A 69,382-nucleotide genomic window follows, 5' to 3' on the forward strand; every position below is an offset into this window, starting at 1 on the left:
ATGTATGGTGAGAGTGCACCCACTTGATAACTGATCACTGGTGTCACTTCCACCTCCCTCCCTCCATGAGCGCAAACCTCCAGTTAACACAGTTGGGTCAGCCCAGGGTCCTCGGTGTCCCCAGAGTCTGCCATGCCTGGTGCTGGGCAGGTACTCAATAAACCAGATACCCGAAAGCAGGCCGGGCTCAGTGGCTCACACCTGTGACGTCAGCACTTTGGGAAGCTGAGGCAGGGAGGATGGCTTGAGCCTAGAAGTTCAAGACCAGCCTGGGCAACATAGCAAGACCCCTGTCTCTACTTTTTTTTTTTTTTTTTTTTTTGAGACGGAGTGTCACTCTGTCGCCCAGGCTGGAGTGCAATGGCACAATCTCGGCTCACTGCAGGCTCCGCCTCCGGGTTCACGTCATTCTCCTGCCTCAGCCTCTTGAGTAGCTGGGACTACAGGTGCCCGCCATCACGCCCAGCTAATTTTTTGTATTTTTAGTAGAGACGGGGTTTCACCGTGTTAGCCAGGATGGTCTCGATCTACTAATCTCGTGATCTGCCCACCTCGGCCTCCTAAAGTGCTGGGATTACAGGCGTGAGCCACCGCACCCGGCCTGTCTCTACTTTTAAAAAATTAAATTAAATTAAATTAATATCAATGAGTGAATAAATGAAGAAACAAACTTTGGGCAAGCCACTGCCCCTCTCTGGGTGACTTTTTTTTTCAGTTTTGTCAAAAAGTGACAGTGTTAAAAATTAGACATGGAGGCCAGGCATGGTGGCTCATACCTGTAATCCCAGCACTTTGGGAGGCTGAGCCGCGAAGATCACTTGAGGTCAGGGGTTTGAGACCAGCCTGGCCAACATGGTGAAACCCCATCTCTACTAAAAATACAAAAATCAGCCAGGTGTGGTGGTGCATGTTTGTAGTCCTAGCTACTCGGGAGGCTGAGGTGGGAGAATCGCCCGAACCTGGGAGGTGAAGGTTGCAGTGAGCTGAGATGGTGCCACTGCACTCCAGTCTAGGCAACAGAGACTCTATCTCAGAAAAGAAAAAAAAAAAAAAAAAAGAATTGGAAATGGGGTTGCTGAGGACATGTGCCCCTGCTGAGCTCCCAGTGTGCCCCTCCCCTCCTGAATTGGTAGGAGATTCTGCTCTCACCTCTGCAGGCGACCACTGCTCACTGCAATTCAGTCACGAGTGCCTGCACCTGACCCCATTTTTGTTTACCACTTCCCAGCCAGCCCGTATTTGTGATCAGCGTCCTGTGATCAGAGTCTCAGGAAACACTTGTGCATGGGGCAGAGCAATCCTTGCTACCTGCAAGGAAACCAGACAAGGCTGTGCTGATGGAAAATTGGCTGTAGGTAGTTACATGGGCAAGAATCAGAGTTTAAGTCTAGGAACCCCTGGTTTTTAGGCAGAGGATGTCAAAGCTGAAGTGAGGCATTACAATCCCCCATCATGACAACTGGTGGGCCTTGTGAAATTTAGCACAGGGTCCTCCCAGCTCCAGTTGGCCACAGCCTGCCATGGAAGCCCAAGTGCCTCTGGGCACTCCAAATATCACTGCATCTGGGGAAGCAGCAGACATCGTGGCCACGCAGTGCAACAGCATAGTGGGGATGCCTGTCACATCTCCGATGCAGAGGCAGCCCCTGGACATGGGGATGTCCTGTGACTCTTGCCCAACAGCCCAGGCCATCTCCTTGGAGCCAGCACAGCCATTTTTTTTTTTTTTTTTTTTTTTTTTTTGCCAATCTGCTCAAACACCCAGTTGGAACAGGAATGCCTCGTGGCACTAGCCTTAGGAGTTTAATTTAGATGGTTTGCTGTTTCTAGCGGCAGAGCACCTGTTCAGACTCTACATATATGCACCCATGAATGGTGCAGCTGCCAAGAGAACCAAAGCTAAATGTTGGCAGGATCATAGCAGGCGTGGAGGGGAGGTCACTGGGAATTCCCTGGAGACTCAGTCATTACCCACTCAACTGGAAGGCTGAGCATGGTTTTTTCCTCTGATGGTTACCCATGCCAGGCGCCACCTCTCCATTTCCAATGTTCTTTTATTTATTTGTTTGTTTGTTTGTTTAGAGACGGAGTCTGGCTCTGTTGCCCAGGCTGGAGTGCAGTGGCACGATCTCAGCTCACTACAACCTCCGCCTCCTGGGTACAAGCGATTCTCCTGCCTCAGCCTCCTGAGTAGCTGGGATTACAGACGCACGCCACCATGCCCGGCTAATTTTTGTATTTTTAGTAGAGACAGGGTTTCACCATGTTGCCCAGGCTGGTCCTGAACTCCTGACCTCAGGTGATCTGCCCACCTCAGCCTCCCAAACTGCTGGGATTATAGGCGTGAGCCACCACGCCCAGTCCATTTCCAATTTTCCATCCAGTGTTGGCAGAACAAACTTGGATGGGCCCCAGTGCTCTGCTGGAACCAGGACCCTCACCCAGCTGCCTCCAGCTGGGCCTGCCCACCCCTGCTGACCTCCTACATGCAGAGAACGGGGCTTCTCTGCTCTTCAGGCCTGAAGCTGTGATGTCCACAGGGCCTGGGAGCCACGCACACCCCCTGAAGTTGGAACACCAGGCATGGGCGAGTCCTGGGTGGCTGGATCTTGTCGAGATGGGTGAAAGGGCAGCTTCTGCAGGCAGGACCCATCCTCAGTGGACTGGATCGTCTTCAGCGTTCTCATTCTCAGCCCCATTCTCTGGGAACAGGGAAAGAGGCTCCTGTCTGAATCTTCAGCATGGCCTATGCACTGGTGGTCCCTTCCTGCTTGGCCACTGTGCCAGGTGAGCCCACAATGAGCTGAGATGGTAACGTGGGACAAGTGGCTGTCTGCAGCCACCTTCAGCACCACCCTGCCTGGGAGGGCAGGGGTCGGGGGGTGGGTGTGAAGGGGTTGGAGCGCACCGGCAGAGGTGGCTGGGGTCTTCACTGTGTTGGGGAGGGTCTCGTCACCTTGAGACTCTGCAGCGTCTCCTCGGAGGCCTTGTCAGGAAGCAGCACCTCCACAGTGTAGCTGAGCTTCTTGGCATGCATCCGGCTGTAGGTGTTGTCAAAGCGCAGGACATCTGCAGTGATGGAGAGGTGATCAGGGAGCACGAACCCCGCACATCTGCAGGAAGAGCCAGCCCTGCATGAGTGCATCCCTGGAACCCTTGGGAATGAGCTGCATCCCTGCAATGTCCTGCATCCCTGGAACCCTCGGGAATGAGCTGTCCAGGATGGTGGGTGGGGCCTGAGGGCCAGCCTGTGCCCAGCCCTAAGCCCATTGCTCACTGCCATCTCCATGGTGGCTTGCACTACATAAAGGAATCATGATGGTCACCAGCACACAGAACAGCACACAGCCAGGGAGCAGGCAGCCTGGGAACAGGATCTTGAGCTCCACCGGCAGGGAGGAGCTGTGGCCCACGGACACAATATGCTCGTACTGCGTCCTCGCCTGGTTGCGGTTGCACAGGTAGCTCTTGGGTCTCTCCATGCACCATGCATTCCATCACACATTATAGCCCCTGAATCCTCAAAGCAGCCCCATGCGGAAGGCAATGTCATCCTCATTTTACGGATGAGAAAAGTGAGGCTTAGAGAGGTGATATGATCTTTCAGCGGTCACAGAGCAAGGGAGGGGAGGTACTGGGATTCCTTTATCCAGATGTCCCAACCCAGGGAGGAGCCCTGCTACCCCAGGAGGAATGAGCTGGGCTACATAAGCCGCTTTTCCGTCTCGCAGAAGGCATCTCCTTCAATGCCAAGGTCCAACATGAACTCGGTGTGATGAGTCGTGCAGACTTCTCTGTCTCTACTCTCCTAATGCTCCCTTTCCACAAAATGAAACAAGGTAATGTGTCGACTTAAGCATAAGCCACACCTTTCTCCCCCATAGGAAATCAACCTTGGGTTCCCCTTCTCCTAGCTCTGTTCCCAATAGACATGGAAGGGCAGTGGTGTCCCTGAGCAATGCTGCTTCTGGTAAAGCTGACTGAGCTGCATCTGGCCTGGAAGGCCTGGGGGTGAATGAAAAACACCTGGAGGAAGTCACCTGTTTGGGACTCCTGGAGTAGGGTGGTTCATGCAACTGGGTGGTCCCCTTGCCAAGACCCCTGACTCTAAGTCCATGGCCTCTTACTTACCTGTCTCTTAGTCCAGTGACCCCGGTATAGGGGCTTCTTAGGAGCTGAGCCCGAGGCCCTAGGTTCTGAACACCAGCTCTTCCCCCACAATGAGTCTCTGCCCTCATACCCACAGGTAGGGGCCACTCATCCGATCCATGGCCCCAAAGCCAGCTCCCTGGAGCTTAGAGAGATCCCCCCACCCTCCTGAGAGCTGGAAAGAGAGGGCAAGCAGAGGGTAGACTGGCAGGGAAAACAATTCCAGTTAACCCTGCAGCTCTTACAGACGCCAGCCTGGAGGCAGGTGAGGCTCCCATCCTCAGGCACCATGTGGGCGTTGTAGCGCTGGCTGGGCAGCACCTCCGTCATCTCCCTAGCACTCTGCCACTCCCCCATCTTGGTCTTCAGGAAGACCCCAAAGCCGATGTCCCCGCCATCCGATGCAAACTGCCACCTGCAGTGGATAGAGCCCCACTGGCGGCCCCCTGCCTGGGCTCCAGGCCCCTCCCAGATGTGCCCAGGTGTAGAGTGGCTGCCATCCCTACCTGAGCACACAGCCTGGGAACAGGATCTCGTTCTCCACCTGCAGGGAGGAGCCGCGGCCCACGGATCCTGTGTGCTCATCCTGCAGCCTCACCTGCTTGCACAGGTAGTAGCTCTTGGGCACCTCACCCCCGTAGTTGATCTGTGGGTGAAGGGGGTGCGTGGGCACTAGATCACAGCTTCTCCCCTCCTTCCCCATCCTCTGGGCACCCTGTACCTTGGTCAGGCACTTGGGGTTGCCATCGGGGTCAGTCATGGTCCCCCCAAACTCCATGGGCAGCTGGTCAGGGCTGATGAATTTTGTCAGCTCCTGCTTCTAGTTGTCTGCGTGGGAGCAAGAGGGGGACTCCAAGGGGACTCAGGAGACTCAACAGAGGGTAGAGGGGGCTGAGCCTGGTGAGGGGACCCGATATGTCCTGGGCATGCTCCCTTGGGCGCCTACTCCTAAGAGTACCCAAGACCTTTATGTGGCTCCCAGCCCATGGTCTAGGACCCAAGGCATTGCTCGTGTGTGTGGAGGCTCACCAGGGTCAGGCCAGGGGCAGTGCCCGAGTAGAGGACAAGCCAGGGAGAAGCAGGGTCTTTAGCGTCGACCTCTGCTTCCCAGGCAGATGGACACAACCAGGGGGCCACGTCACTCACCTCCCAGAATCACAATCTTCCTGTGTGTCTCCTCACTCATGAATGACTTGACCAAGTTGAAGGCCATGGGGAACAGTTTTGGGGCTGAAACATATGTAAATCTCTTGAGGAGCTGGACCAGAAAGGACGTGGGGATACAGAGCCACAGCCAAGAGCAGGTGCTGGACAGGAGGTGGACAGATATGGATTCTGCCATTCTCTGCTGTGTGACCTTCAGCAAGTTACCCACCCTCTCTAAGTCTTAGTGCAGTTAACTGGAAAATGAAGGTGAAATAATGTATGTATAACACCTGGCACAGTTCCTGGCTTTCAATAAATGGCTGTCTCAGGCCAGGCACAGTGGCTCATGCCTGAAATCCCAGCACTTTGGGAGGCTGAGGCAGGCAGATCACTTGAAGCCAGGAGTTCAAGACCAGCCTGGCCAACATGGTGAAACCCTGTCTCTACTAAAAATACAAAAATTAGCTGGGCGTAGTGGTGCATGCTTGTAATTCCAGCTACTCAGGTGGCAGTGGCACAAGAATTGCTTGAACCTGGGAGGCAGAGGTTGCAGTGAGCCAAGATCATGCCACTGCACTCCAGCCTGGGTGACAGAGTGATACTCCATCTCAAAAAAAAAAAAAAAAAAAAAAGAAAAAAAAAAAGAAAAGAAAAGAAAAAGAAAAAAACAAATTAAAAAAATAAAAAACAAATGGCTGTCTCCCCAACCCAGTTGTAAGGGGTTGAGCACAAGCTGGCTCTAGGGTCAGCAATATTGATTCCCCAACAGTATCTCTTCTTTTCCACACTCCAGGTTGTCTGGAATCTTCTTGGGTGTGACATTTACATGAGACCTCCTGTCCTGCCCTGAATTGCTCATACTCAACTGAGCACTGTCTGTGGGCCAAGCTCTGCGCTCCATCTTCTCCACACAGTTTAATTTAACCTCATAGTTATCTTTAGGGAGGGGGCTATTGTATCCTCATCTTACAGAATGGGAAAACTGAGGCTCAGTGAGGTTAAGTAGACTTGGATAAAATCGTAGAGCTAGTTAGATTTGAACCAGATCCTCTGACTCTGGAACACATGACATCACCAGGGCAGCCAGGGACCATTCCCGTTCAAAGCATGTCCATCCACTAGTGTGGTCCATGGACTATCTGTTCCCAGCCCACACTGACATAAGTAAGTAACAGCAAACATTTAGAAACTTATAACTTGACATTGGTGCAACATACCAGTGCACGATTTTGTATATTACAAAAATATCAGTCTGTGAAGGACTGAAGCTAAAAAATAAAGCCAGAGGCCAGGTGCGGTGGCTCATGCCTGTAATCCCAGCACTTTGGGAGGCCGAGGTGGCTCGATGACTTGAGATCAGGAGTTTGAAAGCAGTCTGGCCAACATGGGGAAACCCCATCTCTACTAAAAATACAAAAATTAGCCAGGCATGGTGGCATGCACCTGTAATCCCAGCTACTAGGGAGGCTGAGGCAGGAGAATCGTTTGAACCCAGGAGGCAGAGGTTGCAGTGAACCGAGATTGTGCCACTGCACTCCAGCCTGGGTGACAGAGCGAGACTCCATCTCAATAAATAAATAACCAGAAACCAGCCACACAAAACCTGGTTCTTCACAAAGGATGGCTGAAGAAGCCTTTAACTCCACGACTTACCTACTATACCCCCCATTCCTGCTTCTCCCTCCCCAGGAGGTCTTCCCAGTCATGGGCTTACTTCGAATAACAATTAAATTCTTCAAAGTCTCAGGATAATTTGCTTCCAAGATGCTAAAAAACTGTGGAGTCAATATGAGTCTGGTTGGGGCTTCTGTTCCATCACCTCCTGCCCATGGGTTTCTGTGGCCTCTGATGCTGCTGAGACAAGAGGCCCATCCCTGGCCCATTCTACCTTCCCCACAAGCATGTGCCTCCTCCTCTCTGTTATTCTTTTTTTGTTTGTTGATTTGTTCTCGAGACAGGATCTCACTCTGTCTCTCAAGGTGGAGTATAGTGGCACAATCACAGGTCACTGCGACCTTGAATTCCTGGGTTCAGGAAATCCTCCCGCCTCAGCCACCCTAGTACAGGCACTACAGGCCTAGTACCTAGACTACAGGCACGTGCCACTGCACTAGGCTAATGTAAAAATTATTATTATTATTATTATTGGTAGAGATGACATCTCACTGTGTTGCTCAGGTTAATATTGAACTCCTGGGCTCAAGTGATCCTCCCACCTTGGCTTCCCAAAGTGCTGGGACGACAGGCGTGAGCCACCATGCCTGGCCTCTTTGTGTTAATCTTGCTCCCCTTTCTCCGTGGAGGGTGGACTCTAGGCCAGCATCATTGGCTGGTCTGTGGAGCCCCTGCAGGGCATCCCCACCCCTCTATCTCACTGGATTCTCACAGCAATTCACAGCTAGGGCTCACAGCTGGGAGCCACTGCCCACACCAGCCCCAAGCCAGCCGCCCGTCTTACCTGCTGGTAGACCTCCACAGCTGGCTTCCATAGGTGTTTCAGGCTCAGCCCCTCCATGTCAAACACCATCAGCGCCATCTCGATCTTCCTGCCCAGCTGCTTGGGACAGAGTCATATAGGTCAGACAACAGCTCCAGCCAGGAGATCCTGGTCAGAGAGACTTGGGCACCTCTCCCCACCTTCCTGCCATCCCACCCTCTGGCAGCCCACAGTGTTTTCCAGGCAGATGGACAACACCTCACCTCTACAGGTGGGTAAGCGTGGGAGAAGCCCACATTCCACCAGAGCCCTGGGTGCTGAGGGCTGGGGAGGGGGCAGGGTGCCACACTTCTCTGGTCCTGGTGCCACCCTGTAGACAGATGAGGCCCAGCTCCACCCCAGCTGCTCACTTTCTGAGTCTGCAGCTCACACTCACGCAAAAGCAGCTCGCAGACCTTGATGCGCTTCCGGATCATATCCTGCTTGGAGGCCGACAGCAGGAGACCCTTGGGGTCGAGGGACCCAATGATGTTGAAGTACACAGGGCAGCCTTCGTAGTCATAGCCACAAAGACCACCCGAGTCGTACAGCTGGATGACCTGGAGGTGTGGGTAAGGTCCTGACTCAATCCAGCTCACCAGGCTGGGTCCCTACTCCATCAGGTGGCTGGGTGTGGTGGGTGGGAGATGAGGTCGGGGATTGGGGGCCTCAGATGGCCTGGGGGGTGCTGCTCGAGGCTCACCTCAGGGGGCTGCCACGTGACAATGTTGTCCAGGTCTTGTTGCTTCCGGAACTCCATGTGCTGCAGGGACACAGCAGGAGCTATCGGGTTTTGCAGGAACCTGGGGACACCAGGCTAGGTCCCTCTGCCCACAGCCACCAAGATCCCACCAGAGCATACCCAGGCTTTGGGTATGGGGACAGGAGGTGGGCTGGGGGGACTTGGGTCTGATGCAGAAAGAGATCAGGGGAGGAAGAAAGAAGGAACAGGAGAATGGGACAGGGCCAGAGTCTCTACCCTTTTGCCGCGAATCCCTGGGTCACGGTGCATGGAAGGCAGGGCAGTGGGGATTACAGATCCTCACCCTCCGGAGCATGTCCTCGGATTTCTGCAGGTCAAAGTTTCGAGCTGCAAGAAGAAGAGGAGGTGAGTAGAAGCTCAAGGCTAGATCTAGAAAGGGCCGTTCCCTAAAAACTCACGAGGAAATAGCTAAGATGTCCCCAGCCTTTTCCTGACATCCCAATAATACATTTAACATCTAGAAATGGTTGTTTGTTTATTTGTTTGTTTATTTTTTGAGACAGGGTCTTGGTTCTGTTGCCCAGGCCAGAGTGCAGTGATGTGATCATGGCTTACTGTGGCCTCTGGCCCAGGTGATCCTCCTACCCCAGCCTCCTGAGTAGCTGAGACTACAGGGCCACACCCCCATGCCTGGCTAATTTTTTTTTAGATTTTTTTTTTTTTTGGTAGAGATAGGGATCTTGCTATGTTACCCAGGCTGGTCTTGAACTCCTGGCCTCGAGCAGTCGTCCCACCTCAGCTTCCCAAAGTGTGGGAATTACAGGCGCGAGCCTCTGTGCCTGACCTAGAAATGTTTTTTAACAAGTTAAGGATCTTTAATCCTCTAGAAGACTGGAGAGCCCTTGATTTCAGTTTCCAGTCTTCCTACAACCTTCTGGAGGCCAGTCTAGCCTGTATTTGATGTCCCTCAGGAAGCAGAGACACCCCCACCCACCACCTGCACAGTGTTAGGGGTGGCGGGGAGCATGGGGTTTGGATTCACACAGACTGGGGCTTAAAGTCTAGTGTTGCCCTTTTATTTCCTGTGCAACCTTGAGCAAGTCACTTACCTTCTCTGAGCCGTAGTTTTTTAAATCAGTTAAATGAGAACACTATCTGTTTCAGTTATTCAAAGGACATGAGATAATGTATAGAAAGTGCTTGGCTCAATACCTGGCTCACAGTAGGTTCTCAATAAACAGTAGCTATCGTAATTACCTATTTTGAAGAAATAGACACACTTTTTTTTTTTTTTTTTTTTTTTTTTTGTGACGGAGTCTTGCTCTGTCGCCCAGGCTGGAGTGCAGTGGCGCAATCTCGGCTCACTGCCAGCTCCGCCTCCCGGGTTCACGCCATTCTCCTGCCTCAGCCTCCCGAGTAGCTGGGATTACAAGCGTGAGCCACCGCGCCCGGCCGACACACTTTAACTGAAAACATGATGCTCTGTTTTAGAAATGCTTTGACTGTTGCTGTCTGAGACCCCTGGCTCACTGAGGAATTTGTCCACTCGCAGAGCTGAAACAATATGCGGGGTCAGAGATTTTCAAATGGAAGGGATCTCAGATGCTATCCAGGCCTCTTCTGCTCTGATCATGAACCAGTTCCAGAAATCACTCCCGGCCAGGCATGGTGGCTCATGCCTGTAATCCCAGCACTTTGGGAGGCTGAGGTGGGTGGATAACCTGAGGTCAGGAATTCCAGACCAGCCTGACCAACGTGCTAAAACCCCATCTCTATTAATACACAAAAATTAGCCAGGTGTGGTAGCAGGCACCTGTAATCCCAGCTACTTGGGAGGCTAAGGCAGGAGAATTGCTTGAACCCAGAAGGCAGAAGTTGCAGTGAGCCAAGATTGTGCCATTGCACTCCAACCTGGGCAACAAGAGCGAAACTCCGTCTCAAAAAAAAAAAAAAAGGAAGAAGGAAGAAAGAAAATTTCGAATGACCTACGTGGCTTGTGTTTGTGGTGGCGTGGTATTTCTATTGGTTAGTGCTGGTGTAGCCTCTGGCTACCAAGCCCCTCAGGGTTGGGAAGAGACCCAGAGCTGGAGAGCTCAGAAGAACCTCAGGGACCTTGAGTCCTGCCCCTCCCCGTGGCAGAAGGAGAAACTGAGGCTGGTGTAGGAGTCTCTCCCTTCACTCACCTGGGCCAGCAACTTCTCCTGCGATGGGCTCAGGTCACCCACTTGTCCACTCATGCTGCCCATGAGTGGATCCAGGCTCTGCTCTGTGGCTCCCTCCAGGTGGTTTGCCTTTTGCCCAGCTGGTAGCCGGGCCCACATTTATCACTGCCCAGAAATCCCACTCCTTCCTGTCAGCCTCAGGGCAATAGGTGGAGCTCTTTCCTTACTAGGTGCCTCAGGCATGGGGCCCTGGACTCAGCCTGCCCTGGGTTTACATCCTCACTTGCAAAATCAGGACAGCGATGTTTCCTCGGAGCATTGATGACATGTTGAAATTGACACCACCTGATTTCACACACATGGAGGCGGCTGTTCACCCTGCCTCTCAGTCCCCTACCCTCTACTCCTGTGATCCCAACGGATGCCTCCTTGAGCCAGGACAAGCCATCTCTCACCCCCAACAGAGACCCGGAAGTCACTGTCATCATGCCTTCACTCTCATCCCAGGCTTCGTCTACCACCTGACATGTCCAGAGCAACCACCTATGATTCATCCCAGCTGTTAAGGCACATGGCTTCAGGGTTGAGGATGAGACTTCCCAGGCCCAGACCCAAACAGGTGGATGTGCAATCCTGAGCTGGGCCACACCTGGCCTGGGAGCCAGGGTGAGAGGTGAGGAGGGACTCCTGGCTACATCTGCCCCCACCACCCACTGGACAAGCAGAAAGCCAGAGCCCAAGGTGAGGACACATGAGATCACCTGGTGTGCACGGGGCCTGGAACACAGTAGGTATTTGTAGTAGTCTGGGTTGCCCTGAGACAAGCAGTTCAGGGCAAGTTTATTAGGGAGGTGTCCTGAGAAACAGAAGTAGGTAAGTGTGGAAATGAGACAGAGAACGGAAGGCAGCTGTATAGGGCTGGTTATCAAGGAAATACAGAAGAGCTCAATCCCAGTGGGGACTTCCGGGAGAGAGCAGAGAACCTGCCCATCAGCGTTTCCTTGCCTGAGTGGGGAGGGAGCTGGGGTATTTAAAAGCAACTTGAGACAGTCTTCAGTTGAGGGCTGCTCCAAGGGCTGTCAATTCTGCTGGCACTTCTGGCCTGCTGTAACACAATTCAGAAGGCTGGAGAGCGTCCTTAGGCAGAGAAACACAGGTGCTGCTGCTGGGGAGTAGTGAGGCTGAAGTGACACAGGCAGGGCATCGCCAGCTTCAGCTCTAATCAGAGACCATTTGCTGGGCTCCATGTCAAGTTCTAGTCCAAAGGCTTCATGTGCTCCTTGAGCCCCAGACTGTTCCTCCCTACCTGACAGAGCCTGGAAGAGGGAAGTGGCATGCCTCGGGCCATGCAGCCATGGAGTAAGTGACAATCAGGACTATCTGTACCTGGTGCTTACTCAGGACATTGTATCCCACATGCCTGGCTCCTGGCAGAAGCATGCACATAGGTGGCCTTACTAAGTCTCAGGAGAGTCCCCCTTAGCCCTGGAAGAGGGTAATGAGCAGATCTGCCTCTTCTGCAGGGTAGGGCCTCCCCAGTACCCCACACACTGCAGGCTGGAGCTTCAGCCATAAGGGGTAAAGTCAGAAACTCCCCCCTACTCTCGTCTCCTCCCCCTGGGTCCCTGCTTCCAGCATCTCTGGCCCATCTTCTTCTTCTTCTTCTTTATTTTTATTTATTTATTTTTTTAGACAGAGTCTTCTTGCTCTGTGGCCCAGGCTGGAGGGCAGTGGCTCACTGCAACCTCCTCCTCCCAGGTTCAAGCAATTCTCCTGTCTCAGCCTGCCAAGTAACTGGGATTACAGGCGCATGCCACCACACATGGCTAATTTTTGTATTTTTAGTAGAGACAGGGTTTCGCCTTGTTGGCCAGGCTGGTCTTGAACTCCCGACCTCAAGAGATCTGCCCACCTCAGCCTTCCAAAGTGCTGGGATTACAGGAGTGAGCCATCACACCCAGCCTTGGCCCATCTTCTTCAAGGTGGCTTCTGAGTAAGTCCCTTCTCTGCTCCAAAGCCTCCCTGGGCTCCTTGTTACCCTCAGTAAAAACTGTAGATGCCTTCGCCTAGACTCAAGGCGCTTTTGGGTCCCTCCTGAGTTAATTTCCCTTTCCTTTCTCCCTTATCCCGGGTCCCTTGCCTCCTCTCCATTCTCTTTCCAGCTTTTTCTTCTGCTGTTCCCTCTCCCTGGAATGCCTTTCTTGCAACACTCTGTATTCAGCCTCTGCCTCCCACAAGGCCTACTTCAAATGCCTTCTCTTTGGCAATGTCCTTTCTGATGTGTGTGTTTTTTTTTTTTTGCTGGGAAGCAAATCCCCAGCCCCCTAAAATCCCACACCTCACTGTCATCTTCCATCCTTCCAGCAATTGTGATATGTCACAGGTCTCCCTCTTGGGCTCCTTGAGGGTCTGGTTCATCATGGTACACTCCCACTCCAGCATCCACTGTGGTGCATTGTACACAGTAGGTGCTCAATAAAAGCTCACCATGCCCGTAATCCCAGCACTTTGGGAGGTCAAGGTGGGCGGATCACCTGAGGTCAGGAGTTCCAGACCAGCCTGGCCAAACGGTGAAACCCCGTCTCCACCAAAAATACAAAAATTAGCCAGGCGTGGTGGTGCACACTTGTAATCTAAGCTACCAGGAGGCTGAAGGAGAAGCGCTTTAACTCAAGAGGCAGAGGTTACAGTGAGCTGAGGTCGCACCATTGCACTCCAGCCAGAGCGACAGAGCAAGACTCTGTCTCAAAAAAAAAAAAAAAAAAATTCACCAAAGATAGGCTGGCAATAGAAGCTGAGGTGCCCCAGAGCAAGCATCACCCAGATCCCTGACTCTACCTGTCACTGTCAAAACTACCTGGTCTGTGCCCCATTCCAGTGTCACACAGGTTTTCACCCAGTGAACTCATTCCAGCGCACCTCTGCATTGGGTAATGTGCTGTCCTTGCCAGGGAAATGGGGCCCCTGTCAGTTACAAATAGGCTCTGGAAGGCCCTCTGCCCTCCCTTCCTTTTCCCTTCCCCCCTTCACCTCTCCCCTCCTTCTTGTCTTCCTTCCTTTCTATTTTTAATCTTGTGTTCCTCTGTCTTTCAACATTTATTAAAAGCCTACTGTGTCCCAGGCACTGGCCTAGCCCTGGAGGCCAATTGTGCCAATGTGTCCTGGTCCCTGTCCCAGAGGAGCCCACTCCAGGGAGCTCCTCAAATCAACAGTTGCATCCTGAGTAGGCAGAGCCCAGATGAGGAATAACAGGAGGCTGTGGGAGCCCCAGGCCCTATGCTAGGCTGGTGGTTGGGTGTCAGGGAAGAATGCCTGGAGGAGAAGGCAGCAGAGCTTGTTTTGAAAACATGGAACAATGTTAGGCCTGCAAGGGGAAGGGAGCCTTGCGGTAGAGGGAAGAGTATGTGCAAGACCACAGAGGCAGGAGGAACATGGCTTCTCCCCAAGGTGGCGAGGACCATGGAGGGACTGGAGCACGTGCGAGCCTGGGGCTGCAGGTGCAGGGTGGCTGGCTTGAAAGGGTGAGCATGGGCCAGGTGTGGTGGCTCACACCTGTAATCCTAACACTTCGGGAGGCCAAGGTAGGGGGATTGCCTGAGTTCAGGAGTTCGAGACCAACCAGGGCAACATGGCAAAACCCTGTCTCTACTAAAAATATAAAAAATTATCTGGGCATGGTGTCACATGCCTGTAATCCCAGCTACTTGGGAGGCTGAGGCATGAGAATCGCTTGAACCTGGGAGGTGGAGGTTGCAGTGAGCCAAGGTCGCACCTCTGCACTCCAGCCTGGGCAACAGAACGAGACTCCGTCTCAAAAAAAAATGAAAGAAAAGAAAGAAAGAAAAAAAGAAAAAGAAAGAAAGAAAGAGAAGAAAGAAAGAAAAAGAAGAAAGAAAAAGAAAGAAAGAAGAAAGAAAGAAAAAGAAAAGAAAGAAAAAGAAAGAAGAAAGAAAGAAAGGAAGGAAGGAAGGAAAGAAAGAAAAGAAAAGAAAAGAAAGAGAGAGAAAAAAGAAAGAAAAGAAAGGGCGTGTCTGCTGGAGAGAGGCCAGGTGGGGATTCAGGCAAGGTGGAGAGGCTGGACCTAGTGCAGAGGTGGGGCGTACAGAGTCTGTTAATTTCCTGGGACTGCCATAACAAAATGCCACAAACTGCTGGGTGGCTTAAAACAATGGGAAATGTATCCTTTCACAGGTCTGGAGGACCGATGTCTGAAATCAAGGGATTGGCAGAGCTGGGTTTCCTCTGAGACTCTGGGTAGAACCTTCCCTTGCCTCTTCCTAGCTTCTGGTGGTGGCCTGAATCCTTGACGCTCCTTGGCTTGCAGTTGCCTTACTCCAATCCCTGCCTGTTGTGACATGGCATTCCCCTTGTGCATCTGTCCTCACGTAGCATTTCCACTTCTTTCCTGTTCGTTTGTTTTTTTGAGACAGAGTCTCACTCTGTCACCCAGGCTGGAGTGCAATGGCACAATCTTGGCGCACTGCAACCTCTGCCTCCCAGATTCAAGTGATTCTCGTGCCTCAGCCTCCCTAGAAGCTGGGACTACAGGTGTGCACCACCACGCCTGGCTAATTTTTGTATTTTTTAGTAGAGACAGGGTTTTGCCCTGTTGGCCAACCTGGTCTCAAATTCCTGATCTCAAGTGATCTGCCCGCTTTGGGCTCCCAAAGTGCTGGGATTACAGGTGTGAGCCACTGCGCCTGTCCCATTTCCATTTATAAGACCACCAGCCAGATTGGATTAGGGCCCACTGAATGACATTATTTTAACTTGATTACATCTGCAAATATCCTTTTTTTGTTGTTGTTGTTAAGAGACAAAGTCCGGCTGTGTTGCCCAGTTTGGAGTGCAGTGGTGTGATCCTGGCTCACTGCAGCCTCAAACTCCTGGGCTCAAGCAACCCTCCCACCTCAACCTCCAGAGTAGCTGGGACTACAGGTGTGTGCCACCATGCCCAGCTAATTTCATTTTTTATTTTTTTGTGGAGAATTGGGGGGGGTGGTCTCACTCTATTTCCCAGGCTGGTCTCAAACTCTTGGCCTCATGTGATGTATTTTCAAATAAAGTCACATTCACAGAAGAGGGGGTGAGGACTTCATCACTTCTTTTTGAGGCATACAGTTCAAGCCACAACAGAGGAACAGGTGGTTCCACTGACTTTCTCACAGGGGACAGCCCTGACCCCTGCTCTGGCTTTCACATATCAGGTCAGCGGATACCAACCCAGCCAGGAGTCAGGACTGACAGCAAAGCCCTTTGTAGACCCCATACTTTTTCAGGGTGGACTGTCCATCAGTCCTGAGGCTGAGGTGGCCAACTTGGAATGGTGCCGCAGGTCTGGAGCCCTGGAGCCTCGGCCTTGGTGTCAGACCTGCCTGGGTTTGCGTCCTGCCTCAGTGGCTGCCTTGCTCTGTGACCCTGGCAGAGGCTGGTTGCGCAGCTTCTTTGCATCTCAATCACTTCCTTGGGGGAGCAAAAGGGATCGCCCATGTTTCCACATTGCACAGGGCTGGACGTAGGGCTCAGTACCCCATGATCACTTATTAAAATATAAATTATGTTGGCTGGGTGCAGTGGCTCACACCTGTAATCTCAGCACTTTGGGAGGTTGAGGCGGGTGGATCACTTGAGGCCAGGAGTTTGAGACCAGCCTGCCCAACATGGCGAAACTCCATCTAAAAATACAAAAATTAGCCTGGTGTGGTGGCTCATGCCTGCAATCCCAGATACTTAGGAGGCTGAGGCAGGAGAATCACTTGAACCCGGCAGGCTGAAGTTGCAGTGAGCTGAGATTGCAACACTGCACTCCAGCCTGGATGACAGAGCAAGACTCCATCTAAAAAAATAAATAAATAAAACAAATAAAAATAAAATATAAATTATGTTAATAAAAGAGTTAATAACTATAATAATGCCATTAGAACAAACCAGGCGGATTGTAAATTCCAATGCAGTAATTTATATTCCTGACACCTGCTGTCTGACAGATTTGTTCTCCTTGGATCCTTAAGGGCCTCAAAATACTGGTAACAATAATAAAAATAAATCATGCAATAGGCTGGGTGGAGTGGCTCATGCTTGTAACTCCAGCACTTTGGGAGGCCGAGACAGGAGGACTGTGTGAAGCCAGGAGTTTGAGATCAGCCTGGGCAAAATAGCAAGACCCCATTTCTACAAAAAGCAAAAAATTAGCCAATTGTGGTGGTGAGTCCCTGTAGTCCTAGCTAGCTACCTGGGAGGCTGAGGCAGGAGGATCACTTGAGCCCAGGAGTTTGAGGCTGCAGTGAGCCGAGATCATGCCACTGCACTCCAGTCTGAGCAACAGAGTGAGACTCTATCTCAAAATAAATAAATAAATAATATTATTACTGGTATTTCTAGGCCTTTAGGGGCCCCAGGAGATATGATTAGTATGGAATTCCTTAAACTCAGAATATTATATTGCACACTAACTTACATCTATCTTCGATTAATAAAAGTGAGGAAGGCCAGGCATGGTGGCTCACACATGTAATCCCAACACTCTGGGAGGGTGAGGCAGAAGGAATGCTTGAGGCCAGGAGTTGGAGACCACTCATCTCTATAAAAAACCCAAAGGTGGGAGCAATTATCTCATGAATTTGGGATCAGTAACATCTTTTCCTATGAATAGCCTTAGCTACTGTCAGTGGTTTTTTTTCCCTTATTTCTCTCCATATGAATTAAAGGTCTCATGAGTGTGCTGCAAACAATATTATTTCTTGCCAGAAAGAACATTAGGAAGGTGCAGGCAGTGGCTCTAAGGGATTGGTGGGGTCAAACCTCTCTCAGGGTGATGGACTGTCCTGATTGCCTGGGACAGAGGAGTTTCCTGGAAAATAGGAGTTTCAATGCTAAAACCAGGATAGTTCCAGAAAACTGGGACAGTTGGTCACCTTAACTCCTCCTCACTCTACTCAGGCCAGAAGCTCACTCCTAGGAAGCAATAACCCAAGCCCAGTGAGAGGTTAATGCTGACTGGTATGGGTTTGAATTGTGACTCTGGCACTAATTTGCTGTGTGACTTTGGGTAGGTCGCTTAACCTCTCTGAGTTTTAGTCTAAAAGCTGGGAGACTGAATATATTTGGATAAGGTATGCAAGCACTTGGACTGGAACCTGACACAAATAGGTCTCAAATAAAGAGTCACTTGAAGCCAGGCATAGTGGCATTCTCCTCCAGCTATTCAAGGGAGGCTGAGGCAGGAGGATCGCTTGAGCCCAGGAGTTTAAGACCAGCCTGGACAACATAGTGAGATCCTGTCTCAAAAAAAAAAAAAATAAAAAGAGTCACCTGACTGTAGTTTCTGCCATTCAGGCCTGGATGCCAGCTCCTAGCTGGAAGACTGAAAGTCCTGTGCCCCAGGACTTTCTCTCCCACTGGGGATGCTGAATGAAGCCAGTGGTTAGAGCTGGGTGTGTCCACATCCTAGTCAGTCACACCCAGCCTGCATTGGTTTCTTGGTGGCCATCTTCCCCGCTGGATATGAGCCCCAGGAGGGATTGGCCAACTTGTTTTTTGTTGGTGGTGGTTTTTGTTTGTTTGTTTTTGTAGAAATAGGATTTTGCCACGTAGCTGAAGCTGGTATAACTCCTGGGCTCACTCGATCCACCCACCCCAATCTCCCAAAGTGCTGAGATTATAGGCAGGCACTAATAGCAAGTTGGCTAGCTTGTTGACTGCTGTATGCTCAGAGCAGCTCAGGGCTGGGGGGCACAGCAGGGATTTGGTGGATACCAATTTTTTTTTGGATTAATTGAATGGAATCTCACGGTGGAGCGGGGAAGCCCAGGGCTTTTGTTGGGGCAGAGTACAGGCAGGTGTGGGAGGTGGCCTGGGATGGGGGGGTTGAAGTAGGAGGGGCAGGTATAGACAGGGTGAGGCAGGCTAGGAGCCAGGGACCAGTAGGGATGGAGGGAGAGGGTGGAGGAGGGGAGAGACAGGCACTGGAGATGAGAAGGGTTTGGGGTCCCTGGGTGAAGGTTTGAGTCCCTGGTCTGATACGTCCTGCGATGTGACCTCAGGCAAATCCCTTCCCCTGTCCAAATGTCCATTCCCACATCTGTAAAATGGGACGGTAATTATAACGACCTCGGTTATTGTGAAGATTAATGAAGTCTGTGCAAGAAGCCCTTAGCCTGGGCCCAGGGCCTGTTGCCAATGCCCTACTGAGTGACCCCATCCCTGCCACCTCCCTGTCTCTTCCTCCCTCTCTCTTTCTCTCTCTCTTCTGATCCGGCCACACCCTCTACCCACCCAGCCCCCTACTCTAGTCCTACCGCTTGCTGTGTGATCTTGGTGAAGTGATTGTCCCTCTCTGAGCACCCTTTGTTGTCTCTAGCATGAGACAATAACAGTGCCCAGGTCACTGAGTTTTGGTGAAGATGGGTTGAAATAATGCCCTTTAGCCTAGTGCCGGGCACACAGTCAGAGTAAGTAACTGTTGTACTCCTTAAGATGATCACACACACATGCACACACGCACACACATGCACACAAGCGCACACATACACACGCGCTTTTCCAGGCCTTGGTAGCTCATAGGAGTCCCTGAACCACATAGGACTATAGCACATAGCAAATACACATCAAATCCCTGTCACCCCATTGGGCTCTGCCCACAGACTCACCCAGGCACCACTGTGGTCTCTTGGGTTCCCCCCACCCCAACCCCCACCCCAAGTCACCACCACTGAGGCTGATTAACAAAAACACAACATCAAATTCCTTTACTTCTGAGGTCTCCCCTTTAAGGGGAGGCAGAAATAGAACATTCTTTTTCGGGGAGGGAAAGGGGTTTAATAAAAACTGGTATAATTCGTTAAATACTGATCTCGGTTAGGCCCTCTCTGTGTGCATGGGCCCAGTCTTGGCTGGCTGCGTCCCCCCAGGGAGCCCCCCCTCACCCCGGGGTCCGAGGTGGCACCAGGAGGGGGCTGGGGGTGGCCAGCACCAGCGGCGTCCTGCTCAGCCCCTCCGCAGGGAGCGAGCAGGCAGGCAAGCCGCTGGGCGGTGGGACGTCACCACCGCAGGAAATCGCGAATGAACTTCCAGAGCTTGGTGACCCACAGGTTGGCTCCGAGGTCCATCAGGTACTGGATCTCGGGCGTAAGCATGCGCCGGCAGAGCTGGGCGTGCCGCTGCCCGATGCTCTTCTTGAGGTTGTAGCCCAGGATGGACTTGGTGCCCAGCGGCTGCCAGGGCTGCATGGCCTCTTCCTGGATGGCGGCGGCGTCCACAGCGTGGCCCCCGTCGATGCAGATGGTCCGCATGCGCTCGTTGGCATGGCGCAGGGCGGCCACCTCTCGGGCCATGCGCTCCCGCCCGAAGGCCTCCACCTTGCGCCAGAAGCTGGCGTTGAAGTGGCGGTAGAGGTGGGAGTCCAGCATGTTCCAGGCGGTGGCGCGCCCGTACAGCTCCCCGGAGAGCCGCGGCACCGGCGAGTCGCGGCGGGCGTTGAGCTTGAAGTAGAGCACGTCCTCCAGCTCCCAGCACAGCAGGTGCTTCAGCAGCACCAGCGACTCGTCGAAGTACTCCTGAAGGAGCACCAGGTGGAAGCGGCGCTCCACCTCCAGGATGTGCTCCTGCACCTGCGGGCTGCTGGGGTCCAGGCTGTTGTCATAGCCCAGGTCGAAGAAGAGCAGGTTTCGGAGGTAGTGGGCATTGAAGCCATTGGGGTCGTAGTAGCGATCCGGGTCTTGCAGAAACTCGGCCAGCTTGTCGCTGCCCGAGAGCTTCCATGTGAGGGGCACCACCGGCCCGAAGTAGTGGAAGGAGGACTCGAACAGGCGGGCGGGGTCGCGGAGCACCGTGATGAAGACGGCGTTGGGCGGCACCAGGCTGCGCACCTCGTCGTAGTGGAAGCGCATGTGGTTGCAGATGATGTTGAAGCAGGCCCCGGGCCGATAGTCCTGCACCAGGCTGCGGGCGAAGAAGGTCGGGTAGTCGAAGTCGTTGCGGCCATTGGGGAAGGCGAACTTGAGCCGGTGCTTCTGGCCGAAGCGAAACAGGATGTTGAGCAGGGTGCTGCTAGCCGTCTTGTGCGTCTTCAAGAACACGATGTTGCGCCGCGGCTGGCACTCCCCCGCGGAGCCGTTGGCCCGGATCACTGCCTCTGGCTCGAGCGCAGGTGGAGAGCAGGACGCTGCGGCCTCCGGGGTCCTGCTGGGGACAGAGAGGAGGGGAGAGCCTCAGGGGGGTGCTGGGGCCCTCAGGATTCTGGTAGCTAGAGAGGGAGATTGTTGGGGACAGTGGTGGCAAAGGAGCTGGGACAGTGGGACCTGTGGGGCCTGAGTCCAGGCTGGGTGCCTGCGTGGGTGGTTTGGCCTCTCTGGCCTCAGTTTCCTCTTCTGTGAAATGGGGACGATAACAGGCCCTATTCACGGTGTTGTGAGATGAGGCACACAGGCTCTCCTCTCATGGCCACTGTATTGCATGTACCATGAATCAGTATCAGCTTGGGCCACATGAAATTGCCATTTTACAGGACAAAAATGGTCAATTTTTGCAGAAACTTGCAGTTTCCTCTATTTCAAGTTAATATCATCAACCACTGGTATTGCACCAGCTACCGGCTGTGGTGGGTCTGTGCGGAGCAGCCCCGTGAGGAAACGGGAGAGCCTGGTTCTCAGGAGCTGGGCCTGGAGTCAGACCGACCCATTTGAATTCATGCCCATGGACAGGTCGCCCCCACCAGGGCCCTGTTGGCATCTCAGATTATGCTAATCTGAGCCCTGTACAGACAGTGTTACCTGATTCTCATGCTCTATGAGGAAGGCTCTGGTTTTTTTTGTTTTTGTTTTGAGACAGTCTCACTCTGTTGGCCCAGCCTGGAGTGCAGTGGTGCCATCTCGGCTCACTGCAACTTCTGCCTTCCGGGTTCAAGCAATTCTCCTGCCTCAGACTCTCAAGTAGCTGGGATTACAGACACACACCACCACGCCCAGCTAATTTTTGTATTTTTAGTAGAGATGGGGTTTCGCCATGTTGGCCAGGCTGGTCTCGAACTCCTGACCTCAGGTGATCTGCCCTCCTGGGCTTCCCAAAGTGCTAGGATTACAGGCGTGAGTTGCTGTGTCCAGCCGAAAGGCTCTGTTTTTATCCCCACTTCACAGATGGGCACACCAAGGCTCAGAGTTACACGGCGAGCTCTACCGTCAGTGGAATTTCTGTCTGGCACAGCATGGTGCAGGGTGCAGGTTGGCTACCCAAGATCACTGGGGCGGGCCCTGTGGTAATTACAGGGCCCCATGGATGGGGTGCCATCCCTCCCCCACCCACACCCATCATCCGCCCAGCTGGGCCACTCACGTGGAGGCCAGGCCAGCGTGCAGCGGGGGCACGGCATAGGAGTACACCAGCAGCAGGAAACTGGTGAAGAGCGCGCCCAGCACCAGCCCCTTAGCCATGGACTCCCAGGGCTTCTTCTGCGGTGGCAGCATCTCAGACACCTGCAGGGGCAGCACAGAGTGGGGCAAGTGTCAGGAAGCTAGCCCCAGGGAGCCCCCACGGCTGCCCAGGCCTGGCAGCTGAGCCCTGCCTTTGCCTGCTCTGTGGCCCCCCAGCAGGGTCCAGACAGGGACAGAGAGACACTGGAGAGACAGACTGACAACCACCTGGAAAGAGACAGCCCCAGGGTTGCAGACAGAGATGGTGGGTGAAGCAACTCAAAGAGAGGTTGGGGAATGGGGCACGGAGAAGGTTAAAATTTAAAAATTAAAATGAACCAGGTAGCAGAACCAGGGCCCCAAAACTTTCCACTCTTTTTAATTTTTAAGCTGGCTGATAAGAAATAAAAGAAAAAGAAACAGAAGAAAAAATAAGATAACTAATACTTATTACCTTATTTTTTAGTTATTTTTTCTTCTGTTTCTTTTTCTTGTTTTTTTTTTATAAAAATATATATTTAAAACATTCTTCAATTTTACTTCAAATTCTCGCAGATCCTGAAGTTATCTTATTTTTTATACCTTTTAGGGCATCATAATGAAATTATTTCCTTTTTTATATTTTAATTTTTAAAAAATAGAGACACAATTTCGCCACGTTGCCCAGGCTGGTCTCGAACTCCTGAGCTCAAGCAATCCGCCCGCCTTGGCCTCCCAAATTGCTGGGATGACAGACGTGAACCATTGCGCCCAACCATGAAACACTTTTCTAAGGCAAAAGGAAAAAGGCTGGGCACAGTGGCTCACACCTGTTATCCCAGCACTTTGGGAGGATGAGGCAGGGGGAATGCTTGAGCCAGGAGTTCAAGACCAGCCTGGGCATATGGTGAGACCCTATCTCTACAAAACAAAATTTAAAAAAATTCACCAGGCGTGGTGGCACATGCCTGTAGTCCTAGTTACTTGGAAGGCTGAGGCGGGAGGATTGCTTGAGCCTGAGTTCCAGTGAGCCATGACTGTGCCGCTGCACTCCAGCTCTGGATGACACAGTGAGACCCTGTCTCAAATAAATAAACAAATAAATAAGAAGGAAAAGAAGACCCTCTCCCCGTGCCCTGGGCCCCCCTCCCCCAGGCCTTGGCCAGGGCTGTCTGTAGGGAAGGCCAAGGGCTCTCTGGGGCCTGAATCCTTCACCTTTCAGAAGGCACAGCCAGCCCTACCTGTCCCCTGTGCCACCCATCCCACAGTGGTACAGGTGAGGTGCCCAGTAAGAGGCCAGGGCTCTTCTCTCCTCACTGGCCCTTGTGCCCCTGGAGTCTGTAGGGTGGCTGATGGAGAAACTGAGGCTCACAGCTGGGAAGAAGAAGGCTGAGGTCACACAGCTGGCCAGGCCTCTGCCCACACACCCACTCCCTTTCCAAAGCCAGCTGGAAGGGTTGCCCAGTTAAATTCAAATTTCAGATAAACAATGAATACAATTTTTTACGGTATAAGTATATTCCAAATATTGCATGGGACATAGTTATACCAAAAATTATTCCAAGGCTGGGCGCGGTGGCTCACGCCTGTAATCCTAGCACTTTGGGAGGCCGAGGAGGGTGGATCACCTGAGGTCAGGAGTTTGAGACAAGCCTGATCAATATGGTGAAATTCCGTCTCTACTAAAAATACAAAAATTAACTGGGTGTGGTGGCATGCGCCTATAGTCCCAGTTACTCAGGAGGCTGAGGCAGAAGAATCGCTTGAACCCAGGAGGTAGAGGTTGCAGTGAGCCGAGATGGTGCCATCGCACTCCAGCCTGGGCGACAGAGTGAGACTCTGTCTCAAAAAAAAAAAAAAAAAAAAAAAAAAAATTATTCAAACTTCAAACTTAACTAGATGTCCTGGAGGTTTTGTTGTTATTTCCTTATTTTATTTTTCATTTTTATATGTTTATTTTATTTTTTTGAGATGGAGTCTCGCTCTGTCACCAGGCTGGAGTGCTGTGGCGCAATCTCGGCTCACTGCAACCTTTGACTCCCTGGTTCAAGCGATTCTCCTGCCTCAGCCTCCGAAGTAGCTGGGATTACAGGCACACGCCACCACACCCAGCTAATTTTTGTATTTTTAGTAGAAATGGAATTTCACCACGTTGGCCAGGATCGTCTTGATCTCCTGACCTCGTGATCTGCCCACCTTGGCCTCCCAAAGTGCTGGAATTACAGGCATGAGCCACTGCGCCTGGCCTATTTTTATAAATTTTTAATATTTATTTTACATTATTATTTTTGAGATGCCCAGGCTGGTATTGAACTCCTGGACTCAAGCAATCCTCCCACCTCAGCCTCCCAAAGTGCTGGGATTACAGGCATGAGCCACTGTGCCTGGCCTGTTGTTATTTGTTTGTTTTGGGGGATGATCTAAGCGTGGCAACCCTATCAGCAGGGGACTGAGACGTGGACTGTAACGGGGACAGTTCAGGCTGAGGAACTGGAGTCCAGGAGAGAGCTGCAGCTTGGAGGGCCTTCCCACCTCCCCTTAGCTGCAAAACCAGGTCCCCAAACTTTCTACTCTTGTCCTGAACTTTCCACTCCTGTCCTGGCTCACACTGCACCGCGCCCTGGGCCCCTGAGGCCAGGAAAAGTCACATGTGCTAATAACTACACGCATGGCATTATCACCACTGTCCCTGGAGGCAGAAGCCAGTCAGCCCCCCCGGGGCAGGGTCACACACACTATGCCCTGGATAAGTTATGCTGAGGTGGAAGCATTGCTTGAGCCTGAGGGGCAGAGGTTGGCAGAGGTTACCGTGAGCCAAGGTCGCGCCACTGCACTTCAGCCTGGGTGACCAGAGTGAGGCCCCATCTCAAAAAAAGGCAATAATTGTCAACACGTTAACAAATGTGTTAGTTAATTTGTTACTGAACGCATTTAAGTAACAAATCAGAAAGCTTGCAAAGCGGAATAAACCCGCCAGCCATGGAGGGGCCCCAGTACCAACCTCAGGCTCTGGGACCCTCAAGCCTGTGTTTCAATCCAGCACTGTGATTTCAGACAAGCCAAGAACCCTCACGTTTCTCATCTGTAAAATGGGAAAGCTGGAGGTGCCCCTAGCCGTTCTCTGGAGAACTTTTCTAAGCAAAGCAACCAGCACATAGTCATCACTTAGAGTGTTAGCTGTACCCCTCCTGAGGCCCAGGGGGCCTGCCTTCAACCCCAAAAGGAGTAGGGGCTGGACTGCCCACAAAGCACAAACCTGCCTCAGCCTCAAGCACCCCTCTCAGCCTCCCACTTCTCAGCGACCCAGCAGAAAACAGGGCAGGTTGTGGACCAGATCATAGTCCAAAACTCTGGGCCTCAGTTTCTCTAAGATGAGGAAGAATTAGGATTCCTGTGGCTTGCCTTCTGGAAATCCCAAGGACCCACCCCGGTTCCGGCAGCCCCACTCACCAGGGTACCTTCTGGAATCAGGGAGGCTGCAATAGTGGAGGCGCTGAGGTTCAGGCCAAGCAGCAGGGGGCAGACCAGCCTCCCTGTCCTGCCAATCAGGCTCCACCTGGCCCCGCCCAGGACAGTTCCTCCACCCTCCCACTCCCCCACCCCGGACAGTTCCTCCACCCCCCCACCCCCCACCCCATTATTGGTTCACTCATTCACTCATTCACTCACTGGTTTCATTCTCCCATTTGCTCTTTTGTTTGTTTGTTTTTGAGACGGAGTCTCCCTATGTTGCCCAGGCTGGAGTGCAGTGGTGCGATCTCGGCTCACTACAACCTCCGCCTCCTGGGTTCAAGTGATTCTCCTGCCTCAGCCTCTCAAGTAGCTGGGACTACAGGTGCCCGCTACCACACTCAAGTAATTTTTGCATTTTAGTAGAGCCGGGGTTTCACCAAGTTGGCCAGGCTGGTCTCAAACTCCTGACTTCAAGCGATCCACCCGCCTCGGCCTTCCAAAGTGTTGGGATTACAGGCGTGAGCCGCTGAGCCCGGCCCCCATTTGCTATTTCTCAAAGCTTGCCAGGCCCCTGCCACACGTGCTGGGTGGTGCCAGCCACTGAACCTTGGGCCATCCCTCCTAGTTTTACTTTTGAGCCCCTTTTAGAAGCCAGGCCCAAAGCAGGGGCCTGCCTCTCCAGAGCATCTAACTGACCCTACTCAGCTACCACTTAGTGGATACCACTCCACCCCCAACCCTGCTGTCACCCCCATTTGGTAGATGGTTTGAAAGGTGAGGTTCCAGGAGGTGACATAACTTGTCCAGGGTCATTCAGCAAAAGGGGGGCAGGGCTGGAATTAGAGCCCGGGTCTATGGAACTCCAATGTGCTGCTTCCTGCTTTGTCCACGGCAGCCCCTGCCTGGTGTGTCCTAAGCCCTGTCCCAAGCCCAGGGGAAGGAAGGAGAGAAAGTTGCATCGCAGAAAGTGGGGGATGTGGGGTTGGACAGGAAGCTCTATCCTGGGAGCACAGCAGGGTCCGGTCTCTGTGGGCTGAGCCAGTGGCCAGGATAAGGGGAGGGGAAGCAGAGGGGGCCCTGGTGTCGGTCCCTCCTGTGCCAGCCACCTGAGGGGTCCAAGGCTGGTTGTGCCCTTCCTGCCTGGCCACTGTAAACTTAGGCATGAAGCTATGAACCTCACCCTCCCTGAGCCTCAGTCTCCTCGTGTGTGCAATGGACACACAACAGCAAGATCAAGGCACACAGAGCCCTCTGTAATCACAGGCAGAGCCCCTAGGCAGACTGAGGTCGGGAGAGGAGCTAGCTGGCAGCCAGGAGCCTAGCTTGAGGGAGAACAGTCACTAGGCTATGAGATAATTTTTTTAAGAAGACAAGATCTTGCTCCATCACCCAGGCTGAAGTGAAGTGGCACGATCATAGCTCATTGCAGCCTTGAAATCCTGGGCTCAGTGGATCCTCTTGCCTCGGCCTCCTGAGTAGCTAGGACTACAGGCATGCACCACCACCATGCCTGGCTACTTTTTAAAAAAATTTTGTAGAGATGGGGTCTCACTCTACTGCCCAGGCTGGTCTCAAACACCTGGCCTCAAGTGAATTTCCCGCCTAGGCCGCTCAAGTGCATACCACCCATGCCCAGCTAAGTTTTTAATTTTTTGTAGAGATGGGAGCTCTCACTATGTTGCAGGCTGATCTTGAGTTCCTGGCCTCAAGTGATCCTCCCACCTCCACCTCCCAAAGTGCTGGGCATAAGCCACCATGCCTTGCCCTAAGGCTGTGAGACTGAGATAATGCATGTACCCAGGAGGAGATCAACACATATTAATTATTATCATCACCATTGACCCTGACCCAGCCTTGGTTCACTGGCGTGCCAGAGGTGAGGTCCCTTCTGTGCCCTGCTGCAGGCAAGCCTACTGGTGACTCATCCCTGAGCTCCCCGAGCCTGGCACCTGGTGAATGTGTGATGAATGACTTCCCATGACCCTCAGGGCAGAATGTGGCCAGGGCTATAGAGCCTGTGCAGAGAATGTGGATGAGGACATGGTCCAGGCAGACAACACCTCACTGAGACACAGGAGAGATCCTGTGTAGGAGACCTACAGACGAAAGTAATACATGTGAGGCACATGCATGTAAAAGCTCCCACGGGCCAGGCGCGGTGTAATCCCAGCACTTTGGGAGGCTGAGACGGGCAGATCACGAGGTCAGGAGTTCAAGACCAGCCTGGCCAACATGCTGAAACACCGTCTCTACTAAAGATACAAAAAATTAGCCAGGCGTGGTGGTGCGCACCTATAATCCCAGCTACTTGGGAGGCTGAGGCAGGAGAATTGCTTAAACCCGGGAGGCAGAGGTTGCAGTGAGCTGAGATTGGGCCATTGCACTCCAGCCTGGGTGACAGAGCGAGACTCTTTCTCAAAAATAAATAAATAAATGGATAAAAAAATAATAAAAATAAAAATCTGAAATCTGAAATGCCCCTAAATCCAAAACTTTTTGAATGCCTACATGACACCACAAGTGGAAAATTCCATACCTGACCTCATGTGACAGGTCTCAGTCAAAGTGCAGGTGCACAACGCACAGTTTATTTAGCGTCCTGAAGGGAAAAATAAAACTACCTTGAGGCTATGTGTATAAGAAACATACATGAAAGTAGGGTGTGGTGGCTCATGGTTGTAATTCCAGCACTTTGAAAGACAGACGCAGGAGAATCATTTGAGCTCAGGAGTTTGAGGCCAGCCTAACCAACATGGCAAGACCTCATCTCTACAAAAAATACAAAAATTAGCCAGGCATGGTGGTGCATGCCTGTAGTCCCAGCTACTGGGGAGGCTGAGGCGGAAGGATCACCTGAACCCGGGACGTCGAGGCTGCAGTGAGCCATGATCGTGCCACTAAACTCCAGCCTGGGCCACAGAGCAAGATCCTATCTCAAAAAAATTAAAATTAGGCCGGGCACAGTGGCTCACGCCTGTAATCCCAGCTCTTTGGGAGGCCGAGATGAGTGGATCACGAGGTCAGGAGATCGAGACCATCCTGGCTAACACAGTAAAACCCCGTCTCTACTAAAAATACAAAAAAAAATTAACCAGGTGTGGTGGCAGGCGCCTGTAGTCCCAGCTACTCAGGAGGCTGAGGCAGGAGAACGGCGTGAACCCAGGAGGTGGAGCTTGCAGCGAGCCGAGATCGCGCCACTGCACTCCAGCCTGGGCGACAGAGCGAGACTCCGTCTCAAAAAAAAAAAAGCTTAAACAATAAAATCAACAAGAAAGAAAGAAAGAAAGAAAGATAAATTCTTTCTAAACATAAATGTTTAGACTTGAGTTCCATCTCCAAGATATCTCATTACATATACGCATATATTCCAAAATCTGAAAACTCTGAAATCCGAAACACTTCTGGTCCCAAGCATTTCAGATAAGGGATACTCAACCTGTACCAGCTGACCCTCCATCACAGGGTGCTATGCAGATCCTCTGCATTCCACAGGGAAAGCACCCAGCCCGAGGCTGGTGCAGAGCAGACAGTCACTCAGCAGGGCCTGCCATCATTGTTATCATCATTATCATCATTACGTTCCCAGGGTCCCAGCCACAACCCCATCAAAATGTGTGCCCACTGGCCCACAATGGAGGCTTGCAGGCAGCTGAGGGTCCCAAGTCCAGGGATGATCTCAATGTAGCCAGAGCCTCCTAGCCTCAGGGCCAGAAGACAAAGAGGCAGGGAGGCTCAGCCTCAGAGAGGGAAAGGATACCTTCAGGATTACACAGCCCAGCAGCAGCAGAGACGGGACTAGAACCTGGGTCTCCAACCTCCTCCACCCATAGTAGTGACAACCGCAGGCACTCAGGATGGACAGTTCCCCCGTCACTAGCCCACTCCATCTATTCCTGCCCTTCTAGATTATACCCATCACAATGGCCTGCATCAGTGCAAACAGCTGGCAGCAGGCCAGGCCCAGCCATCCTCCTGTTTAGCTGAACTGATACCCTCCAGGGAACGAAGGAGAAACAGGACTTATTCCCCTACATCATGCACACAGGGAAACTCAGCCCAGGATGGTAAACCTTCTGGCTTACGGCGTCACCACCAGGCAGGTCTCAGGGTATCCTATTTTCCCTGTAACCCCTGTGGCGGAGCAAAAGAGACACACTCACCTCGGGCTGTGGCTGGCTGCCCCTTTCCACCCAATGCCTGAGCCACGTCCAACTCCCAGGCTGCCTCTGTGGTCACTGGGAGACAGGAATGCTCCAATGACACCCAGCAGCAAGCTGGCTGGCTCCCTCCCACTCCAGTTGTGTGAATATTCATGAGTTTGCTTCCTGGGGATAGCAGGTGGCACACCCCAGTACCCTGCAGGTGTTGCCCTGGCCTTCTGCCTCCACTGGACAGCCCTGGCTGGTCCTCACCTCTCTCTGGACCCCAACAAGCAAGCAGCTCTTTCATCCAAGGGCACAGAAAGATTCCAGGTATCCTTGGGCCAAGGACACAGCAACTGCAGAAGCCTGCAGAGAGCCCAGAACAGGCTCTAAGGCTGAGTGAGGGACAGGGAGGTGCAGGTGGGCTGGGGTGCAAGAGGGCTAATTGCTCCACCTATTGCATTTCATTTAAGTCTCACAGCTGATGCATCAAGCACCTCTGTTAGTCTACCCTCCTGGTAAAGAAACCAAAGCTCAGAGAGGTAACGTCACCTGCCCAAGGTCACACAGCTAGCAGATAGTAGACAAAGCTGGAGTACATATGCAGACTTGCCAAACTCCAGGGCTTAAAGATGCTGAGACACAACCAGGGACCAAGGTTTATCTAAAATCTGTGGGAACTCAGAAGAATGAACAACCAACTCAGCCTGGAAGGCTTCCAGGAGGCAGAGCATCTGACCAGGGCTCAGAAGATGAGTCTGGCAAGATTTCACTTCCTGAGCTCTAAATCTTTCATCAGAGAGGGTGTCCTGCCTCTATCCCTGGGTGAGGAATGGTGATACCCAGACACTCGACCAGCTCTTCAGGATTTGGGCTGATTGGAGACGCAGATCCTCCCCAAGGCTTTGGCAGGAAGAGGCAGTTCTAGGTGCCCTGGCCCTAAGCCCCAGGAACCCTAGGACTCAGTTCAGGCACTTGAATCTTAGGTTCAGGTCAGTTGTCTCAGCTTTGCCCATGGACAGAGGGTCTCCTTGTGCCCAGAAATGCCTCCTCCATCCTCCCTTCAGCACTGCTGCCTAGAACCCCATCACGGACCAGGCAGGTGTCACCATTTAGGGACCCAGGTGCCACCATCAATTAATAATGATCGTTATTGTGACGGTCATTCATCCCACACTAAGCACTTTCATAGGTTAAGCAGCTGCCAGCCTCTCCCAGGGAACAGCAGGCATCCTCACTTGCTCTGAGTCCCCCTTTCCCTCAAAGCCTCACCAGTCTGGGAGCAGCCCCCAAGCACCCACGAAACACTAGAGCATAAACTGCCACAAGGCAGGCCCAGAGTCAGATTCTCTGTAGGTGCTGGAACCAGGTTTGGGACATGGTATGGAGTTGTTTTATCCAGCCTAACATCCCATTGACCTTTTTGCCTTTTGAGCTGAGCTAGAATGAAGACAGCTTTCCGAGGGTGAGTCAGGGTGGAGCTGGCATCAAACCACAGGGGCTACAGTTTATTAGCGTGGACTCTGAACCCAACACAGTCCGTTTCTGTGCTTGGGACCTGTCATGCATCATGCAGCCTCATAGTCCTCTCTGGGGAGCTCTTGTTATCACCTCCATTTTATAGAGGGGTGAGAACTTCATCTAGGTGAGAGTGAAGTGCAGGCTCTTGAACAAGAGGTGAGATCGTGGCTGAGGAGTGAGCAACTAGCCAAGGGAAGCAAAAGATTTCCAGAGTAGGGAGCGCTGATGGTACACCTGTGCTTCCAGCCCTGCCAGAGGGGTCTCTTCCCAGAGTATTAATGATAACATCTTTTTTCTTTTTTCTTGAGACAGAGTCTTGCTCTGTCGCCCAGGCTGGAGTGCAGTGGCGCCATCTCGGCTCACTGCAAGCTCCGCCTCCCGGGTTCATGCTATTCTCCTGCCTCAGCCTCCTGAGTAGCTGGGACTACAGGTGCCCGCCACCATGCCCGGCTAATTTCTTGTATTTTTAGTAGAGACAGGGTTTCACCGTGTTAGTCAAGATGGTCTCAATCTCCTGACCTTGTGATCCGCCCACCTCAGCCTCCCAAAGTGCTGGGATTACAGGCATGAGCCACCACGCCCAGCTGATGACAACATCTTTGGCTGGTTCTCTACCCCCACCCCCAGGAAATTTTTTTTTTTTTTTTTTTTTGAGACAGAGTCTCACTCTGTTGCCCAGGCTGGAGTGCGGTGGCAAGATCTTGGCTCACTGCAACCTCTGCCCCTTGGGTTCAAGCAATTCTCCTGCCTCAGCCACCCAAGTAGCTGGGATTACAGGCATGCACCACAGTGCCCAGCAAAAACTTTTTCAATGATAAAAGCAGTATACTGAAAAAAAAGTTCAAACAATACAGAAGAGTATAAAGAAGATGATTAAAAGAACCCCAACCGCAGAGGTCATCACCATCACAGGATTTCTGGCCATATATTTATATAGATGATGGAATGGAAACTGTTTTTGTTTTTTTGACACAAGGTCTTGCTCTGTCACCCAGGCTGGAGTGCAGTGGCATGATCATGACTCACTGCAGCCTCAAACTCCTGGGCTCAAGAGACCCTTCCACCTCAGCCTCCCAGGTAGCTGAGACTACAGGTACGCACCACCACGCCTGGCTAATTTTTGTATTTTGATTTTTTGTAGAGATGGCATCTCGCTATGTTGTTCAGGCTGGTCTTGAACTCCTGGGCTCAAGTGGCCCTCCCACCTCAGCCTCCCCAAGTGCTGGGATTACAGGTGTGAGCCATGGAGCCCAGATGCACGTGCTTCTTTGGGGACATATTTTGTTAACTTGCTTTTCTCCCACCTATCAATAAATTGTGGACATCTTGCAGCCATGATAGTTTTTTGTTTAATTGTTTTTTGTTGTTGTTGTTGTTTGAGACAGAGTTTCACTCTTGGCACTCATGCTGGAGTGCACTGGGGCAATCTCAGCCCACTGCAACCTCCGCCCCCTGGGTTCAAGCAATTCTCCTGCCTCAGCCTTCCAAGTAGCTGGGATTGCAGGCACCCGCCACCACACCCCGGCTAATTTTGTATTTTTAGTAGAGACAGGGTTTCACCACCTTGGGCAGGTGGTCTCAAACTCCTGACCTCAAGTGATCCACCTGCCTCGGCCTCCCAAAGTGCTGGGATTACAGATGTGAGCCACCGCGCCCAGCCCATGATAGTTTTAAATTGATCCATCCCACAGGTATTTACTGGGCACCTGCACTCCAGGACCAGAGTTCATGATAACCCGGTGCAGAGAACTCAGGGCTCACAGTCCTAACTGGTGAGACAGAGGAACACACAGCCGTGAGGCGAGGGCAGTGATGGACAACGGATTGTTTGAGGCTTGCAGAAGCACGAAGAAAACACCTGATCCAGCCTTGGGGAGGGGACAGCAGTATCAGGAAGGCTTCCTGGGGTAGGGGCCTCTGGTGGCAGAAGCTGTTGTGTGGTCTCCAATTTCCAAAGACAGTGCCCTTTTCTCCATGGCTGCACAGCTAGACTATATTTCCCATGCGCCCTTGCAGTTCAGTGTCCTCACATAACTGGGTCCTGGCCAATGAGATGTGAACAGGATGCCAGTTGATGAGGTTAAGTGGGTGTACCTTTCCTGTGGTCTCTTTTCCCATTTACTGGATGAACGGGGCGGTCTCCAAGGATCTGGGCATGGGCAGGGCTGGGAGGAGCCTAGGTCTTTGCATCTCCACCCACCAGACACTGACTGGATTTCAAGAAAAAGAGAACTGTATTAAGCCTTTTAGAACTTCAGATTTGTCTGTTACAGCAGCTAGCATTAACTAATATGCCTGTTACCCTAGAATGAGCCACACAGAGAGAAAAGCACATGCAAAGGCCCAGGGCAATTGAGAAACAAACATTCCACCTGGCTGGAGTGTTTGGTGTGTGTGCGTGTAATAGGCTGGGTGGGCAGGGGAGAGACTACAGAGACAGCCAGAAACTAGGGCAGGGTTAAGAGGGACATGCAGGGGCCGGGCGCAGTGGCTCACACCTGTAATCCCAGCACTGTGGGAGGCCGACGCGGGCAGATCACCTGAGATTAGGGGTCTGAGATCAGCCTGGCCAACATGGTGAAACCCCGTCTGTACTAAAAATACAGAAATTAGCCGGGCGTGATGGCAGGCGCATGTAATCCCAGCTACTCAGGAGGCTGAGGCAGGAGAATCGCTTGAACCTGGGAGGCGGAGTTTGCAGTGAGCAGAGATCGCGCCACTGCACTCCAGCCTGGGCAACAGAGCGAGACTCCATCTCAAAAAAAAAAAAAAGAGGGACATGCAGGGCTTTCAGGAAGCCTGCTACTGAGTCTCGCCTAGATCCCTGTGGGCTGTAGGGGGAGACCCATAGGAGAGTCTTCAGCAGAGGAGGGAGCAGATGGTATTCCCATTGGACTACTAGGTAAGAAATGAACTGTAGGGATGGGGAAGGAGAGGGAGGAGCAGGCCGACCTCCATAGTAGTTGTTACAGCTGTGCAGGTGTGACCTGGAACAAGAAGAAGGCTGGGGAAATATCAGAGCTGTCTGTAGACCATGCAAAGGCAGCATTCTATTGGCGGCAGGGTGTGGAGGAGAGGAGGGAAGAGTTGCTGTTGGGTGACTGGCTGGCTGGAGGTGGCGATAGTCCCTGAGTCTGGGAGGCTGAGAGAGGGCCAGGTTGAATGCTGGGTGAAGCAGGTGGTGTCAGGTTCTGTTTAGAACACGCTGAGTCTGAGGGATGTTTGGGATGATCATAGAATGCCTGAAGAGCAGTAGGAGCAAAGAGGGGGGTCTTGGCGGAGGGAAAGAGGTAGGTGGGGAGCTGGGCACAGAAGTGGGAATTGAGGCCATAGGAGTAACTAGAGTCACCAAGGGAAGGGTGAGGAAGGACAGGGAGCCTGTGCTTACAGAGCAGGGTGAAGAAGAGCTCCCTAAGGAGATAAAAGAGGCAGCTAGGGCCGTATCAGAGTCTGCAGCACAGCTGTTCCCCCATAAACCATTCCCTGGCTGGGCATGGTGGCGTGCGCCACCCAGCATTTTGGGGAGGCCAAGACAGGCAGATTGCTTGAGCCCAGGAGTTCGAGACCTGCCTGGGCAACATAGTGAGACCCTATCTGTATAAAAAATTTAAAAATTAGCCCTGTGTGGTGGTGCACGCCTGTAGCCCCAGCTACTCAGGAGGCTGAGGCAAGAGGACCCCTTGAACCCAGGAGTTCGAGGTTACAGTGAGGTGTGAACGTACCACTGCACTCCAAGCCTGGGCAACAGCATGAGACCCCATCTTAAAAAAACAAACCCCAAGAAACAAAAGTCATTCACCAACTGAGGCACATCCGTGCTGTTTGCTCATATGTACATACAGGAACAGGGCTCTGGCAGAGAAGGTGGTGGGGTGAGGGTATCCCAGGGCTGCTTTCTGCAGCTGGAGGGGAATCCCATCAGGATATGGAAGGAGCTTTTAAGAGTGGAGCAAAACAACTCTCCCTATGGTGTTCGTAGTGCAGATCTGACAGCAGCTATTACAGTTCTGAGTGTGCCTGTTCTCAGATGCAGCAATCTACCTGCAGGAATATCGTTCAAAGATAATCTAACAATCAATCGAGATGGGCATATAAAAGTGGCCACTGCAGTATCATTTCCTCCAGTACTCACAGAGCCTTTACCCCCATTTAGAAGATGAGGAAACTGAGGCTAGGAGAGATTAAAAAAGAGTTGCCTGACTGGGTGCGGTGGTTCACGCCTGTAATCCCAACACTTTGGAAGGCCAAGGCAGGTGGATCACCTGAGGTAGGGAGTTTGAGACAAGTCTGACAAACATGGAGAAACCGCATCTCTACTAAAAATACAAAAATTAGCTGGGCATGGTGGCGCATGCCTTTAATCCCAGGCTGAGGCAGGAGAATTGCTTGAACCCAGGAGGCGGAGGTTGCAGTGAGCCAATATCGTGCCATTGCACTCCAGCCTAGGCAAAAAGAGCGAAACTCCGTCTCAAAAAAAAAAAAAAAAAAAAGAGTTGCCTAATATTAAGCCTGGAATGCACTGTGTATGGAATAAACTTATTCATGTAGAGAAAAGTTGTACATTCGTACATGTGTATAAGGGTCTGGAAAGACACCTAGTTATAAATTGTAGCTCCCTGGGGAGTAAGCCCATTCACTTTCTGGAACATATTTTGATTCTGTGATGATACACACACACACACACACACACACACACACACACACACTCTTTACAAAACAGCTTATATTACTTTGGAAAGATAAATAAAGACATTTCCACTTTGAAAATCTGCAGCCTGGCTGGAGGAAGATGCGCCCCACCTCTCCTCACTGTGTGGCCGAGGCAAGACACTCTGCCCTCTCTGAACCTCAGTGCACCAAGTGAGGAAGGGGCAACAGGAGCCTGGGACTGAGAAGGAGCTGGAAAGTGTGGGTGGTACAGCAGAAGGGGCGGATGGGATAGGTTAACCCTCCATCCAGGGGTACTGGGAAAGTGACTTGCAAGCACCCAGAAGCTTCCTCAATATGAGCCCCTCTAGAATGGGGTGCCGGAGCAGAGAGGGGGAAGACCACCCATTGGAGCATTTTGGCTGGATCCCAACTCGCTGGCTCGGAGGACCACTTCCAAAATGTCAGCCCAGACATCTGGCCCCTGCTGCGCCCTAGGCTGCAGGGGTGGATGCAGGTGGTAGCTGGCCCGGCAGCTGAGAGAGGGTAATGTTCTTTGATGATTCAGAAAGCACTTTTTGATCTTTCAGGGTCATCTCTCTCTGCTGTTTCAAAGGGCATCCACGGCTGGGCGCAGTGGCTCACGCCTGTAATCCCAGCACTTTGGGAGGCCAAGGCGGCTGGATCACGAGGTCAGGAGATTGAGACCATCCTGGCTAACACGGTGAAACCCTGTCTCTACTAAAACTATATAAAAATTAGCCAGGCTTGGTGGTGGGTGCCTGTAGTCCCAGCTACTCGGGGGGCTGAGGCAGGAGAATGGTGTGAACCTGGGAGGCGGAGCTTGCAGTGAGCCGAGATTGCACCACTGCACTCCAGCCTGGGCGACAGAGCAAGACTCGGTCTCAAAAACAAAAACAAAGGGCATCCACGCCTGTGACCTTGACAGACACTCCCAGTCTCCTCTGCTAGCCCCATGTGATGTGTGGGGAAACTGAGGCTCAGTTTTTTTGCCTACGCGGCAAAGCCAAAATGAGGAGCAAGGCCACAGCTCTTCCTGCTCCACTGCCTTGTCTGGGTAAGTCACTCCGCTTCCTGAGGGGGGATTTGAGTAGCCTTAGAGAAGCGCTAACTGGGGAGTTGCAAGTCACAGCTTCACCGAGAAGTCAGTCACTTTGTCATTAGCTCCAAAAATGCTGAGAACCCCAGAGCTGAGTATGTAGGAGTTGATAATATCAGTCTCTGTACCTTATAACATGCCTGAAATAGTTTTTAAGGATTGTTATGCGCTTATTTGCCTAAAACTATGTAACAATATAAAGGTTTGTGAAAAGGTACTGACACTTGCAATGCACAATGCCAGAGATACATACACCCACCTCTCCACTCCTGGAAACTCCCCTGGTAACAAATGCTGGCTCCACCACCCCCCAAGCTGGGTGACCTTGGGCAAGTGACTTCCCCTCTCTGAGCCTGGGTTTCCTAAAAAATGGCAGGTATTATGACGCTTTCATGGGCCTGCTGTGAGGCACACAGAGCCCTTCACACACTCAGCGTTAGCTCCTCTGATTGTATTGTGATCCTCCTAGATCCCACCTGGTAGGGGAAGCGGGCTCTGTCTGTCCAGAATTCTAGAAGGATACCATCCCCACCTAAGGAGCCAGAACTAGCAGGGGGGAAGGCAGGCATCCTCTGGGCCCCCACTTCCTCCCACCATCACCCCTCACCTGGAGATTCCAGCAGTCCTCAGCCTGATGACCCCCATGGGCACCTGTGCTCCATCCTGCTCTGCCCTGTTTGGAGTCGTGTGGAGCCCCTAAAAGGGCTCATCCATATTCCTCACCCAGTCAAAGTGAAGCAAGGAGCCCTTCAGGAGCCTGCAGCCGGGCCCAGAATTCCATTTGTGCATCATTCTCTCAGGTTAATCATTGCCTCTTTCACTGGGTGGCACACCCAGTCCCTCAGAACACAGTGGGAGGGGCTGTGGGGGACACACTCGTCCCTTGCTGGGCGACAAGAGGGCATTGGACCCATTAAGGGAAGGGGATGCATGGGGACCAGGCATTCTCTGTCCACAAGGAGCTTCCTCCAGGAAGGGCTCTGCCTGAGCAAGCAGGGAATAAAGCAGGCTGAGGTGGCAGCTGGGAACAGGGCTTCGTTGTCTCTGCTCCCGGGGTAGCAGCCTGCTCACCCGCTGAAGTGTCAGGCGGAGCTGGGAGCCAGGGAGGCGAGGGGGGGGTGTCCAGAGCTGAGGGTTTGGGGCAGCCCAGGCAGATCCAAGAAGGCAGGACCCCAAAGGAGCAGAGAGAGGTCATGGGTTGGGCTGGGGTCCTGAAATGGGGGCCAGGGCAAGACTCCTATGATTTGGAGTCAGCTCAGCTACCTCTGAGCCATGTGACCTTGGACAAGTCACTGAATCTCCGAGCCTCAGTATCCCCCTCTGGATAATGGGGATAGGTAGCAATGCCTCCTTCACAGGACAAGGAACAGTGCGTACACAGTGACTGCTCTGGCCCAGGACTGCCCTCCTGTGCCCTTTGTGTGGGCCTGGACGAGCCTCACCCTCTCTGGGCCTCAGGTCACCCCGTCAGTAAAGGAAGAGGTTGGGTTTTCCCAACTGGAATGGACAGTCCTCCACACCTCTCTCCCCTCTGGAGGATTCTCATGCCACCAGTCACGGCAGCAGCCTGGGGATCAGGTGTCAGGCTTGCTGCCTTCTCTCCCTTTCCTTCCCCCTGGTGTGGGTTACAGCAGCCAGACATGCCCATCACCTCTCTGGCTCTGGGCAGCTGGGCGGGGCAGTTACCATTGGGCAGGGCTCGGTCTGTAGTGTGCTCTGTGCTGGTACCAAAATGCTGGCCTGGCACCGAAGGGGCAGACCAAGCTGGACCCCCTTCCTGGGCACTGGGCTGGGAAACAGGAACTGTAGGATTTCCTATAGGACCCCTCCTGGATGCCAGGGTTTGTCCCACTCTCCCAAACCTCTCCTTGGTGGCTTTACTTCCCCTGGGGTACAGGCCAGGGCCTAACCCCAGCAGAGGGGATCCATCCCTTACTATGGTCTCCGGTTCCTGCTCTGACCCCCTTTCTAGGAAGGGCTGATGGAGACAGGGGAGATCTCTGCCCCTCCTCCCCTAGGGCTCTGGCCACTGTGTCCAAGATTAATCATTAACGCACTCCCAGCTCCAGCCCAGCCCCAGCAGCCTGCCTTCTGCCCCACCCATCCCACCTTCAGGGACTGGGAAGCCCTGGAAGAGGGGGTTGGGGGGCAAGGGAAAAAACCAAGGGCATGGAGGGCACCAACCTGCGCCCTCCCTGGCCCCCACCAGGCCACCCTCTGGCAGTGGGCAGGGGTACCCAGCGCTTAGAGCAGCAGTGCCGCACTCCTATTCCCCTCCTCCAGCGCGCGGTCCCAGTTTGAGGGTTAGTGTAATGTGGGCGGTATCCCCAGGGAGTAGACTGAGGCAGGGCTCAAGCTGGCAGTGGGTGCTGGAGCCCGGGACGTACCTTGTCCCCGTCCTCCTCCGCCTCAGCGTGGCTGGTTCGGCCCGGGCCGCGCCGCCCGGGCGCTCACTGGGCGGCGGGGCGCACCCGGCCGGGCCCCCCGTTCCACCAGGCCTGGTCCATGCCCCCGCCCCCGCCGCCGCTGCCGCGCCGCGCCCGCTCCCGGCCAGGTGCGGCCGTCAGCCTGGCCCAGCCTCCGGCGCCGGGGCCAATGGATGCCCCGGACCCCAGACCCCTCCCCGCCCCGGGCCGGCCCCCTCCCCGCCCCGTCCCGGCCCCCTCTGCGCCCGCCCGAGACGCACAGAAGCCGCATTCAGCGCGCTGGGGCGCATCGCTGCGCCCCCGCCGCCAGCCCAACAAGGCCCGTTTGTCTCGGACGCGCCAACGGGGCCATTGTCCCGCCGCCGGCCCTCTGGCTCAACCGAGCCCCCAGCCCAAAAGACTTGAGGATGCCCAGGCTTGGTGGTGGTGGGGAGGGGAGCCAGGGCTCTGGGAAAAAGGCGGCGGCCGGAATATTGCTTAACTTTGGTTGGGGGGTCCTGGGGCCCTTAGGATCCAATGGATCATATGGCTTCTTGCTCTAGTCAGTGCCAACTGGGGACAACACATTTTTGGCACTCATGGGAGTGGAGGGAGCTCAAGCAAGAGACTGAGCTCCAACTGGTCCTGCCACCTGGAAGTCTCAGCTGTCACCCTCTAGGGTGCCAGTGAGGGCTAAGCAGGGCCATCAGGAGGCAGGTGTCCCATCCAGGCCCTGTCTCATTTTCCAGGCCTGGCCTTTCCTTCTTCACCCCAGAGGAGCAAGACCATGGATGAGGACCAATGCCTGCCAGGGGCCAGGAATCCTCAGCGCCAGCTGTGGGCAGTAAGGAACCAGCTGGCCACCCAGTGGGGCCTGGGACACGTCAGAGCCCCACTGCCCCCGCCATTACTGGGCGATTCTGGAATGGGGAAAATTCCACATCAGCATGGCTGTCAGGATTTTTTCCATATCTGATGGGCCTGCGCTCTAGCCGTGTGGCCCCGGATGCACAGGACCCCAGACAGGCCTGAGTTGTCTCCCGGGGCTGCAGGCTCTGGCTCCAGAGGTCCTGACCCTCTGTTCCAGCCTCTGGAGGCAACCTCGCTCCCTCCCATCGCCGTGTGCACGACAGAGTGGGAATGGCACACAGCCCTCTTCTCCCACCCACAGCCAGTCCCAGCTGAGAGGGGGAGCCCTAGGTTTTCTGCTCCCCAGGACAGAGCCTGCCCAAGCTCTTGCCTTCCCCCTGCACAGGTTGGACCTACATCCACTGCCACAAAAACATTCTCTGCCCACACAGCCAGCAAACAGTGAGAGGCAGAGGGCAAGGCCCTCAGGTGCCTGGATTCAGGGAAAGTAGAGCCATTCCAAATCCACACTTCCTCAGCCTGGCCCCAACCCTCAACAGCATTCACCCTGGGAGGTGAGTCCTGGGAGGGGCTCAGAGTGAGCACCGAGAGCCCCAGGTTGTGGTCCTGGCTCCATCATGATGCACTGGCGGTTCCAGGCAAAGGCATATCCCAATGGGCGTCAGCAGAGACACTGCCAAGGTCAGCGGGGAAGCTGTCAGGCAGGCCTCACAGACCGTAAGTGCAGCTGCTGCGGAATCCTACGCTGGGAGGTACTCAGCGGTTCTGCCAACGCACCCACAAGGCAAGCTGAGGGCAGGACCTCACCGCAGACCCACAGATCCTTCCGGATCTGGCTTTTACCTTCTGGGCCGATTCCAGCAGGAGGTGATATCAATCAGTTGGTGTTTACCGAGTACTTGCTACACACCTGACATTACCAAGTCTATAAGGTCTGAGACTATAAAGTTATCACATAACCCTCAACACATCCCTTTCAAAGAACAGAATTTCTACCGGTAACTGACACATGAGGAAGCAGGTGCAGAGGGAAAGTGCCTGGGTTAGAATGTGAACCAAGGTCAGACAGGCTGTGAAGCCCAGGTCCAGAACCTCTGCACCTACCTTTTGGCATCCCTGGACCTGGAGGGGTCCTTGGACATCCAGAGGGCTCTGAGCGGTGCCCAGCTCTGTCTCGGTAAATACCCAGGGCTGGCCCAGCCCACAGCATAGAGTGCTAGGTAGGCCTCCCCCAACCCTAGGAAGGCTCATGGACACGGAATGCAATTGGCACAAAAGTCCAGTCATTTAATAACAAATGCTCCCCCCACCCTCACCCCATCACAGCACCCTGAGAATCATGGGTCCAACTGTGTGGGAGGGGGCTGTGGAAAGCCAGGATGAATGGGGGCAGTAGGCAGGGGGCTGGGTGGGCCCCTGCACCTCATGTCACTGGCTCCTGGGAGCAGAGAATCAGGCTGGGCACAGAGGCCTCTTCTCTCCCCAGGCACCAACAGGACAGCTCCAACCAAGGGAGGCGAGGGCTGCCCACTGGCCCAGCCAGAGAGCATGAGGGGTCAGGGCTGGCTGGAGAAAGGAGGAGGAGAAGAGAAGCGACTCTGGTCCATCACACTTAGGTCCTCTGGCCTGCCTCTGCCACATCCAGCTGCTAGGGACTGGTCTCAGCCCTGTGAGAGGCCACAGGCACTCACTCTGGCCTTGCCTTCTTGGCCTTCTTCTCAGACTTCACCGCCTCATCGTGGGCTTTCCGCTTCTCCGCCAGCTTGTTGGCCTGTGAGGGGGAAGGCGAAGATCAGGCTGAGGTGTGTGTAGAAGGGAGGGTGGGGGGCACAGAACTCAAAGCTATATCCCTTAAAAGCAGAGCTTCCAGAAAAGGTCACAAATTCCCACAGGAAAAAGATCTACCTGACCCACTTCATGGTGAGAAAATATGCCCTAGCCCTGCTTTAACAACATTATTCCATGGGCCCACAGATCTCGAGATAAGAGAATCCTAAACTCCCAGAGCTGGGAGGAGCCTTGGCAACTGCCCCATTTCCCTACACCACCTGGGAAAGCTGGACGCCACTGGAACCTTCACCAGGAGCTGGTGGAAAGGGGTACAACAGGAAGAACCTTCTTTCCGGGGTCATCTGACAATATATTTTTAATTTTTTTAAAGGGACAGGGTCTTTCTCTGTTGCTTAGCCTGGAGCAGTGGCACGATCATAGCTCACTGCAGCCTCAAACTACTAGGCTCAAACAATCCTCCCATTTCAGCCTCCGGGGTAGCTGGGATTGACTGCAGGTGTGCACCACCATGCATAGCCCTTTTTTTTTTTTTTGGTAGAGACAGGGTCTCAATATGTTGCCAACGCTGGTCTTGAACTCCTAGCCTCAAGTGATCCTCCTGTCTTGGTATCCCAAAGTGCTGGGATTACAGGCGTGAGCCACCATGACCAGACCCATTTGACAATAACTATTTCAAAACTGCAGCAATTATGCTTCTAAGAATTTAGCCTGTAGAATCATTCAGAGGCGGGCAGGAACATGCTCAGGGATGTTTTCTGAGAATGACTGAAACTGGAGAACAATCTAATCCCATCACAGGGGACAGGCCAGGTATTGGATGAGAAGTCCATATTATGGTTAAATGAAAATTACACCTCAGGCTGGGTACAGTGGCTCATGCCTCTAATCCCAACACTTTAGGAGGCCAAGGCAGGCGGATCACTTGAGGTCAGGGGTCCAAGACCAGCCCGGCCAAGACAGTAAAACCCTGTCTCTACTAAAAATACAGAAATTAGCCAGGTGTGGTGGCACACGCCCGTAATCCCAGCTACTCGGGAGGCTGAGGCAGGAGGATTGCTTGAACCTGTGAGACACAGGTTGCAGTGAGCAGAGATCATTCCACTGCACTCCAGCCTGGGTGACAGAGGAAGAGTCTGTCTCAAAAAACAAATTATACCTCAAAACAACCTATAGCATGACCTCCCAAACACGGGTCATTATGGGCACAAGAGAAACCTGGGGGCTGTTACTACAGGCTGCTCTATTCCAAGGGCAGGGCTGTGAGCCACTTCTGCATCACTAATCACAGGGTTCCGGGGTGCATGCGTTTGTATTTTTAATTAGCATATATGGCTTCATGAACAAGAAAATACAAAACAGACAGAAGTTTAACAAAGTCCCCCCCACCCCCACCGCCATGCCCCCAGTCCCTGAGTCCGCCAGGAAGGCTCTGTTTGCAGACCCCAGCAGACTCAGGAAGCCGGATGCGGGGTGGGACGGAAGCCCTAAGGAAAGCCCAGGCCGGAGATGGCAGTACCAAGACACCTACACTGGCCCAGGTCAGGGGCCCCAAAGGCTGGGCTGGGCCAGGCAGGCAACCTCAGGAAAAGGCTAGGAGAGCCTCAGTCTGCCTAGAGGAGGGCCCCAGGCCACATAAGTTCACCTGTGCAGTTGGGTCTGGTGGCCACACCTGGGTCTCAAGTGGGCGGCAGGAACTCACCTCTCGGATTTTTCGCCTCTTGCCAAACATGATCTTCTGGTACAGGTACTTCTCCCGCTTCTTCATCATCATAATGGCCAGGCGCTTGGCCTCACTCTCCTCCTCCTGGGCCAGCCGCTGCTTATCCTCCAGCTTCAAGGTGCCTGCCATCACCCTGGGCTTCTGGGGACACAAGGAGGGGTGCTCATGGGGGCAGGTTCTCCCGACCTCCACAGTCCTCTGGCTCCTGACCTTCTAGGCCAGGGCAGGCACCAAGCAAGGCTGCTTCCCAGGCCAAGCCCCACAGTGCGGCTACGCCTACCTTCCCCTCCATCCTCTGCTCCTCCAGGGCTGCCAGCCGGGCCTCTTCCTCCTTTTCTGAACCAGCCTCTGCATCTTCCTCCTCCTCCTCCTCATTTTCTCCCCCTTCATCACCAGCACCTTCATTGTCGTCGTCCTCTTCCTCCTCCTCTTCTGACTCATTCAGGTTTCCTAGAGAAAGCCAATGACCTCTGAATGCCCTGGGAATCTACTGTCTCTCTGGCAGGGTGACAATAGGCCCAGGCCCCATCCTCTCTGACCCTGCCGTCTTTAGCCATGGGCAGTTCAGGGCTGTCCCAATTGTGGCCCTCTCTGGCACCTCCCCACAGCCCAGCTGCCATCAGAGGAAATTCCAAGGCCCCCAGTCCTGAGCTCTGTCGCCTCCAATGTAAAGTCTGATGACAACGCAGCACCTTCTTCTGCTCAGTCATCCTGAACGTCAAATAACACCTGACCCCAGGAGGCAGATGTCCCTTCTCCTAAGCCTTACTCCACAGGTGGCTTCAAAGGGCTTTCTGCTCCTACTGCCTGTTCCCTGGAGCTTTCCACCTTGGAAGCTAAGGGAAACTGCCAGCATGGGCCCAGGGGTCAAGGCCAGCCCAGTCCCATCCTGCTCACCTGGGTCCTCTCCCTGCTGCAGAGCCAGCAGCTTCAGCTTCTCAGGTGGAATGTAATCTCCTTCCTTCTCAGTCACGAAGGGTGAAAGGTGTGGGGGCAGCTGCACCCCAGCGAAGTACTCTGCCACGGGGAGGAGGAGCCTGGCGTTCACCGAGTCAAACACCCACTGTGGCTGCACATAGCACCTGGCGCAGAGTGGCAGGCAAAAACGAGTCACGGAGGGCAACTCAGGGTCCCGCTGCATTGCAGGGCCTTTGAGACGGGACACCCAGAAATCCGGACGAGGACCCTTGGGGGCCTACCTGCCAATGACTGAGGTCTGCTGCCCAGGCCGGTCAACAATCTGGTGGGTGATGCGGGAGTCTGTGACGTCATAGGTGGCCCCGATGCACAAAGATTTGTCCCAGGACACTTCCCCCCCAAAACTCCTACAGGGACAGGGAGAGCCCACACGGGTACACAGACATGAGCTGCCTGTCCTGGGACTCGGCTCCCTGGGGCCTGCTGGCCACCCAGCCCATAAACTCACCCTCTTAGGACACAATTACCCCCTCCTCACCCCAGGATCCTTCAATCCTGGCTCAGCAGAGATCTGCCCATTGCCCATCCTTCTGTGCTAAGCTATTAATAAAATGACGGTAGTCCCGCCCTCTGCTGAGCACTTCTTATGTGCTCAGTGTGGTGCCGAGCACTTTCCACACACTATTTCATAAGAAGTGGAAACTGACACCATCCCAATGTTACCGATGGGCACCAGGGCAGGACCCAGACCAGAGCATGGCCGAACCAATGCTGTCAGCGGGCCCTTGAGCCTCCCTACCTGATGATGAAGGCCAGGGCCTCACGGGGCACCTCTCGGTTCAGGAAGAACTTCAGGCCCTCAAAAAGCTTCTTGTGCTTCTCCTGCGCCTCCAGCTCCTTCCTGCGGTCTTCCTCCTGCGCTGACATCTCCTGTTGAGAAAGGGGCCAGGCCTCGCACCACCAGGGCTGCCCACCCCCACTGGAGGGCCAGGGCTGGAGTTAACACCCACTCTGGCTTCCTTCTAGATCCTGGATCCTGCCTTCAGAGGAAACTCCAAGGCCTCACTCCTGAGCTCTGTTGCCTCCTATGTAAACTCTCATGACAATTCAGCCCATTCTTCTGCTCAGTTGCTTTGACCATCAGATAACACCTAATTATAGGATGCAAATGTCCCTAAGCTGGGAAACCCCCCACACGACCCCTCCCAGCCCTCCTGCCAGAAGGCAATGCAGTGCTCACCCCATCAGTGGGAAACTCATCCACCTCGGCCTCCTCCTCTGTGGCAGGCACCACCACGCGGGCCAGGCTGGCACTGAGGGCCGCCAGTTTCTACAGGAGAGAAGGGGGCTGCTTGCAGTGGGGGACCTCCTGCGGGCATATAGCCAGGGTGGGGAGGGGCAGCAGTGACAGTCCTGGGCATCAGCCGGTGTGGGTTCCAAGGGCAGGCTGAGACCACCCACCTAGCCATAACCACCCCCACCCTGAACCAGACCCCCAGAGGTGTTGGGGACAGAGACCACTCCCTTGGGAGATGCCGGGTGATGCTCCTGGAGCCTCTCACCTCCATAGAGCTCTCAGAGTCCAACGCGTAGGTGCCCTCACTGGCCTTTGCCTCTGCTTGGGCCTGACTCTCGAGCTAGTAGGCAAGGGGAAGGTCAGGAGGCAGAGGACAGCCACAGCCCCTCGCCTCTGTGTGGACAGAGAAGGGCTGTGGCCCCTGCACCGCGAGCAGAAGGCAATGGGCTGGGGTCCTACCTTCGGGGGGTAGTGGAGGTTGAGCAACTGGTAAAGGCGGAAGTTGACAAATCCCAGCAGCGTGGTGTAGAACTCAGTGAAGGTGGCCATGACCCTGTAGTCCACGTCTGTCGGGTGCTGGGGAACACAAGAGATGCATGAGCAGTGTGGGTGCAGGGATGGGGGCAAAGGAGGGACAGACAACCCACAGAGTGGAGGGCATCTGACCTACCCGAGGACCCCAAGCTCCTCAAGAAGGCCCTGCCCTTAAGGCGCTGCCCAAGGGAAGGGGTGGCATGGATCTTCCCACCGGGGGCGTTCCGGCCACAAGTGTTCCCAGCCACAAGTGAGGCTCTGGATAGGGGTCCCAAGGGTTAGACGCATCCTGGAAGTCAGTGTCAGACCCCCATAAAAGAGTGAGAAAAGGGACCCTGGTCTCCACTGCTCCCAAGACTGGCTGCACCGCCCCCCCGCCCGCCCTGCGATGGCTCTCCCACTTCCTTCAGGTCTAGCTCAGACTCGAAGAGACCACTTTCCGACCTGGCTGGAGCTCCTGCCTTCTGCATCACCTAGCCTACAATCTTTGCTGCATGTCTGCTGCTGGGCTAGCGTGTGAGCACCAGAGGGCAGTGCTCCCAGCACTGTCCCTAGCCCAGAGGGGCTGGCAAAACCTTGGCTGACTAAGGTGCCTTGGGAAGGCCAGGCCCAGCGGGGGCGGGGGACGCATGGGGCTCAGGCCGCTCACTGAGTCCCACCTCTGAACCTCGGGATGGACACTCAGAATTGAATGACCCCCTCCTTGGGCCCAAGCCAGGTCCAGAGGCATGACCCGAGGGGCCGGGGTAGGCTGGCAGCTGGCCTGGCTCAGCCCCCAGGGAGCTCTTGGGAAATGGCCAGCAGACAAACTACTTACTGCTCAGGGCAGAGGCACAGAGCTGTCATCCCAGCAGCAGGGGACACAGAAGGCTCATCTTTGCCCTGGAGCAGTTAATAGGGCAAAACAGGGCAAAGAACTGAGGCCCAGACAGAATCACCAAAACTCTTGAGCGGTTCTGCCCCCTAAAACCATGGAGGCCGAGCCAGCCTAACTGGCCCCCAGGATGCGGCAGGATGTTCCGAGCAACGTGAAAATCAGTAGTAATCACCATGGGTGCCGGGTGTGCCCATGACTCTCAGCTGTTCTGCTATTCTGCTGCCAGACAGTGACCTGTGCTGTGAGAGCACATATGGCCAAGAGAAGCCCTGCCTGTCCCCCTACTCACACCTCCACCCTTCCATGAGAATCTGTGAGGGCCCCTGACAGGCACATCTGGGGACCAACCCCATTTCCCACAGCCCAGCACTGAGCAGGGAGACCCCACCCCTACAACCAGCCTGAGTTCCACAGCTATGAACCCAACCCTGGCTGCTCACAGGAGGGGCACAACTGGGCTCCGCTACGACCTAGTGCCAGTCCTCCCCATCCGCTGAGAGGAAGCAACGGCAGTGAACTGGCCGGGGAGGAAAGGGGAATGGGTGGTTGGCTCCCTTCCCCCAGGGCCAGCTGTGTGGAGGCCGGCCCACCACAGGGCCCTATTCACCACCAGGGAGGACACACAAAGACCAGTCTGAGCAGCATGGGGGCAGGACATCAGAGAGAAGGAAGGACCAAGAGGAAGGCAGAAAGGAAGGAGGAGAAGAGGAGGGCTGGGGAGGGGAAGAAGGGCCACTCACTCATGCCCCAGGGGGAGTGGGAACAGGGACTGCTGAGGGCCAAGCCCGCCTCTCACTCGCAAACAGGCCACAGCCTCACCACCAGACAGCCAGTCAGGGTAGGTTCCAGCCCTTGCAACCCCACCCACAAAGGATCGTAAGTAACAGCCCAGGGCACCTAGAGCCCCAGCTCCCCCTGGGGCCCCTGATAATCTGGGCAGCAGAGCCACTGTGCTAACTGGACCGGCAGCGGCTACTCTCCACTGAAGGCGCCAGTTCCCACTCAATGATCAAGCAAGGTGGGCTAAACGCAGGCCACCAGCACAGGGAGGCAGGAGAGCCTGGCCCACCTGGGGGGCACTAGAAGCTCCATGAAGGGGCAAAACCAGGGTTTCTCTCAGTGGATCCCTGCCAACAATTCCCAGAATTTCAAACAGATAAAGAAAAAGGCTGGGCTCTGTGGCTCACGCCTATAATCCTAGCACTTTAGGAGGCTGAGATTGGAGGACTGCTTGAGCTCAGGAGTTCCAGACCAGTCTGGGTAATATAGTGAGATCCTATCTCTATTTTAAAAGAAAAAGAAAACTATATATATAGGAAACAGTGCTGCATGCTAAGTGTTTCTCCTGTGCTCACCGTTCCCCTTCTCTCCCAGTTCTCGAGTCCTGTGGGGCAGACAGGCAAGAAGGTGGAAGCAGAGAAGGGAGGCAAGGCCACTTGGCCAAGGTCTGGCAGCTATCGGCAGCAAAGCAGGGACGAGGACCCCAGTAGGTTCTAGGACAGGGCTCTACCACTGTCCCCGTGGTGGCACCACATGGTGCTGGGCATGCAGGCTGGGTATGGCCCTGGTAGCTGTTCTCACTGTTCATTCGGCCCTAAAAGGCCAAGCACCAAGCACTGTTAAGGGTGTAGACACTGTTAACTGAGGCACAGAGAGGTGAAAGGAACACGTCCCAGGGCACGCAGCTGGCAGGTGCTGCCACGGGGCTGGCTTAGGCTCCCGCTCTTAATGAGGATGCCGTGTGGCACATTCTCCGCCTTGTTCTGCCCCGCCTCACCCCTCGTCAACAGTTGGGAACCCAGCACTTGCTAGACTCCATGGACAGCAAAATCCCCATTCCTCCACATCCGTATCTGTCTAGTAGGCAGCACAAACCCGTCCCCTCCCGACAGGCACACTCACGTCATGGGAGAAGGCATAGGGAGTGATCCACACGATGGGCTGCCCCAGTACCTCGGCCTGGTAGTAAATGCCTTTGATGGACAGGAAGACCTGGGGGAGAGGAGGAGACATCTGGGTGAAGACCATGGGGTGGCAGGAGAGGGGGTGGGGTGGGGTGCCCGCCGGGCGGTCCCAGGCTCACCTTGCGCAGGGCACGGGCGGCGATAATGTAGTGCATGAACTCCACAGTGAGCCGGCGGCACAGCTGAATGGTCTGCACGTGGCACTTGCCAGTCCGTGGGAAGGTAGAAAAGAGGAAGCACATGGAGAGGGCATCATCCAGGTCCCGCAGGGCATCGATGAACGTGGGGTACCTGCGTGGCCAGTGAGGCAACACATGGGGCCTCTTCAGCCTGGGTGCCAAGGGGGACCCTGATCTCCTTATCCCACCCCAGATGCCCCATTCCTCAAGCCAGGCCTCACCACTGCCACCTCCTGACCTGGCACGAGCAGCTTCCCCACAGCTGACCACAGCCCCCAGGAGGAACCACTTAACCAGGATGCGCCCACTAGGCTCTGAGGACCAGAGAAGTCCCGATGGGGGTCCTCGACACCCACCGCTCACCAAAGACCCAGCCTTGACCCATGTATGGATTTTGTGGTGCATGAAGGTAGACAGAGTCAGGGGCTCTATGACTCTCTTTGAAGGTGGAACCTTTAGTGCACAGACACTCTATAGGGAGGTCCAAAATGGAAAATGGGAAACCGAAGCTGCCCTGGTGGAGCAGGGAGAGGGGTAGGGGCTGCTTCCCCTCAGCAGCACTTATGTCTGGGCCTGGCCACAGGTTGCCAGCGTAGGTTATGTCTTCCATGCCTCTCATCCCTTGGACATGTCTAGTTGGCAGAACCAATGAGACCCAGGGAATTGGGTCCAGGAAGAGCCAGAGCAGAATGTGTTTCGGGGAATCCTCTGGTAAATGACGAAGCCAACAAGGATGAGCCACCCTGGGCACTGTGTTGCTGCCCTGTTGAGGGACAGAGGCATGGGTCACAGAGAAGACACGGAACCCCAAGTAACGACACCTGGATTCCAGTTCCGGTCTGAGCTGTGACCCAGACTCTTCATTTACAACTGGGCTCTTGCAGCTCCCTAGAAACGCCTTGAGCCCAAGTGGACAGACAGAGCTTCAAGCCTCTCTCCCGCAGCCAGAGCAGCTGCCAGAGACGCTGGCATCCAAACTGCCTTCCAGGAAGCTACCTTTTCAAAAATCATTTTTGTTACTTTTTCTATTTTCTTTTTTCCAAATGCCCAGTCTTCAAGGAGAAGCAGCTTCCTTTCGAAGAATGGGTTCTGGTCAGGGGTTGGGGGGAGTGGGGGCAGGGGTAAAAAAAAAAAAAAAAAAGAATGGGTTCTGCTATTTCAAAAGACTCCAAAATCCACGAGACCAAACATTGCCAAGGTCCTTCCAGCCCCAGATGGCATCACTCACTGCTACAAGTCAGAAGTCTGCCAGGTCTTCAAACCCATGCCAAGATGGAAGAAAGGCCTGCAGAGACCTCTGATGAGGCAGCAGGGCAGCTGTCTGGTTTCTTGGTGCAGAGGTAGCAGCCTCAATTGGCCCCCTCTGGTGCCTTATAGTTTCCTGACTCTCCACCTCACAGACAAAACCAAGAACCCAGGCTTTCTGTAGAAACAGCACCAGCATTTCTCGGCCAACTGCTTTTCTTTCTTAAGCTCTGGCTCTAGCTAAGGAGCTGGGGATGGTGTAGTATGAGTCACCACACTTGGTGTGTGTATGAGTCAGGCACTTGCTTTTCGTGTGTGGCTTTTGTTCATTTATTTCACCTAACACTGTGTGCCACAGGCAGGACAGGAACTACTATCATCTCTTACGGAGATGGGGACCTGCTCGGGGTAGGAAATACCCTCTGGCCACCCAGCTCATGTGCCACACAGCTGGGATGCGAACACCAGCTGTCTAGCTCCTAGACCAGGGCACTTCCTGTGACAGCCCACAGCCAGGTTGGATGAAGCCAACCCGAGCCATCCTAGAGCTCAGTGTTCCTGGGCAATCAGCCTCCAAAGATGACAGACATTTACCAGCCCAGGGGTTCTGAACTTTACCACTACTGACATTTCGGGTCAGACTATTCTATGTTGTGGGGACTACTATAGCGTATTTGGCAGCATCACTGGCCTCTCTCCACTCAACACCAATAGCACGTCCATCCAAGTCGTGAGAACCAAAAGAGTCTCCAGACATTGCCAAATGGGCACTGGAAAAGCAAGATCACCCCTGATTAAGAATTGCTGATGTAGGCTGAGTGCGGTGACTCACACCTGTAATCCCAGCACTTTGAGAGGCCGAGGTGGGTAGATCATGTGAGGTCAGCCTGGCCAACATGGTGAAACCCAGTCTCTACTAAAAATACAAAAATTAGCCAGGCGTGGTGGTGGTGCCTGTAATCCCAACTACTCAGGAGGCTGAGGCAGGAGAATTGTTTGAACCTGGGAGGTGGAGGTTGCAGTGAACTGAGTCTGAGAAGGCTGGGCAAGGAACAGTTCAGACCAGAGGTGTCTAGCCATGCTTCCCAGGTCTCACCAGGTACCCGCCGTGCCTCCACGGAGCCTTTGCACTTGCCACAGCCTCTGCTTGGATTGTGCTTCCGCGGGCTGGCTCAAACATCTCCCTTCAGAGACCCCTCTGACAAGCCTGTAACTACAAACCTCGTAATCATGATAGTAATTTGCTAGCTTGGTGTTTGGTCTGTGTCCTTGAAAAAGTTGCAAGCTCTTTGAGCAGGGTCTTGGTCTTGTTCCCTACTGTATCCCTGGTGCTAGGGCAGAGACCAGCAGTAAATGAGGAAACAGCAGTGTCCTGAGGAAAGCCCGGCTCACCGTTCCTTGATGATGTGGTCAAGTTTGTAGTTGGGCTTATTGTCCTTTAAACGCTCTACGGTGTTCCACTCGCTCTTCCCATAAGCCTTCCGGAGCTTCCGGACGAACACCTGGAAGAAAGAAAGAAAACACCTCAATGCTGAGGCTCAGGGCTCCTGGACAACTTCTTCCACGGAAGATGGAAACGCAGCACAGAAGGACTCTCATGCCTCCTGAAGCTGGCCATGGCTATGTGCCTGTGTCACTGACCCCTCTGCCCAGGATGTGCAAAAGAGCCAACTCCAAGGAACACCAAGCCTGGTGTGTTAACCAGCAGAGCTAGACCAGGCACCCTTTTTGACAATGCACAGATGTCCCAACTCCACACGTTTACATGGGAGGATGGCACAGCAAAACAGCTCCATTTTTCAACTGAGAACAGAAGCCAAGTGACCTGCCACTTACAGGATGAGAAAGGCTGGCCTCCGTTCCCAACACCAGACTATATCGGCATGAAACAAGCTGTGGGTCTGTGTGTGACACTGAGACACCCAGAAAAATGCAACGGAGGCCTGTTTTGGGGCCAGATCCTCCAAACTAACCGACCTCTTCCCTCCAAGTACTTCTGTTGAGGCTCACCCTGCCCTCTGTATAGGCTTACTCAGAGAGGGTAGGCAATCTGCCCAAGGTCACAGTTAGTTAGTGGGTCACAGAGCTGCAATGAGAACCTGACAGACCCTAGAACCCAGACCTCACCTTGTACTCCCGGAACTTGCTGACGATGGGCTCATGGAGGAGAAACCTGATGTCTTTGATAAGGTAGAACGTTCGGGCTGCTGTAGAACCCTTGTTAACCTTCTTCTTGTGTTTGGGTTCATGGGGATAAATGCCCTTCAGAATGCACAGCCGCCTGAAAGACAGAGGCCATCTGTTATGTCAGTTATGTGGGTAAAGGTGGGGAGCATTGGCCACAGCTGGGCCTGGAAAACAACAGTAAATGGGGAACATGGGGTCTCTGCCCTTAGAGACCTCACATCCTAGTACATGAGTCTGACAATCACAATCATAAAACAAAAACGGAGACTTGAGAGTCTCTAGGGGAGTTGAGAAAGGCCTTGAGATATCAACATTTCAGCCATAAAAAGGAGAGAAGCATCCTAACAAAACAAACAAAGTCCAGAAGGCTGGAAAGAGCTGGTGTGTTTGGAGGAATAAAAGTGGACCAGGTGGCCAGGTGTGATGGCTCACATCTATAATCCCAGCACTTTGGAAGGCTGAGGCAGGCGGATCACCTGAGGTCATGAATTGGAGACCAGCCTGGCCAACATGGTGAAACCGTCTCTACTAAAAAAAAATACAAACATTGGCCAGGCATGGTCACCGGCGCCTGTAATCCTAGCTACTCAGGAGGCTGAGGCAGGAGAATCGCTTGAACCTGGGAGGTGGAGGTTGCAGTGAGCTGAGATCACGCCAGTGCACTCCAGGCTGGCCAACAGAGTGAGTCTCTGTCTCTGGGGGAAAAAAAAAAAAAAAAAAAAAAAAAGTGGGCCAGGTGAGCCACAGAGGCCAGGGACCGCTAGAGGGCAGGGCCCAAAGGCCACAGTGAACTCTGATTTTGATTCTATGAGGAATGAAAACCTGTAGTTGCAGGATCAGGGGTCTCTTCTGCCAGATGGGAGGGGATGGATGGCAGGGACCCAGCCCAGCCCAGTTAGCCCATCCTGACGATCCAGTTCAGGTCTCCTCCATTTTCCCTTGGACCACACTAGCAAACACAACTCACTAAAGCAAGGGCAGGTGAGAAAGAGAAGGAATACCAGAATCCCAGAATGGGTATGGCAACTCAGGTAAGACAGGGAGGCAGCTGAGTTTTCAATGTGCAATTCACCGCCCGGGCTTCCCACGGTCCCTCTATATTCACCTAAAGTCAGCCAAGCTCAACTGGAGCTTCTTCCGGGCTTTGTTCCGGGTGATGTAGTTGGTGGCTGAGCCTCGTTCATACTGGGAGAGGAGAAAAACAATTCTCCATTAGCAATGATTGTAGTGACTGACATCAAACTCTGGGCATGCCTAGTTCCAGAGGCAACTATCACTGTGGATAAGTGGCTGAGATGACTCTAGGAGAGGAAACACTGCAGGGAAGGAGCCAACCTGCCTGGATGCGCTCTCCTGTATCATCCTTGCGGCTGTCAGCACAGGGAACACATACATCTGCATGATGCTGAGGGCTGCGAGGCTGCTACAGATAGAATGCTGTGCCAAGTGCTTAGCACTAGCTCTAAATGTTGGCCATTACAATTAGTAATTTTCACACATTTCATTTAATTCCCATAACCCTGTGATGTAGGTGCTGTCAGAACCTCCATTTCACACAGGAGAAAATGGGCTCGTAAAATAACCCGGGCAACTCTTAAAAAGCACACAGCTTTTTAAGAGTTGGGGCTGGGATTCAAACTCAGGTCTGAGTCCAGTACCTGAATGCCTAATAGCTAAGCCAGTGTTCCTAATCTTTTCCCCTCCTTTTCTTCCTCATTATAACCTCTTCACCACTACCAGGTGACTTATTAGACACCCCCTTTCTCCCTCACCCATCACCCATCACCCTTTCTTCCCTATGCCCCATAAAATGCTAATACCAGAGATATACTGCAGGTCTGTTTATGTAATGTGGTCCTTGGGGAGCCACAACCATTGTAATAGCTAAGATACTGCCCCTCAACCAATTTTGTTCCCTTGAGGGTGGTATTACCCTGGCTGAAAAAGCATGCTCTAAGCCACACAGCTTCTCCCCTTCCACATTCATTCATTCAACAGACAATAACAGGTCCTCTATTATGGTCAAAGCACTAAGCTAGATGCTATGAAGGCAATAAAGACAAAAAAGCCTGGTCTCTACCTGCCCCTAAGAAGCATATTGTCTTGTGTAACCATCTGGATGCCTGTGGTGCTAAGATGCTGCCTCACACCCACATTTCTGTATCCCTCACACTTCTGTATCCCTCGATAGAGACAATCAGTGCACTGTAACAAATACCCTGCAAGCTAACAAGCATGTCCTTTCCAAACAAGATCTTCCTTTGGACTAAGACAGCAGGGGCTTCTTTGGCTAGGTTCAGCTCTAAAGAGACAAACCCGTTAGTCTCCCACAGGTACGTTTACTAATAACATCACAGTCATGAAACATACCCTTCATTCATTCTTTCCTTTAGACATTAATTGTCTATTGGGTATTAGGCCCATGCTAAGTCCTGGAGATATAAAGATGAGTTTCAGACTGCCTTAAGAAGTTGAGTTTTCATTCATAGCGTTTTCCATTACCTTATGCCACACTTATCTCTGTCACCATGCTTATCCTTATAAATGTTAAGCGAATAAATAGTTCTCAATGGGGTACTCCCTGGGTATGTGCTGCGGGGAGGAGAGTTCAGCAATGTTTGGAGACATTTTTGGTTGCTGGGTGCTACTGGCATCCAGTAGGTAAAGGATCAGGGACGTTGCCAAATATCCTACTACACACAAGACAATCTTTGTTGATTCTGGCTTTGAAACCCAGCTTTTAAAAACTATAACGATTTTGTTACCTATCTACATCTGCAACTCAAGGGCAGGTTTTCCATCCTGTATCTTTGCAGTTCCGATGGCTAGCACTGGATACTCAATGTAGTGTGTTGGGTTAAAAACACTGGCAATAGAAACTTTCACTCTGAAAGAAACACTTAAGCCAACTATATATTCCTCATTCCCATTCCCTTCCCAGTCTTTTCATGTCACTGGGCCGATTCTCCATACAAGCACAAGAACTCCCTGAAAAACTCTAATCGTGTTACTCCTCCTTTGTTTCCTACTGCACGTAGAATAAAATCCAAGCTCTACACTATTCCTACTCCACTTAGAATAAAATCCAAGCTTACAGGCCTTGCATGATACAGTACGTGTCCAACCCCAATCTTATCAGATGCCATTCTTTTCTTGGTTTACATCCGAGTCATCCTGATGTCCTTTCAACTCCTTAAACACAGCAAGCCTTCCCTGCCTACTGATCTTGGCACTTGGTTTCCCTTGTCAGGCCTGCTCGCTAAGCACTCCCATGCCCCAGAACCCATCCAAGACGTTCTGATCTTTCCCATTTCAGCCGAAATGTCATGCCTCGAAGAGAACTTCCAAGACAACACTAACCAACTAATGTAACGGTGCAGTAACGGTGAACTCTACGTAATGTTTATCACCCTTTCGGTAAATAGTGGTCCCACGGCTCGGCCTGCTTTTGGAATGCAGCTACGCTTGGTAAGTTCAACTCTCTTTCACAGCCCTCTCCACAGAAAGAACTCTGGAGTTCGTACTCGCATTTCACTAAACGAGTACTGCCATCCTTGTCCGTTCTCGAACCCCTTCTCGCAGCTGACTACGGTCGCGTTGATCCCGTCTTTCCAGTCTCCACGAGAGACGGAGCCCAGGAAAAGAGTCGACCCCATGCTCTGCCGCCCCCGCATCCCACCCCTCGGGAATCCCCACCGTCTTTCCCAATCACCTTCTTCTTCTCGAGGCCTCCCATCGCTCCACGTTGAGGAGCCGACTAGGGCCGCGCGCACAGACAGCTCCACTTCCTCCCGCACGTGCCCTGCCAAGGACCCCGAGGACCCTCCCCACCCCACGCTGTCGGTTTGCGCGGGCTGCCCAATGAGATGCCTGTAAAAGTCCAGGGAAAGATGGGGATTTCCTCCTAGAGATTTAAAACTATAGTCTGAAAAAAATCACTGAGACCACTCTTTCCAGACCTTTCCCGCTCACAATGGTTACAAACACTTTAAGTGTTAAAACAAACGTGGATATACAGGCTTTTCTGTAATCACCCTGATGACGATGAGCCTCGTTGCATGTTGGGACGGAGAGGGGCGGAAGGCTTAGAGACAGCGCGGTGCCTTCTGGGATGCAGAGGGGCGCCACACTCCGTGGTGCGTGATAGGATTGCGTTGTCAAGGTAACGGTTGCTAAGCGTCGTCAGAATTTGGCTGCCACTGCTGAGAAGCGGTTCCCGAGGGGCAGGGTGAGACTGCGCTCAGTTCCCACCGCCTTCGGGTTCTCTTTGGTTCTTTCGCTGTTATGCGGATAAAATAGAAGAAAGGAAGACATTTTTGCTCGCGGAGGTATAGAGACCCGAGAGGGCCACTTATATTTTCTGAGCCTTAGTGGTGGACTCGTGGTATATTTAAAATGTACATTCAAGGCTGGGAACGGTGGCGCACGCCTGTAATCCCAGCACTTTGGGAGGCAAAGACAGGCAGATCATCCGAGGTCAGGAGTTCGAGACCAGCGTGACCAACATGGTGAAACCCCGTCTCTACTAAAAATACAAAAATTAGCTGACCATGGTGGCATACGCCTGCAATCCCAGCTACTCGGGAGGCTGAGGCAAGAGAATCGCTTGAACCCGGGAGGCAGAGGTTGCAGTGAGCCGAGATCTTGCCACTGCACGCCAGCCTGGGCGACAGAGCGAGACTCCATCTCAAAAATAAATAAATAAAATTAAATGTACATTCAACATATTCGAGCTTTTAATTTGTACACATAAATTCTATTAAGTGTTCCTCAAATAATAATTCCAAGATTTATACAAATAGTCACATCACTTTGAGATGGTGCAGTCTGGAATTAGATGCAATTTTAAGAGTTTTTTTTTTTTTTTTAACGTTTCTCCCTTTTTCCAAATTCCAAATTTCATTTCGAGATGATCTCAAAAGTTTAAATTTGAGGCTCTTGTGAATGTGACCTGGCCCAAGGACATGGTCTTAGAACTCACACAGAGACAGACGTTAAGCACTGGTGAATACTTGTTTTGAACTATGTGACTTGCACTATCTAATTTAAAGCTAAAATTTAAAACCCAGCAATTCCACAGTTAAAAATGAAATGAAGCCGGCCACAGTCGCTCATGCCTGTAATCCCAGCACTTTGAGAGGCTGAAGCAGGCGGACCACCTGAGATCAGGAGTTTGAGACCAGCCTGGCCAACATGGCGAAACCCCATCTCTACCAAAAATACAAAAATTAGCTGGGTGTGGTGGCAGGCACCTGTAACCCCAGCTAGTTGGGAGGCTGAGGCAGGAGAATCTATTGAACCCAGGAGGTGGAGGTTGCAGTGAGCCAAGATTGCGCCACTGCACTCTGCACTCAAGCCTAGACGACAGAGCGAGACTCCATCTCAAAAAAAAAAAAAAAGGAAAGGGATGAACTGGAGAGGGTGGCAGTGGCTGGCTCATGAGGGCAACACACGAACAGGGCTGGTGTTGTGAGCGTGTGGCCTGGGCAGTCATCTCATCCTGTCCCTCACAAATCACCTAGCTTGTCCTGCACAGATAGAACCATGTTTGCAGAAAGTTGAGCCCTGTTTTGCTCACATTAATGTTGAGGGATCACTGGAAGACACAGGTGGGGATGTTCAGGGAAGCAATTGTAATTTCAGCTCAAAATAGCGGTCATATAGGTACCACATTTCACAAGGGAGGAAACTAAGGCTCAGAAAAGTAAGTGATCGCCCAAGATCACTCAGCTGCTAAGCTGTGCAGAACAGATTCTCACCAAGCAGTCTGGTTTCAGAGTCCTCTGCTAAACTCACATTCCGCTACCTAACGTATGGTAGAAAGAATGTTATGTGACTCCAGGATAATGCCAGGTAGACGTTTGTTCCATAAAGGGAAGAGGTTTTTAACCATTAGAGCTGCCCACACACAGAATGCTTTGTGCAATACCAAGCCACCATCAGCATTATGGTGAAAAGCCCAGTCTCTGCAGGGAGACACACCTGGTTTACCTCTAAGCCTTGGACAAGCCACTTTACCTCAGGGTACCTCTCTTCCTCATTAGTAAGATGGGGTCAACACTAACTGCATAAAGTAGTTGCTGCTTTAAGTATGTTTACATTATTTCATTTAAAACAAAAATTGGCTGGCATGGTGACACACGCCTGTAATCCCAGCACTTTGGGAGGCCAAGGTGGGTGGATCACCTGAGGTCAGGAGTTCGAGACCAGCCTGGCAAATATGGTGAAACCCCATCTCTACTAAAAATACAAAAATTGTCTGGGCGTGGTGATGCACGCCTGTAATCCCAGCTACTAGGGAGGCCGAGGCAGGAGAATCACCTGAACCTGGGAGGCAGAGGTTGCAATGAACCAAAATTGCACCATTGCACTGCAGCCTGTGCAACAAAGAAAGACTCTGTTTCAGAAAAAAAAAAAAAAAATTTGCTTGGTGCGGTGCCTCACACCTGTAATCCCAGCCTTTTGGGAGGCAAAGATGGGAGGATTGCTTGAGCTCAGGAGCTGTAGACCAGCCTGGGCAACACAGTGATACCTTGTCTCTACTAAATTGTGCCCCGCCTAAAAAAAAAAAAAAACACACACAGCCAGGAATAGGGCCAGGTTCCTGTAGTCCCAGCTACTCGGAAGCTGAGTGGGGAGGATCACTTGAGCCCAGGAGTTTGAGAGCAGCCTGGACAACATAGTGAGACCCTCATCTCTACAAAAGGAAAAATTATTTTTAATTAGCTGGTGTGGTAGTGTGCACCTGTGGTCCCAGCTACTCGTGGTCCCAGCGACTCAGGAGGCTGAGGCAGGAGGATCGCTTGGGCGCAGGAGGTTGAGGCTGCAGTGAGCTGTGTTCACGCCACTGCACTCCGGCCTGGGTGATAGAGAAACTGGTTCTCTACATAAACAAATGAACAAACAAATAAATAAAAAGTCTCCTATCCAAATTTATAGATTCTCATGATTTTTCAGTTAACATATCTGGTAATGAGAGTGAGATTCTAAAGTCACCCAGATTTCTTTCCTCTTGTTGCCCTGGACAATGCCTGGCGCCAACAAGGACTCTTTAACAAAGTCCCCTTGCTCCTGATCACTCTGGGAAAGGGTCTGGGTAAGCCCTATCAGAATCCAAGATCTCCTGCTTGAGGTTAAAGAACTCGGAGACTGGCTGGGCACGACAGCTCATGCCTGTAATCCCAGCACTTTGGGAGGCCAAGGCGGGCGGATCACGAGGTCAGGAGTTCGAGGCCAGCCTGGCCAATATTGTGAAACCCCGTCTCTACTAAAAATACAAAAAGTAGCCGGGCAAGGTGGTGCTCGCCTGTAGCCCCAGCTACTTAGGAGGCTGAGGCAGAAGAATGGCTTGAACCCGGGAGGTGGACGTTGCAGTGAGCCAAGATTGCACCACTGCACTCCAGCCTGGGCGACAAGAGTAAGACTCTGTCTCCAAAAAAAAAAAAGAGATGTTGGAGACTTTATTTCTTCCCAGCTGGGTTCCCATCATTGGTGGACCCTGGAGGGGACCTTCCCCTGTCAGCCCTGCATTGGCAGGGGCCTTCCCAGTCCTTCCCAGTGCCTGGTCCCAGTTCCCTGCATCCAGACCCTGCAAGGAATGCCTTTGTCAACCCTGGGTTTAAAGGTGGCCTTCCTGATTCCCTCCATTCAGACCACAGAGGGAACATTTTGTGGACCCTGGGCTTACCGGCGGGGGTGGAGGTGTAATCAGGTCAAACTCAGCTGGTTCGTAGATTTTGTGAGGGTGCTTATGCTAAGAGTACTCTCAAAGGGTCACCTGGGTAAGGGAAGTGCAATTATGGGGGGTGCTTAGTTCTAACAGGACAGTCTCTAGCCAACCACCTTCAGGAACCCTTTGGCTTACATGTTTAAAAACTACATGGAAAGTTCAAAGGCATGCTAGCTTTTTTGGGACGCTAGCTGGCTACATATTATAGCCCGTTTTTGTGCACATTTTTAAACTGGTGGGCAAATTACATCAAGGAAAATTCAGAGCTCAAATGGTCAACCTGCAGTTATAGAGTTAACTTGTAGAGTCTTCTACGTTCTCTTTTTTATTTTTCTACCTGCTTTAAGTCTGTTGACTTTTCTACTGGTGTTGAGATAAAACTCTTTACAGTGTTACTAATTCAAGGCTACTTGGAGATTTTATTTTTCTATATAGTTCAGCCAGGTTCTAGCTAAAATATAAGCATTAAAAATTTAACCCTAAACTCATTGTTTTTTCGTGTGTGTGTGTGTGTGTGTTGTGTGTGTGTGTGTATGGATATGGGGTCTTGCTATGTTGCCTAGGCTGCTTTCAAACGTCTGGGTTCAAGCAGTCCTCCTGCCTCAGCCTCCCAAGTGCTGGGATTACAGGCATGAGCCACCATGCCTGGCCCCATTTAAAACTTAAAAAAAAAAAAAAAAAAAGATGGGTTTTAAAAATCAAACTGCCATGGAAACTACCGAAAATTTTGGTTCACAGCCTCCATTAGATTACCTATTAGGACAAATAAAGTTTAGCCATGTAAACAAGTTCCAGTTTTGTCAAAAATAATTTGGACCCAACCATCTTTTATAAACCGGTGACTCTGTAGTACTGAGAGGTGACGCGTGCTGGCAGCCCTCAAAGCCCTCGCTCGCTCTGGGTGCCTCCTCGGCCTCGACGCTCATTCTGGCCGCGCTGGAGGAGCCCTTCAGCCCGCCGCTGCACCGTGGGAGCCCTTCTCTGGGCTGGCCGAGGCCGAAGTCAGCTCCCTCGGCTTGCGCGGAGGGGTGGAGGGAGAGGCACTGACGGGAACCAGGGCTGTGCGGGGTGCTTGCAGGCCAGCTAGAGTTCTGGATGGGCATGGACTTGGCGGGCCCTGCACTTGGAGTGCCCGACCGGCTCCGCCGGCCCCAGGCAGTGAGGGGCTTAGCACCAGGCCAGCAGCTGCGGAGGGTGCGACGGGTGCCCCAGCAGTACCGGCCCACCGGCGCTGGGCTCGATTTCTCACTGGACCTTAGCTGCCTTCCTGCGGGGCAGGGCGGGACCTGCAGCCCGCCATGCCTGAGTCTCCTCCCCACCACCGTGGGCTCCGGCGCGGCCTGAGCCTCCCTGACGAGTGCTGCCCCCTGCTCTATGGCTCCCGGTCCCATCAACCGCCCAAGGGCTGAGGAGTGCGGGCACATGAGTGCAGGACTGGCAGGCAGCTCCACCTGCTGCACCAGTACCAGATCCACTGGGTGAAGCCAGCTGGGCTCCTAAGTCTAGTGGGGATTTGTAGAACCTTTATGTCTAGCTAAGGGATTGTAACTACACCAATCAGCACTATGTATGTAGCTCAAGGTTCATAAACACACCCATCAGCACCCTGTGTCTAGCTCGGGGTTTGTGGATGCACCAATCGGCACTCTGTATCTGGCTAATCTGGTAGGAACTTGGAGAATCTTTATGTCTAGCTAAGGGATTGTGAATACACCAATAGGCCCTCTATATCTAGCTCAAGGTTTGTAAATGTACCATCAGCACCCTGTGTCTAGCTCAAGGTTTGTAAATGCGCCAATCTGTGCTCTGTGTCTAGCTGATCTGGTGGGGACTTGGAGAACCTTTATGTCTAGGTAAGGGATTGTGAATACACCAATCGGCACTCTATATCTAGCTCAAGGTTTGTAAATGCACCAATCAGCACCCTGTGTCTAGCTCAGGGTTTGTAAATACACCAATCAGCACTCTGTATCTAGCTAATCTAGTGGGGGTCCTGGAGAACTTTTGCGTCTAGCTCAAGGATTGTAAACACACCAGTCAGCACCCTGTCAAAACGGACCAATCAGCACTCTGTAAAACAGACCAATCGGCTCTCTGTAAAATGGACCAATCAGCAGGATGTGGGTGGGGCCAGATAAGAGAATAAAAGCAGGCTGTCCGAGCCGGCAGCGATAACCTGCTCAGCGTCGAAGCTTTGTTTTTTAGCTGTTTGCAGTAGAGTTTGCTGTTGCTCACTTTATGGGTCTACACTGCCTTTATGAGCTGTAATATTCACTGTGAAGGTCTGCGGCTTCACTGCTGAAGCCAGCGAGACCACGAACCCACCAGAAGGAAAAAAACTCCAAACACTTCTGAACATCAGAAGGAGCAAACTCCGGACATGCTGTCTTTAAGAACTGTAACACTCACCTTGAGAGTCCGCGCCTTCATTCTTGAAGTCAGTGAGACCAAGAACCCACCAATTCCGGACACAGTACTATCCCAGGATTAGAGCTCTAAGGTAAAACCTGTAAAATTCTTTTTTTTTTTTTTTTAAGTCTGTTTAGTAGGCTGGAGTGCAGTGGTACAATCTCCGCTCACTGCAACCTCTGCCTCCCGGGTTCAGGTGATTCTCGTGCCTCAGCTTCCTGAGTAGCTGGGATTAAAGGTGTTTGCTACCACGCCTGGCTCATTTTTGTATTTTTAGTAGAAGTGGGGTTTTGCCATGTTGGCCAGGCTGGTATTGAACTCCTGACCTCAAGTGACCCCCCCACCTCGGCCTCCCAAAGTGTTAGGATTACAGGCATGAACCACCACAACCGGCCTAAAGCTGTAAGATTTTTATTTGTGTATATATGTGGTTAGATGTGTTTACATATGTTCTATATTGTGTCTACGTGGTACCAAGTTGACTTGAAAATAAATATTCATAAATTAAGAAAGCCCAAATATATTTTTCAAGTTTATGTGACTTAAGTAAATTTTTTTTTTTTTTTTTTAGACGGAGTCTTGCTGTCTCATCCAGGCTGGAGTGCAGTGGTGCGATCTTGGCTCACTGCAACCTCCGTTTCCTGGGTTCGAAGCGATTCTCCTATCTCAGCCTCCTGTGTAGCTGGGGTTACAGGCGTGTGCCACCATGACCGGCTACTTTTTGTATTTTTAGTTTTTTTAGGTAGAGATGGGATTTTACTATGTTGGTCAGGCTGGGCTCAAACTCCTGACAAGTGATCCACTTGCCTCAGCCTCCCAAAGTGCTGGGATTACAGGCATGAGTCACAGCGTCTGGCCTGACTCAAGTAAGTCTTTAATAAATAAACTGATTTTAAAAATTATTGATAAAATAAAAATGTCTTCAAAATTGTCAACATACATTTTTGCCTTGTTTACTGGTCAAAGTTTTACATGTGCCTCTGCTAGCTATTTTAAGGGTGTCGGGGGTTTGGCATAAAGATTGTAAAACTATAAACCCAGCCAAAACCAAAATGACCTTTGTGTGTCATTTTTTGGTAAATATGACTAATTTAATATAACTAGTTTAATAGAAAACAGCTAGATCTTCCGAGTTATCAACAAAATACGTATTTAAGAGTCTTACGTGAACATCTGATAGTCACAGGCTGTAAAAATAACAAGAAATTTAAATAATGATTACCTTTGTCTAGTATCTCAGTTCTCATAACTAGTCTAAGTCAATGTTAAAAATAAATATAGGCTGGGCGTGGCGGCTCACGCCTGTAATCCCAGCACTTTGGGAGGCCGAGGTGGGCGGATCACCTGAGGTTGGGAGATCAAGACCAGCCTGACCAACATGGAGAAACCCCGTCTCTACTAAAAATACAAAAATTAGCCAGGCATGGTGGTACATGCCTGTAATCCCAGCTACTCGGGAGGCTGAGGCAGGGGAATCGCTTGAACCCGGGAGGCGGAGGTTGCGGTGAGCCGAGATTGCGCCATTGCACACTAGCCTGGGCGATAAGAGTGAAATTCTGTCTCAAAACAAAAACAAAAATAAATGAATATATATGATAAATGCTTATAAATACAATTGTCATGTAATTTAAAATCTTAAAATTATCTTAAATAAATGCTCATTAAATGCCTGGGTCGTTTTCAATTTGAAAAATATGTTACAGGGCCGGGCTAGGTGGCTCACGCCTGTAATCCCAGCACTTTGGGAGGCAAAGGCAGGCAGATAGCCTGATCTCAGGAGTTTGAGACCACCCTGGGCAAAATGGTGAAACCCCATCTCTACTAAAATATAAAAAAATTAGCCGGGTGTGGTGGCGCAAGCCTATAGTCCCAGCTACTTGGGAGGCTGAGGTGCGAGAATCGCTTGAGCCAGGGAGGTGGAGGTTGCAGTGAGCCAAGATCACGCCACTGCACTCCAGCGAGCTTGCGTTACATACAGAGTGAGACTCCATCTCAAAAAAAAAAAAAGTTACAAAAACACGTTTATAATTATACAGTGGTTCTCATCTATAAAATAGTAGTATGTCACAAACAATTCAAGATTTCTTTGCATACTCATTTGAGAATGTGCAAAATATATATTTTTTATTTTTTAATTTTTAAAATGGATTTCCTCCTAGGTTTAAGGTTACTAAAAATAAAGTCTTAATATATAATTTTATAATATGCCAAAATGTTTTTTAATTTAAAACATTATTAAAAAAAGACAAAGTTATGAGACAGTCTCGCTCTGTCGCCTAGGCCAGAGTGCAGAGGTGCAATGATTTTGTTGGCCGAGCGTGGTGGCTCACGCCTGTAATCCCAGCACTTTGAGAGGCTGAGGCGGGCAGATCACGAGTTCAGGAGATGGAGACCATCCTGGGTAACACGGTGAAACCCCATCTCTACTAAAAATACAAAAAAAATTAGCCCGGCGTGGTGGCGGGCACATGTAGTCCCAGCTACTTGGGAGGCTGAGGCAGGAGAATGGCGTGAACCCGGGAGGCGGAGCTTGCAGTGAGCCAAGATCACGCCACTGCACTCCAGCCTGGGTGACAGAGTGAGACTGTCTCAAAAAAAAAAAAAAAAAAAAATGCTGACTTTAGACAAGGTCTTATGCAAAATGGATAAAATTATACCCAAATAATAAAAAATTCCTGCAGTGTTTTTTAGGCACCTAGCACAGTGCTGGGTACAAAGTAAGAACTCAAGAAATAGTGTTGGAGTAGATATTGAGTGGAAAGTTCTTTTAAGAGGGAGTATGTATAGAACCATTGTTTCTTGGGTTCTTAGTGAATTCCAAATCAAAAAATACTGCTGTTCATATAATCAAATTGCACTGTGGAATCAAGCGAAGGGGTGGGGAGGCCAAGACAGGGTAGGATCTGAGCTTCAAGGGATATGAGAACAGAAATGTCATTCTTCCTGGAATGTACTCTTCTTACTAGGAAGCATTCACCACTCCCAATATTCCAAGAGAGGTTTCTGTGAGCCAGGAAGGAAGGGTGCATCAGAGGTGAACGTGCGAATGTTTACTTGGATGAGTTTAGAGAAATATAACATGATGTGCTCAGGCTGTGCAATGCAGGGAGGTGACCAGGAGCTGGGCAGGCAGGTGCATGGCCTTGCAGCTGTGAAGCTTTGAACAAGTCCCTTAACTTTTCTGAGCTTCCATTTCCCCGTATTATAAGGATCACAAGACAGAAGTCTAGTAAAATAATTTGGAAACCATAAAGTACTGGAAAAATCAAGGTGTCCAGATTGTTACTAGGGTTTTAATAATGAAGAATGCAGCCTCTAGACCTGCATAATCCAATAGGATCACCACCAGCCACTTGTGACTATTTATTTATTTATTTATTTATTTTGAGGCAGAGTCTCCCTCTGTCACCCAGGCTGGAGTGCAGTGGTGCAATCTCGGCTCCCTGCGACCTCCACCTCCTGGGTTCAAGCAATCTTCCCGCCTCAGCCTCCCAAGTAGCTAAGATTACCAGCATGCGCCTCCAAGCCCGGCTAATTTTTGTATTTTTAGTGGAAATGGGATTTCACCATGTTGGCCTGGCCGGTCCCAAACTCCTGACTTCAAAGGATCTGCCACCTCGGTTTCCCAAAGTGCTGGGATTACAGACATGAGCCACCATGCCCAGCCAATTTGTGATTTTTTTTTTTTTAACTTTAAGTTCTGGGATACATGTGCAGAATGTGCAGGTTTGTTACATAGGTATACATGTGCCACGGTGGCTTGCTGCACCTATCAACCCATCATCTAGGTTTTAAGCCCTGCATGCATTAGGTATTTGTCCTAATGCTCTCCCTCTTCTTGCCCCCGACCCCCCGACAGGCCCTGGTGTGTGATGTTCGCCTCCTTGTGTCTATGTGTTCTCATTGTTCAACTCCCACTTACGAGTGAGAATGTGTGGTGTTTGGTTTTCTGTTCCTGTGTTAGTTTGCTGAGAATGATGGCTTCTAGCTTCATCCATGTCCCTGCAAAGAACATGAGCTCATTCTTTTTTATGGCTACAGACTATTTAAAATAATGTCAAGCCAGGAGCAGTGGCTCGTGCCTGTAATGTTAGCACTTTGGGAGGCCAAGGTGGAAGGATTGCTTGAGCTCAGGAGTTAGAAACCAGCCTGGGCAACATGGTGAGACCTCATCTCTATTTTTTTAAATTAATTTAAAATAAAAATTAAATTATTCAGTCACAGAAGTCACATTTCAGTGGAAGAGTGAGGTAATTCACAATAAAGCACCTGATACCTAGTGAATACTCAAGATTCCTTGGGTGCAGGGTTCTACTGACTTCCAGAAGTCCATGCTTGTTAATTGTTTATTCAAATAATTTTTATCCTTACTGATGAGGGACCAGCTCCCTCACTGCTTCGCAAGTGGAGAGGGTGCCAGCCTAATTGATAAGTGGGGCAGAGTCTGTCCACAAGGTGGCAGCACAACTGCTAAAGAGTTCACCAATGGTAGGGCTCCGTGCGGTGGCTCACGTCTGTAATCACAGCACTTTGGGAGGCTGAAGTGGGAGGGTTGCTTGAGTCCAGAAGTTGGAGATCAGCCTGGGCAACATAATGAGACCTTCACCTCTACAAAAATTTTTAAATTAGCAAATAAAAAAATTAGCCGGGGCCGGGCGCAGTGGCTCACGCCTGTAATCCCAACACTTTGGGAGGCCGAGGCAGGCGGATCATAAGGTTAGGAGTTCGAAACTAGCCTGGCCAATATGGTGAAACCCTGTCTCTACTACAAATACAAAAATTAGTCGGGCGTGGTGGCAGGCACCTGCAGTCCCAGCTACTCGGGTGGCTGAGACAGGAGAATCGCTTGAAGCCAGGAGGCAGAGGTTATAGTGAGCCGAGATCGTGCCACTGTACTCCATCCTGAGCAACAGAGAGAGACTCTGTCTCAAAAAGAAAAAAAAAAATTATTAGCCAGGTATGGTGGGAAACGCTTGTAGTCCCATCTATTCAAGGAGCTAAAGTGGGAAGATGGCTTCAGCCCGGGAGGTAGAGGCTGCAGTTAGCTGTGATCACACCACCAGACTCCAGCCTGGGTAACAGAGTGAGACGCTGTCTAAAAAAAAAAATTCAGCAGTGATGACCAAGGAAGACATCCCAGTGGAGGGAGGTGCTGTGCCAGGTGCGCTGAGGTATTTGGAAGATTTGGGGCAGAGGGTGAACAATGCTTACAAAGACGAGAGTTCGTTGGTTATTGCCAAGTTGTATGAATGCCTTACAGAGGGATAATGAGAGACCAGGGATTGTTAGCAAGCAATTAATGGCTAATTGTGAAAGCTGGAGGGCCTCTATGTTATCTTACAAAGTAGACTTTTATGTCCTGCAATGGAAGAGCAGACATAGCTGAGCAGCAGACTGAAGGTTAACTATTAGAAGAGCAGAGATCCTGAGGTTGGGAGTTCGAGACCAGCCTGACCAACATGGTGAAACCCCATCTCTACTAAAAATACAAAATTACCTGGGCATGGTGGCACATGCCTGTAATCCCAGCTACTCGGGAGGCTGAGGCAGGAGAATCACTTGAACCTGGGAGGTGGAGGTTGTGGTGAGCCGAGATTGCACCATTGCACTCCAGCCTGGGCAACAAGAGTGAAATGTCTTTAAAAAAGCGGAGATCCAATGATCTTTGAATGCTCAGCCGAGGCAAGTCTGTTATGCAGAGGTCAAACTACCCACAGCATAGATAACCCCTAATCAGGGGAGATGTTGTGAGATATTGACCAACTGCTCATGTTTACGAAAAATAACTTGCTATACATATTTTCTGTAGCGGGGGTGCAGAGATCCACCACCCCATGGCTGTCTGAGAAATATCTTCTGTTTGTGAGTCCCTATTAAATGTTTCCTTCTGAGAACCTAGATTTGTCAGCTTTTTTTTCTTCAGCCTCTTGGCTCCTTCAGCCTTCAGGAGTAGGTTTGCATGTAGCTGCTCACTGCAGAACAGTCTTTTTTTTTTTTTTTTTTAATTTTTTTTGCACACAAAAACAATAAACATTTTCTAAAAATACAAACAAAAAGATGCGTATCAAACATATTAGGAAGGTTGCACATGGGAAGACGGGGAATAGAAATGGGGAGTGGGAATCAAAATAAATGAGAGAGGGACTTTATATGGATCAGTGATAACTCAATCCTCTATTTGACGAAGAAGGAGAAGGAAGAGGAAGAAAAAGAAAGTGGGATAAAGGATCAGAAAGGGAGGAAAATAGAAAAAATTAGAGTATGACTCCAGGATAGACCTGTTTTGTTGTCACTGAGTTGGTTGGTTGGTTTGTCTGTTGTATTTTTCATATGTTTCGCCATGTTGGCCAGACT

The 69,382-nt window shown here is 52.0% G+C and overlaps 3 protein-coding genes across 7 annotated transcripts; all 3 read right to left on the bottom strand.

The window, feature by feature from the left end:
• Positions 1–2,929: 2,929 nt before the first annotated feature.
• On the bottom strand, positions 2,930–8,855 carry LOC116458324 (SEC14-like protein 4). The gene is given in 11 exon segments (XM_032137946.1): positions 2,930–3,069; positions 4,395–4,564; positions 4,656–4,795; positions 4,871–4,977; positions 5,296–5,379; positions 7,010–7,070; positions 7,754–7,849; positions 8,143–8,331; positions 8,475–8,534; positions 8,634–8,680; positions 8,818–8,855. Coding segments are annotated over 9 exon segments (1,044 nt in total). The 5' UTR covers positions 8,532–8,534; positions 8,634–8,680; positions 8,818–8,855.
• Positions 8,856–19,356: 10,501 nt separating this feature from the next.
• Positions 19,357–39,473, bottom strand: GAL3ST1 (galactose-3-O-sulfotransferase 1). Of its 4 annotated transcripts, none has more exons than XM_058431399.1 (4): positions 39,291–39,446; positions 22,970–23,098; positions 21,965–22,104; positions 19,357–20,815 (listed from the first exon to the last, which is right to left on the bottom strand). In XM_058431399.1, exons 3-4 carry the CDS (start codon positions 22,093–22,095, stop codon positions 19,675–19,677), a joined length of 1,272 nt encoding a protein of 423 aa, XP_058287382.1. In that variant the 5' UTR covers positions 22,096–22,104; positions 22,970–23,098; positions 39,291–39,446; the 3' UTR covers positions 19,357–19,674. The 4 variants fall into 4 exon arrangements, with proteins under 4 accessions (XP_058287382.1, XP_058287383.1, XP_031993839.1 ...); XM_058431400.1 differs by lacking the exon at positions 39,291–39,446 and adding an exon at positions 23,262–23,435; XM_032137948.1 differs by lacking the exon at positions 22,970–23,098 and having other exon boundaries at positions 39,291–39,473.
• A 1,966-nt stretch (positions 39,474–41,439) lies between these two features.
• On the bottom strand, positions 41,440–56,703 carry PES1 (pescadillo ribosomal biogenesis factor 1). Of its 2 annotated transcripts, none has more exons than XM_032137949.2 (15): positions 56,603–56,703; positions 53,996–54,075; positions 52,831–52,984; positions 52,096–52,205; positions 49,399–49,570; positions 49,218–49,307; positions 46,364–46,480; positions 46,170–46,244; positions 45,848–45,937; positions 45,407–45,537; positions 44,889–45,014; positions 44,587–44,771; positions 43,970–44,139; positions 43,669–43,830; positions 41,440–41,949 (listed from the first exon to the last, which is right to left on the bottom strand). In XM_032137949.2, exons 1-15 carry the CDS (start codon positions 56,624–56,626, stop codon positions 41,866–41,868), a joined length of 1,770 nt encoding a protein of 589 aa, XP_031993840.1. In that variant the 5' UTR covers positions 56,627–56,703; the 3' UTR covers positions 41,440–41,865. The 2 variants fall into 2 exon arrangements, with proteins under 2 accessions (XP_031993840.1, XP_031993841.1); XM_032137950.2 differs by having other exon boundaries at positions 41,450–41,949; positions 43,669–43,827; positions 56,603–56,690.
• Positions 56,704–69,382: the final 12,679 nt, after the last annotated feature.

This window comes from Hylobates moloch, unplaced genomic scaffold, assembly GCF_009828535.3.
Source record: "Hylobates moloch isolate HMO894 unplaced genomic scaffold, HMol_V3 SCAFFOLD_19, whole genome shotgun sequence".
NCBI classification, from domain to species: domain Eukaryota; kingdom Metazoa; phylum Chordata; class Mammalia; order Primates; family Hylobatidae; genus Hylobates; species Hylobates moloch.

Coding starts and splice junctions, on each gene's coding strand:
- GAL3ST1 (XM_058431401.1), bottom strand. CDS start 37,692: ATGCACAAATGGAATTCTGGGCCCGGCTGCAGGCTCCTGAAGGGCTCC. Junction 22,105..37,626: donor CCTTGCTTCACTTTGACTGG/GTGAGGAATATG, acceptor CTGCCCCTGCAG/GTGTCTGAGATGCTGCCACC. Junction 20,816..21,964: donor CACGCTGGCCTGGCCTCCAC/GTGAGTGGCCCA, acceptor TGTCCCCAGCAG/GACCCCGGAGGCCGCAGCGT.
- PES1 (XM_032137949.2), bottom strand. CDS start 56,626: ATGGGAGGCCTCGAGAAGAAGAAG. Junction 52,985..53,995: donor TTGAGCTTGGCTGACTTTAG/GTGAATATAGAG, acceptor TCTGTCTTTCAG/GCGGCTGTGCATTCTGAAGG. Junction 41,950..43,668: donor AGAGGCGAAAAATCCGAGAG/GTGAGTTCCTGC, acceptor TCCCCCTCACAG/GCCAACAAGCTGGCGGAGAA.